The sequence below is a fragment of the Vicia villosa genome, linkage group LG2 (genome assembly GCF_029867415.1).
Source record: "Vicia villosa cultivar HV-30 ecotype Madison, WI linkage group LG2, Vvil1.0, whole genome shotgun sequence".
Taxonomy (NCBI): domain Eukaryota; kingdom Viridiplantae; phylum Streptophyta; class Magnoliopsida; order Fabales; family Fabaceae; genus Vicia; species Vicia villosa.
Window position 1 is genome coordinate 209,393,434 of NC_081181.1, and position 72,089 is coordinate 209,465,522.

At 36.2% G+C, this 72,089-nt stretch overlaps 5 protein-coding genes and 1 long non-coding RNA gene across 10 annotated transcripts in view; 4 read left to right on the plus strand and 2 right to left on the minus strand.

Moving 5' to 3' along the window:
- Positions 1–3,468: 3,468 nt before the first annotated feature.
- On the minus strand, positions 3,469–4,458 carry LOC131653748 (putative cell wall protein). Its single transcript, XM_058924024.1, has one exon. The coding sequence runs from the start codon at positions 4,152–4,154 to the stop codon at positions 3,708–3,710; it is 447 nt and encodes a 148-aa protein (XP_058780007.1). The 5' UTR covers positions 4,155–4,458; the 3' UTR covers positions 3,469–3,707.
- A 30-nt stretch (positions 4,459–4,488) lies between these two features.
- On the minus strand, positions 4,489–7,562 carry LOC131653747 (probable protein phosphatase 2C 1). 5 transcript variants are annotated; one of them, XM_058924022.1, is made up of 6 exons: positions 7,407–7,562; positions 6,145–6,601; positions 5,704–6,033; positions 5,481–5,598; positions 5,151–5,374; positions 4,489–5,055 (listed from the first exon to the last, which is right to left on the minus strand). In XM_058924022.1, the coding sequence occupies exons 2-6, from the start codon at positions 6,385–6,387 to the stop codon at positions 4,576–4,578; spliced, it is 1,395 nt and encodes a 464-aa protein (XP_058780005.1). In that variant the 5' UTR covers positions 6,388–6,601; positions 7,407–7,562; the 3' UTR covers positions 4,489–4,575. The 5 variants fall into 5 exon arrangements, with proteins under 5 accessions (XP_058780005.1, XP_058780006.1, XP_058780004.1 ...); XM_058924023.1 differs by lacking the exon at positions 7,407–7,562 and adding an exon at positions 6,800–7,073; XM_058924021.1 differs by lacking the exon at positions 7,407–7,562 and adding an exon at positions 6,754–7,073.
- Positions 7,563–15,247: 7,685 nt separating this feature from the next.
- On the plus strand, positions 15,248–16,082 carry LOC131648114 (photosystem II repair protein PSB27-H1, chloroplastic). Its single transcript, XM_058917903.1, has one exon. The coding sequence runs from the start codon at positions 15,325–15,327 to the stop codon at positions 15,844–15,846; it is 522 nt and encodes a 173-aa protein (XP_058773886.1). The 5' UTR covers positions 15,248–15,324; the 3' UTR covers positions 15,847–16,082.
- A 14,301-nt stretch (positions 16,083–30,383) lies between these two features.
- Positions 30,384–34,741, plus strand: LOC131651205 (pentatricopeptide repeat-containing protein At1g64580-like). Its single transcript, XM_058920872.1, has 8 exons — positions 30,384–30,388; positions 30,772–30,861; positions 33,544–33,625; positions 33,737–34,076; positions 34,154–34,291; positions 34,450–34,457; positions 34,547–34,609; positions 34,724–34,741. Exons 1-8 carry the CDS (start codon positions 30,384–30,386, stop codon positions 34,739–34,741), a joined length of 744 nt encoding a protein of 247 aa, XP_058776855.1.
- Positions 34,742–35,176: 435 nt separating this feature from the next.
- LOC131648115 (uncharacterized) lies at positions 35,177–35,953 on the plus strand. The gene is made up of 4 exons (XR_009298045.1): positions 35,177–35,287; positions 35,398–35,478; positions 35,606–35,710; positions 35,868–35,953. It is a non-coding gene; the product is annotated as an uncharacterized LOC131648115 (long non-coding RNA).
- A 20,085-nt stretch (positions 35,954–56,038) lies between these two features.
- The window catches only part of LOC131651206 (uncharacterized), a 24,780-nt gene continuing 8,729 nt past the window's right edge, over positions 56,039–72,089 (plus strand). Inside the window, exons 1-2 of the mRNA XM_058920873.1 lie at positions 56,039–56,890; positions 57,008–57,741. Coding sequence (XP_058776856.1) covers positions 56,039–56,890; positions 57,008–57,741 — 1,586 coding nt within the window. The remainder of the gene's footprint in view (positions 56,891–57,007; positions 57,742–72,089) is intronic.

The window sequence follows — 72,089 nt, forward strand, 5'->3', positions numbered from 1 at the left end:
ATCTAGGATAAATTATCAAACATGATTTCTAAAATTAAAAATAAAAAGGTGTGATGAATATAATCTCCTATAAATAAATAAAAACAAATTATAAATTAAATTCAAAACAACGTCTTTAGTTGGTTGTTTTGGATTTCCTCTGGGGCCCGTAGGTGTAGCTGTTGCAATTCCCACGGGTCGCCGTCGAAACCCTCCGTTCTCTACAATGGTGAAGATCGAAGAGCTCAACGAACCCGTGGCCCACACCAACAGAAAGAGGAATCACGGATCAACCAGTTTCTTCGTCTTCGTTGATTATTTCTTCATCCTCATGTTCCTCGCATTCCTCTGCTTCATCATTTTCGAGATTATCGGTGTTTGATTCGGAAAATTGCAGAATCTTCTCTTTCTTCTGAATTAGGTATGGCGTCCATCCATTTCGTTATTATTATGATGTCAGTTTGATCCATATAGTCAATTCTATTTATGTTGATATAGAACATTTGTCTATGTTAAATCATGCATTGATGGTTGTGGGGAAATGGAAGTTGAATGGTTTTTACTTATAAAGTGGCAAATGTTTATGTGCTATTTGATTCTAGAGGGAAACACTAGAATAAAATCTATGGTTTTTCTTGTCGAACCAAACACAAATTGGCTGTGTTTGGATATCATAAAATGAACGGAGCGGAATAGAGTCGAGCGGAGCAAAATAAAAATTTCATTCCATCGTTTAGAAATTTTAGGAGGGAAAAAGGCAAATTCTTCATTCCTCCAAGGGAAAGAAAAATGGTGTTAAGTGATGGAATGAAATGAAATCCATACCACTCCATTCTGTTCTGCTTTATCCGATTTTAAATAATCCAAACAATGGAATACCACTCCATTCCATCCCACATCACACTGCTCCATCCAATTCCATCAATCCAAAGAAAGTCTAAAACTTTATCCCCTTCTCCCATTTGTGAACCAAACAAGTACCAAATGGGGTGTTGGATATCATGTTTAAATAAATGGTGCCATTGATGAAAATAAAAAAGTTTTCAATTCTTTTAGGTTTTCTGGAAGACACTGTTTTCTTCTGATATTGATAGGTATTAGGTAGGGTGGCAAAATGGGACCGCACTTTTGTGTGGGGTGGGCAAAAGTTTTAGCTCCGCACCCTTTAATATGCTCATCCTGGCCGCCCTGTTTTTTTCGGACGCGAGCTTTGACAAGATATTTTCTATTTTTTAGACTTAAAAGATGTAATGCCCGGGACCCGCACCACTCTCGTTTTTTTGCGGGGCAGTCCAAGGTTTTTTGGTCCGCACCCTCAACAATGTCTGATTGCAACTCCTAGTTACAGATCTTATGTTCATTCGAAGCCCAACAAGAATTAGTTAGTTAACTAATTAGAAAATAAGGCAAGTTGCTTATAAATCGAGAACTGAGATTAGAGAATGGGGACCATATCATTTGTATAGACTTGAGTTTTTTTTAGCCTCTAGAGTCTCTCTAATACTCTAGCAAGTCTTCTGTAATTCTAGGATTTTTCCTATATTCTCTTTTAATACCAGTTGGTTTCTATCAGAAACATTTACTAAATATGACAATATCAGCTTTAGGAGTTGGTATGTATCTTTGCTTGTGGTACTTTTACTTTATTTATTTTGCAACCAAAGTTCAGGTGAAATGTCATGTCTAGTAACATTAATTTGCTTTTTTCCTTACAACCTCTTCCTTTGGCAGGATGACATAGCTAGGCTTCCATTACAGATCTAATTCCAAGCTCCAAGTAGTGGCAACCAGCAAGTGTTGTATTTGATCAGTGCGCATATATACAAATTTATCAATTTCTGTGTTGACAAACTTTTGCTATGGAATCCTAAAATTTGCACTATTATCTTGTGTGTTACATTTGATCTTTTTTGTTAACAAATCATTTTTCTACTTTCCTAGTTCTGTTATCTTTTAGCTTGACAATGATAAAAAAGGATGACAGTTAAAATCACAATCGAAATACATTGCTGAAACCAAAAATTGATGGTGATAGCGGAGCAAATTTTCTTTTGTTTTTTTTGTGAACTGATTCATTACTCAACTCAAAAACCCTTTTTCTTGGTGTGGACTTGGAGATAGATGAAGAATGTGTGTGTGTTTTAATGTACTAATTTTGTTTCTGGTTGGTGGTTTGGGGTGGGGTAGATGAGATGAACACCACAAACAACTATGTTGCATGTGAAACTTGTATTAGTTTGGTGTGGTTGCTTGAATATTGATGGCACACCAACTTTACATTTATGTGCAACACTTTTATGGTTCATTATGATATTTTGATTTGTTCGTATATGGATTGAGGAAAGGTTTGTTTATTGGCTTAAAGTGTGATTACAAGAGTTGTCTCTTCTCTGTAATACTGAAATATCAACCTTTTGATTGACATACACTCTTGAACATACTCTTAATGATGGAGGTTCATTTCCATACATTAACTTAACAAAAACAAATCAACTATAAAAGACCTAAGTGGTTAGGCTTAAGTGGTAAATGTAGGGAGTGACAATCGGGCATGTGTGTTCCGTTAGGCCTCTCAAAAAAATGGGGTAAGGATGAGACAAACATAGTTAAGGATGCAAATTTAAAATTTTATCATGCCCCGCGTAAAAATAAAGGCGGGGCAGGCCCATGGGTACTACACTTCTTAAGGTTAAAAATTATAAAAAAAATTATTAATGTCGAGGCGGGGCGAACATATTAGAGAGTGCGCGTCTAAAATTATTAATGTATGTCAAGAGTATATTTTTCCTGGGATTTGTATGGTTACGACTTAAACACCAATTATCATAAATGTATTCAAGAGTTTATCAAATAAGATTTATTCATTGATTTTTTCTAGGAATTTTTCTCAATCTGCATCTAAAAAGTGTTTCTAATAGTGTATTTTATTTGAAAATACATTATTGAAAGTATTTTTTTATAGTGTATTTTTGGAGATATGAGCATATAGAAGACATTGACAAAATGTCTTTTCCTAAAGAAGAACATTTTGTGCAATAAAAACCAACCTAGCAAAGTTCATAAAAGACTCAGATCCATATTGAATGTATTGACTATTCCATATGCACCTAAAAACATGTGATCTCTTAGTCACAAGGCAGCAATTACAGCTGTTATACCAATACTTTCCTTCTAAAAGCTCTTATCTTTCATTTCCAAAAATAATAATAATTTCATAGAACTTGTGACCTAGTGATCACATGGTAGTAGTAGCTACTAGCAACTACATTAATTGTTGCACCAACAAGACTCTATTTGATTTAATTTTTGACAAGTCTACATAACATTTATGCCATTTGAAACCTTATCCCTAAGTTAACTTGTGGGGAAGTGTTGAATATACTACCTTTACACTTTTTGAGTAACAGTAGTGCAACTAAAATTTTTCTGCATGAGCCAATCTTCATAACTTTAAATACAAATACTTTTATATGGAGAAGGTACTATCAATTGAAATTGTCAGAGAAAATGTAATTATGAGTTACACACAATAGAGCTTACAACATGCATAATGTTTAATCTTTAAAAAGGAAATAACACTACCATGTAACAGATATTGTACATGGAGCACTTATTCAATGGTGCAAACTGAAATTGATAAGTACTTAAACTAGTCAAAAGCATAACTAGGTTTAGAAACTAGGCCTACTCAGTACAATAATGCATGATGGCTCATAACTGAGAAAATTTCAAGGATGAACTGCAGCTGGAACTGGAACCGCTCCGGCACTTCCTGGAATCGGAACCTCGTTACCAGGATTTGGGACAAAAGTGTCATCACCACCTGGAACATAACCGCCAGGCGCTGATCCTGATCCTGCTCCTTCTCCTCCGCCACCGCCATTGGATGGACTTTGAGGCGTAGAACCAAACAAAGGCGGCAACCCTACTCGCCCGAAGCCTGGAATCCCATCAAAATGGAAAAACCATTGAGGCTCTTTCTTGTCATCAGTGTTTGAGTTTTTCGGAATACTGTTGCGTGCTTGGCAAGTATTGCTAAGCAGTACATTGGCAATGAGAACAAGTGCAAGGAAAGAGGAAGCTTTGTAAGCCATTTTCTCACACAAGACTTTTGAATATTTGAGATAAGTTTGTGTTTGAAAATGAAGAAATGACCGAGTATTATATAGTTTCATGTTCTATTGAGTTTGGTGTGAGATTTTGCGGCGAGTTAAGGGTTTCTTGTACAATTGCCACTAGCAAGGTATTGGCAAAATGACTAGTATGCATGGAGCCTCATATGGTAGTTGATATTTTTTGGCTGCGTTCTTTAAAATGGTAAGTGTTATTTTGGTTTCGCTTTCAATACCTGCTATTTGTGGAAGAGTCTCTCACCAATGTTATAGCGGCCACTAAATGTAGCCTTCATATGAAGTGAAAAACTATGAATTGCTTCTAGCTTCACTATTGATGTCGGTCGCATTTTTGTTGTTTTGTTGACCTTAATTAATCGTCGTTTAGTACAAGTAATTAACAAAATAAATAAAACAACCCTTCTTGAATTCATTGTGTTGCTATAGGCATTACAACAAAGAGTTCTAACTGAATAAACATATTTCAAGAGTTAGGCTTTTCGTCAGAAAATCTAGGAAGTTGTACGAGTGAGTTTACTCGGGTGACACCCTCTAGACCTAACCAGTTTTGATCTTCTGCTGATGATGTTCCATCTTCAATATCAACAGATTCTCCTTTTCCTGCTCCAAATGTCTCGTTTTCTTCTAAGGTTCTCACAGTGAAGTTTCTTCGCAAAGAAGGCTCGGATTTTTTACCATCGTCTGACTCAACTGGATTACCTGAATGATTGTTGCTTTGGATTGTTGCAGAAGAATAGCATTGTTCTTCACCGTCGGATTCTTCTAAGTCCATTTTTCCATCCAAAAATAGGCACACAACCGCACAATCATCCATTTTCGAAGTCGGGTATTTCAGTTTCCACTCTCGTGCCGCGGATTCCACCAGAACCCTCGCTGCAGATGTTCGACTCGGTGCTGATGATACTATATCTACCACCTCTTCATTGCTCAAAACATCCCATACCTGCACAGACACCAACAGAAAACAAAAAGGTTTGAAAGCTATCATAAAACATCTGAAAAGTGTCATTTTTCATTACTGATATTGAAATTTCTTACCCCGTCCGAGGCAAGAACAATGAACTGGTCTTTATCGGTGAGAAGCCGGTGTGTAAACTCCGGTACAGAAATCACACCATACTCCTTCAAGCAAAAATCTCCAAATGCTCTAGCCATTGCTAATCCAGGTGCATTATCAAACGGTAACCATACCCTAGGAACTTCTGGCTCATCTTGCAATGCAAATACCCTACCCTTGCAACTTTTTATTCTTTCCTCTTCTCCTACGAGAACATTTTATATCGAAACTCGTATAAGTTACTAACAAGCTAAAACAACATAAACTGAACATAAAGAAAGAATGATGATTTCAATTTTCATATGACTTACTTGGCAAATCAGGTTTTAAATCAACTGTCAACTGAATCGCAACCATCAAGTCGTTGCTATCTTTGGATCCCATGATTGCTCTCGAATCACCAATATTTCCCATGAACAAATTCGACCCCTGAAAAGCGGAGAAAATAACGGTTCAGAGATATTCTTGTAAATTAGACCATAGTATTTCAACACCGTGTGTTCTTTTTCTGCGTTTATCGTATCGTTGACTTACTTGTTTCACTACACTCACAGCTGTGCTTCCACTACAAAAACAGTCCAAATTTGCATGAGACTTCAACTCTTTGTCCATAGCTTTGTATGCCTTCAAGAAAGCTTCTCTCCACATAGAATTCACCTCATTCTCAGCAGATAAATCATTCTCAGCCTCTCCACTTTCAGGTTTTATATCCCTCTTGATACAAGCTTTACCGAATTCAGAAGAATGCAAAAATGAGAGCAGTTTCACCGGCAAGGAATCCCTAACTCTGCGCGCGACAAGGTGCCCGTGCGGACCATGGCCGTCAAATACACCACAAAAGATCACATCTTCTGACCCAAAATCCTAAACAAAACAAAGATCAAAACTAAGATGTTAATCGCTAAGTCGTTTTTTCATTCTATGAGAATCAAAGTCAAACATCATCAACCAAAACATGAACATGAACATACTTACTTCCCATACAATCATGGCATCCTGATTAACACCCTTACGCCCCTGCTGCGTAAATATACAAGACGACCGGCTCTTTCCATTCGCGAATATCCTATTCGGTAACGACGACAACTTATGCAGAGAAACAACATGATCAGAGAATGCTTTCCTTTCTTTCTTCTGACAACACAGTCCCAATTCTAAACAAGACGAAGACCCCGCGTCATCATTGCTTCTATCGCTTGTCGACACACAACACCCCATTTTCTAAGTTAGATGAATATCATGGTATGTTTCCAACTTTTGTCCTATAGATCTCACTCGAAACCCGAGATTCAAAGTTTAGTCAAATTGAGTAAACAATCCTGATTCCAAAGATCCTTCAACTCCCAACTCGTTTCTGTTGGAAACTAGCGCCTTTTTTACTCGGTCAAATGCGCGATTTGCCAGAAACTATACGAATGGATAAGCAAACCGGCTGAGCAGAAGAAAACACATGAATTTAGTATATAATATACATGGTCTGCAAGAATCAAAACTATATTAAAATGTAAAAAAATTCAAGATAATGAAACACTCAATAATGTGAAATATAAAAGTCCTAACATGTGAACATGAAATAGAATATACTAAAAACTTGTCTTATTATTTGTCCTTCTCCAGAATTCACATTGACCTCATCGAAATGAAGAGTTTGACATAAAAATAAGTTAAATCAAATCCGGGAACTGTGCAGTAAAACTTTGAAGAACACAAAGACAGATCTTTATGGAATTCAAGATGAAATGAAAATCTAGAAATGAGAAAAGTAAAAGTATAGCATATAGCAACAACAAACAAGTAGTACAGAATAATCATGATTCATGAGTATAATAAGCAAACAAAGAGATAAAGTGAAAAACGCAAAAGAAGAAAAAGACAGAAAGAAAAGGTTTGATATGATATCATAACAAAGAATCAAAAAGGTGGTACCAGACAAATAGCATGGGTGGATCAATCAAGTAGTAAATGTTACGTAATCATCATACTAACTAACAAGTAAAAGATAACAACAGAATTTGCAATAGTATACTAATAAATGAATTAGAAAGCAAAATTATAATATTAACAACATATAAGATAAGATCAAGTGAAAAGGAGACATGCATGTTGAACATGCAGATCTTGTTCCTTGAGAGTGTTGTGTGATATTAAGTATGTTATATAATATGTGTTGTGTAGAAGAAACCAAGGATATGATGGTTCAAAAATGGAAAAATTAAGGTGAAGATGGAGTAGTATACATTGATGATCATCTTTGATGGAAAAAAAAGTAGGAAAGAGGTTGAGGTTGAGGGAATGGGAGCAGAGAGACAGAGAAGTGATAGACAAAGAGTTAATAATGTGTGGAAGAAAATGGTGTGATGTTATTAATTGTAAAAGCAGAGGAGACAGCAGAGCAAGAAAGACAGAACTAAAGGAGGAAAACTAATTAATACTCCTCTGCAGTCTGTCGTATAATAATGTTGATTTACAATTTTGAAAATATGCCTAAGAAATTAACCGGTTGAGTTGCGCACTACGCCGTTTTCTTTAAGATGTTTCACTATTAGAATAATTCTCTACAAGAAAAAATAAGAAATACTCAAAAAATTCAACGAGTAAAGAGAATGAAAAAGGAAAAACTCAAAAGTAATTTAGGGTGTATTTTAGAATGTTTCTCAATTAACACACCAACACACATAATTTTCTAACAATGTGTAGGAATTTTTTCAAATCATCCATGTTCCATTCAGGAACTAGAAATGGATGTTCTAGCCTCATGAAGGAACCATAAATGACGAGAGGTTGATAATTATTGATCTTGAACGGTGGCTCCGATTTTCTTTATGGCGCCGCGGAGTGGACCTGCATGGTTAACACTCCAACGTTCAAGTTAGTACAAAGTTCAAGATAAGTAAAATTGGAAATTAGAGATTGTGTACATTATTATCGCATTTAAATTATTTTTATATTTGGGTCGAACAGAGTGGGCCTAAGAAGGATTGGGCCTTGTTCAATTAGGGCTTTGGCCGGTCCAAAACAGTTTCTCCCAAGGCTTAACTGGACACTAAAAGAGTTGAGGTAAGCCTTAAGTATCATTGACCAGCCTGTGTCGTAGTCTAATGTGAAGTAAAATTGAACCGCTTGGGATCATTTTTGAAAAGTAATGAGGGACAGGTGCATTTAATGCAGTTTTATCATTGAGACGCTTCATCACCCATTCCTGACACATGGGGTGACAAAACCAACTAATAAGTGGCGTAGTTCATAGAGTGCTTAAGTGCACTTGAGTTTGGTGTGCTTTCATGAGCGAATTTCTAGCCGTTGATCTTGTGATCCCAATCCGTAGTTGGTCTTGATCCTTCAGTTGTCGTAGTTTATAAATAGGGTGATTTGAATATTTGTGGAGTTTTGCAAATTTTTAGCTTTCAAGCTTTCAATTACTTTTCCAGAGAAACGTCTTCACTCCTTTTTTCTAAGAGCATCACTAAAAGTGATTCGAAGCTCTACTTAAAGCTTTCGTCTTTTTCATTCCTCTTGCTTCATCATCCTCTTACCACCAGGTACCTTTCTAAATCGACATTTTTGTTCAACATCTCCTAGTTTTTATTATGATGAGTGATAACACCGTCAATTTATTGAGTGACTCTGAAGTGGAAACTTCATTTAGGTCATCCTATGTTTCTCATCCTCCTTCCCATAAGAGTGATCACGTAGGACCAAAAGTTATATCCATATCTGATGATGTTTGGTTAGAAAGAATGTATGAAGCTTCTTTGGAGGAATAAACTTCTTCTTCTGGGTTGTTAGACGCCTTTATAACAAATGTATAAAAAGGACTAAATCACATCGAGGTCTTTATGCCTCCTCAAATATTGTCGGGAGAGGAGGTATGAGCCAATTTGCAAAGAAAATAACTTATTAATGATTTCATTCTGGTTCTCCAGATGACCCAAGTTCGTGAGCCTAACAACAAGGAGGTGCTGAAGCATTTGAATCTTCGACGTTGTATGATTTTCTCAGAGTATGACTGAGCAGATGCAGAAGTGGCGGATATTTCCTTAGCTCTAAGTAGTGAGGCCTCCATAAATAATGCTAACATTGTGGTTGGCGACTCTTCGGAGTGGCCAGTCCTTCAAGTGCCAGGAGAGAAGAGGAAATGCGACTCTTTCAACGGCTGCATAGTCCCGTTCCATGAGTGTTTATTTACAAAAATAGGACTTCGACTTCCCTTTTGAATTTGAGCTAGCCGTCCTTAAACATTTAAAAGTAACCCCTTCCCAACTTCATCCGGGGTCATGGGCATACAACTGTGTGTCGAGCATAAGTCTTGGAAGTTGTCTATTAAATTATTCGTTGATCTCTTCCATCTGAGACGTACTTGTGGATTTATGTGCTTGTAGATAGGGGTGTACATGGGTTGAGTAAACCCATTAAACCCAATAAAATCTATCCAATCCGACCCAAAAAAGTGGGTTGGATTGGGTTATTGGGTGAATACGATTTTCAAAAATGAAAACCATTGAAAATAATTGGGTTATGGGTAAATCCACACCCAACTCATAAAACCCATCGATTACTGAGTGACTTTGATATTTTTGGCTCTTTTTTATAATTTGATAAGTGATGACTTTGATATTTTTAATCTTGGTTACTTCAATTTTAACTTTTGAACATCTTTTATTTTGTAAGTAATAATTTAAACTTGTTTAGGATTTGGCACATTGATTATTTTGATGCTAATTCTTGTAAGTTGCAAGTATGTTTACGATGGATTGTGTCGTGCATTTTGACATTTGATGTTTAAAAAAATAGTGTTAATATATTAAAATATTTATTAACAAAAATGTGACACATTATTAATAATTATATAAGGAAGAAAGAAAATTGGGTAATCCACTACCCAACTCAATCCAACCCGCAAAGTTGTCATTTTATCCAAACCGATCTAATGATATCGTGGGTGGTTATTTTGCCTGACGCAAAACGGTGTACCATGTACGAGTTTGGTTATGATTTTGTGAGGTGATTTTCCAGAGGGTTTTTTGGGTAAGACTAGAGCCAATTCAAATTATACGATTATCATATGTCTAATCAAAAGAATATACTTTTAAACTCTTATGGAGTTTGGAATAGGAAACCTGTAGACTACTATAATTTAAAAGCCGTAAAGCTTTATCTTTTACGCAAATCAAGCTAGTTAAACATGATGGTTAGGTTGTAAAGTGTGTTTTCAAAGGTTATCTAGAAGGTGAAAAGGGCTACAAGATGTGTGAAATGGAATTCGGAGATCAAAATTCATCATAATAAGATGTATTGCTTCTAGTGAGGCTCGTAATAGGAGGAAGAGTAAAGATCTGAAGATGAAGATAACAGAAACTATGGAAAATAAGAGTCAGTTCAGGGTGAAAGTTTCTAATAGGGAAACTATTTCTAATGAGAACTTTTTTACAACGGCATCCAATTATTATTTGATTCGTGATAAGGTAAAGAGAGATATTGTACCATCTCAGGGATATGGTTATGTTGGCCTTAGTTGTTATGCTTTGAATGTGACTAAAGGGTTGCCAAAAATCAGAAACATAGACCTTTTGGGAGGCATTCAAAAGAAAATAATGCCAACGATGGTTGAAGAACCGTACTTGTGGGATTTCTAGACTACCTAAACAAGAAAAGGTTGTTTGGTGAAAATGGATTCAAGTGGTGAGATCAAGTTTCAAGAGTGACTCTAACTTGATCAAGGTTGTTGAATAATGATTTCAACATTGGAGAGTATAATAAGGTGATTGATAATTAAATCAACATACCATTAGTTTAAAATCATGGTGGGGATTTGTGGAAGTGTGCATCAAAATCTTAAGTGATGAAGAGAAGGAAAACATGTTTTTAGACTGTAAAAAATAAGAAAAGCAAAAATCAATAGAGAAGTTAATTGAGGATGTCGAAGCTATGAAGCGGAGGTATGACGAGTCGATCAGAGTCACCGTCGATGGGTTCGAAACCGCTGAACGAAGGTCTGCCAAGGTTCGATAGAAGTGGACGAAGGTGGTGGCAACGATGAAGCTGTATCGATGATGGGGCCACTATTACAAAAAGTGTTTTTAACCTCGGACGCGAAATACGTTTTACCCCGGCTATAGAAACGAGGTAGCTTAGGGTGTCATAAAAAGTAACGACTTAACACCTCGATTTTTAAAATACCGTGGGGTAAAATTTTTGCGCATGGGTTCGAACCCCATCATCTACACTTTTATTATTTACATTACTAGCGCCTCATATATCTCGGTTTATCAATAAAACCGAGGGGTAAATTATTTTTTTTATAATTAAAACTCGTTACATTGTTCACATAGAAAACTAATAAAATAATTTATTTACAAATAACATTGTTTACCCAGATTATAAGCATCTATCCCAAAGAATGATGCATACGAGTTAGGATTAGGGTAAAATCTATTTAAAGAGTGTTTTTATAGTTAAATATGATTATCTTATCCCTCTGTTATTATGAAAATCGACGGGTTAAATCATTTAATTTACAAATCAAAAATATTATAAAAAGAGAGGTTCTGGTTTTGTTTTATCCCTCGGTTATGCAAAAATCTGAGGTAATATGTTGTTTTAAAATCTAATTAGAACGTGATGCATGCATTGGAATCATATCACTAGAATAACAATGATAATCTATATTCAAGTTGTAACGTCTCTTTTGGAGTTTCAAGGAGGCTTTTAAGCTATTTAAACGTCTCATTTCCAACTCTTCGTGTCTTCAAACCTTGTTTCAAAGTATTTTCGTATTTTCAACATCTCATTTCAAACTCTCTATGTCTTGTTTCATTGTTTCAAAGTATTTTTTTATTCAAAAATGGATGCAAATCTTTTGTTCGTTATTAATGAAAAGCTTGTTGATTTTAATGATTTCGATTGTTTTGAATTAAAGAAAGCTGTTAACAAACAAAAGTTGAATGGTTAATTTCACATTCTACGTGGCCCGATATGCACTAATTTCGTTAAGGAGTTCTTGATGAATGACTCTGTTATGCCAGCTGGTCATGATGAAGTCATCCAGTCCTATGTCAATGACTCACATTTTTCATTACTCCATCACCAATTTCTATGACAATCAACTGTCAAGAGACAGATAATTGTGTTGAACATTATGAATTCAACAATGTCTACTTAACCCAACTTCGCCAAATTTAGGTCAATCAAGATAACCCCACCCGACCTGCTTCTCCATGACCTATTGCAAAATTTTGGTTTCAACTTCTAGTGGCAAATCTTCTCCTAAGAAAGAAACAACTGGAAACACTTATTTGGTATGACAAATATCTCTTGTAATTCCTCACCTACAATGTAAAAGTTAATCTTCCTCTTGCCATTTTCAACTTCTTGAAGGAAATGATAAGCATTTATCGGGAGGAAACGACTTTCCTTATACCATATGGAAGAGTTCTTTCTGAACTTTTCTCTAAGTTAGGGATAGTTACAAATAATAAGTTGAGTGGATTCAGAAATTTGAATACGTGGAATAGTTTTCTCTATTGTCTTATTTTTTATTAACAATGAAATATTTCCTTTTTCTATTATTTCCTATTCTTGTTTATTGATAGAAAAGATTTTAATAATTACTAATTAACAAAGAAAAACATGGAATCTTGAAAAGACGCCTAGTGATAAATCGATGAAAAAAATTTAAATGCGGTAACAGGGATTCAAAGCGAGATACCTTATAACAATATTACCTCGGTTCTCCAAAAAACCGAGACAATATGTTTATTATTTTTTTATGTATAAAAAACCGCTTACTTATAGATTTGGTACCTCAGCTTTTTATAACACCAAGGTAAATTGTTGTTTATTTTATTAAAAAAATCAAACGAGGCGCTCCCAGAACATATACTCTTGGTTTTTAGCACGTTCGAGATGAAAGCTTCATCACAAAAGTGTTATTCATTGTAGTATGCAGGAGATGGAATAAGACGATGGCGAGCCAAGAAAGTCGAGGGTTCTCAGGCTGAATCAACTTGATTTATGAATCCATTCAGTAATAGGTCAATTTTTGGGCTTATTTTGGATCTGTTGGATTTAAGTAATTTTAGATATGCATCTTTATCACTTTTGTTAGTTAAGAGATGGATATAGGGGGAAAAGGTGGTAATTCTACTTAGAAAAGAAATGTTAGAAATATCTTAGGGTTCTTAGAATTCGCAAAACCTTTAGAGGTATATAAGAAGATTGAGAAACACTTCTAAACCCACTGGATTTGTGTGATTAGGGTTTGTTCTTGAGAACTCGGGAGACATCTTCCTCTTCTTCGGTGTGGATTTTTCATCAAGGAAAGGCAATTTTTCATTAATAATCATGATTTCATCAAGGAAAGGAAAATTTTCATTAACAATCATGATTTCATCTTGACCAATACAAAGAAACTAATACTCACCTCACACTAGTTCACATAACCTATAATCACGTGTTAGAAAAAGAAGTCTACGGGCCAAGTTAAAATATAGACACGTCTTTGTTCATCACAAACGAAAAATAACAAGAATGATGATAAATCTTATACTATATATATACTCCAAAAATCCTTAAACGAACAAAGAATGTGTGATTCCCATAACATGTGTTTAAAGTGCACCAGAAAGACTTCAAAGTCAAGCCAATAATCCATTATTTAAGAGACAACAACACTACTTGGATATTTTGAGAGCTTAGAATATTGACTTCTTCCAAAAATCATAATTTAAGGCAATCCACTATTGTGCTAGCTGTCGAACATGTCCTTCCAAGGGTTAGACCACTATAGAATCAAAGATGAGCGATAACTAGGCTCCTGTGGCTAAAGGCTTAAGAGGAAATTGTTCCAGGTTGGGATAAAACCCAATTCATATTAGATTAGGTGGCCCATGTCGTAAGTGGTAAGCAGATTAAATAATGGACATGTCCTATAAGTACATATTATCAAGACCGAGTAGCTCGAGCAAAATATCAGAGGAAGGAATCCAAAGAATCTCATGAGACTTGTCTAAAGAGACAATTGTCCTAAAGAGTGTTCAAGGATCTCTAAACCTTAAAATGCTACTATAAAGCCTAACTAACATCTCACAGTCATATAAACAATATTATAAGATCTAAAGTTCCACACTTTCAAAGTGTTTTAATTTGATCTTTAGCGTGTTTGCAAATTTACCCTCCACCTCTAAAAACAACAAATTAACGACCGACAACAAACATCTCTCTTAGTTTAAAAGACTTACACACACACACACACACACACACTTATGGACAGAGTATACTCAGAGGCCTAAATAGTTTTATAACGATCAGAGCTTGCCTGCAACAACGAGAGACCTTGTATGGTGGTGTTTATAGTGTTTACAGTGGTAGAGATGCTAGCTCATGTGAGGTGAGAGACTCAGTGATATGTGTAATGCTGGTTAAGTTATGATTTTATCTTTCCTTATCCTTGATATCAGGTACTTATAGAGGCTATTGGGCCTAGGGTTAAGGGAAGTTATTTCCCCCACTACTAGATCATGGGTAGGAAAGATTTATTCCTCTTTTGATTCTTCTGGTCCGTCATAATGGGACATGTCATCTCCCACGTCTACCAGATCAGCGGAAAAGAGTGTGGGTAGACTAGGCCCAACTAGGCATGCTATTACTGAGATTTAGGTGGCCTTATGGCCCATTGCGGGCGACTTCACGACACATTTCAGGCGATTTTTTGGTCCATTACATTCATGGTTTATTTCGATATACTTCTTGGCTAATTATGGACGTCTTCATGGTCCATTTCGAGCAATTTCATGACCCATTTTAAATAACCAATGACTTTAAAAGGTAATTCGCCCCTCACCTATATGCTAACTTTTCTCGCCCCTACATAACATTACATTTTTTAAAAGAAAAACACTGTAAAGCAATTTAATGTTATTTTCAATTTGTATAGTTTTTAATTCCTTTGCTACCACCATTGGTGTTGTATATGATGACACGAAGTTACATTACAAGGATCTATACCATACAAACCATTGGTTGCTTTCTCATCCAAAAACCAAAACCAGATAAGAAGATAAGCCCACGTGTCAAAATATCAAACTCACTACTTCATCCTTTCTCTCCAAAATAACACAAAATCTCTCCCAATTTCTCTCCAATTCCCCAAACACCACCATGGCTTCCCCAACACTCATAACTCCAACCTCCACACCCAAATCTCTCCCACCCATCAAAACCAAACCCACCACCATCTCCGCCACCTTATCACCACCAACCACCTCCACCACCCTACCCAACCGCCGCCGTGAATTCCTCTCCACCACAGCCTCCATCCTCACCACCACATTTCTCGTTCACATCACCCCTGCATTCGCAGCTTCAGATGAAGAATACGTCAAAGAAACAGAAGAAGTCATAAGCAAGCTGAGAACAACCATAACAATGGATAAGAATGACCCTAATGTGGCAACTGCGGTTGCTGAACTTAGAGAGAATTCAAACTCATGGGTTGCTAAGTATAGAAGGGAAAAGGCACTTCTTGCACGAACTTCTTTTAGGGATATGTACTCTGCGCTCAATGCTGTTTCTGGGCATTACATTAGTTTTGGACCAACTGCTCCTATTCCTGCAAAACGAAGGGCCAGGATTTTGGAAGAAGTTGAAGTTGCTGAGAAATCACTTAAAAGAGGAAGATAAGAAATTAAGATAAAATCACTTATGTAACTACTGTATTTGAGGAAATGAATTTTGGTTTTCATTCCTATGTTTCTGTTACTAGATTCTTACTGTTTTTTTTTTTCTTTGTTGTTCAATGTTTGGTTTTTGTATTGTTGTATGTATCGAAAACTTTGATTACATTAAGAGGCTCACTTTTTCTGTTAATAAAAGGAGAAGATTATGAATAGTAAAGATTGTGTTTTCTGTTTTGTTTATGGAATGGAGTGATTTAGGTTAACTCATTAAGTGCTTATGTTTAGGGTTAAGTTGATTTTGTTTTTACTGATTTAGGAGATAGAGTTAAAATTGCTTATTCAACCGTAGGAAATTGTTGGTACCAAAGAAAAATTAAGACAGTTGTAAATTGCATAGAGCCACATCCGTTGTTGTTAGACTTTAGAATGAACTTGAATGTTAACTTACTCTCTCGAACTCTTGTTTTATAGAGTTGTAAATTGTAGTTCATGCATTTTGTTTGAAGAGTCATGTTGTATTTGAGTCATTAAGGTTTGATAGAAGTCAATGTGTGTTAGTAATTTTTTTTATATAGTGTTACTATTCGGTTGTTATTAGACAAAGGTCTTGAATTGCCTTAGATTTTGGAGGTTTTTTGCATTATATTTTATGTTTGATTGTTATTCAATATTTTCTTTTTATGTTATTACCATTCACACTAGAAGTGAAAATTAGTGGGTTCAAATGCGGAGATGCTTGTAAGTTGAAAAATGGTTGAATAAAAAAGGTGAGACTGAGGTCATCAACAATCATGACAACAATAATAAAAGCCACAACAACAATTGTGGTGAATGGATGTCTAGTTTAAGTCGTCTAAGGAGATTAGTCCATCTAGACAGATCTCTAGGAAATGTTAGGCAAATAGAAATGAAAAATGGACTCCTTCAGATTATTTATACTAGTCCTTTTATAAGTTTAGATTATGAGGATTCCTACACTAATTTGATAAAATTGTATAAGATATTTGACACTCGAAGAGTGTTGGTGCACAATGAATAAAGATGATAACAAAGAGAATAAAAGAATAACGGCGCAAAAGAGATGAGAGAATAAATGTTGTATTCTTATATTAATAATAGCTATTACAAGACTATTTATAGAAAAAGAAAATCTTGCCACATAAGCCCTAAAACAGTAAACTTAGTGAACAAGTTTAAGGTACAAACAGTACAGTACTACAAAATACTAAAGTACCCTTACTACTAAACAGCTAAGCTAATGGGACCCAGAAGATAACATCTTCTGGTCAACAACATCTTCTGAGTAACCATCAGAAGATCAGCCCACATCAGATCTTCAGATGCTCATCTTCTGAATATTGAATTACTCTTCAATACCATCCCTTAATTCATATTCTTCAATCAAAGCTGACAACGCCAATTCCATCCCTCAAGAGCAGAAATTGATTCGTCTTGATCGCCTTAGTCAGAACATCTGCCATCTGCTTCTGGGTGCTGCAGTGCACAACTTCTAATGTTCCATTCTGGACTTGGCTTCTCAAGAAATGATATTTAGTCTCAATATGCTTGCTTCTTCCGTGTAACACCGGATTCTTGGCAAGATTGATTGCAGACTTGTTATCAATCATCAGCTTCAGAGGTTTCTTCACTCTAATCTTCAGATCTTCTAATAGATTCAGAAGCCACACAGCTTGACATACAGCTACAGCGCCTGCGATGTACTCAGCTTCAGAGGTTGATAGAGCAACAACAACTTGCTTCTTGGAACTCCAAGAAATAGGACCTCCCAGAAACATGAACAAATATCCAGAAGTACTCCTTCTATCAACTCTGTCTCCACACCAATCAGAATCAGAATAACTCAATAATTATGATTCTTCCTTTTTCCCAAAAGGAAACAATATGCCAAACTTCAGAGTTCCCTTGACATACCTCAAGATTCTGACAGCAGCTTGGTAACGGGACCACTTAGGTTTACTCATGAACCTACTAACCAATCCAACTGCATAGCATATATCAGGCATGGTATTACACAAATACCTTAGAGAACCAACCATCTGTTTGAATAGCGTAGCATCAACATCTTCACCTTCAGAATCAGAGTCCAACTTCTGATTCGTTTATGATGGCGTAACAGCAGCTTTGCAATTCTCCAGCTTGAATTTCTTCAGAAGTTCTAACTCATACTTCAGCTGATGCAGAATGATACCATCTTCTGAGTACAAAATCTCCATCCCTAGAAAATATGACATTTTCCCAAGGTCTGTAATCTCAAACTCATTCATCAGCACCTTCTTGAACTTCATCAGATCTTCTGTACAACTCCCCGCAAGCAATATGTCATCAACATATAGACACAATAGAATCATATTGCTTCCAGAATGTTGCACATAGACTCCATATTCCATCTCACATTTCTGGAACCCTTGCTTCTTGAAAAATGAATCAATTTTAAAATTCCAAGCTCTGGGTGCTTGCTTTAATCCATACAGAGCTTTATGTAATTTGTACACCACCCCTTCCTTATTCTTTTTCACAAAGCAAGGGGGTTGTGACACATATACCTCCTCTTGTAATGGACCGTTCAGAAATGCAGACTTTACATCCCGATGCATTAAGGACCAACCTGTGTTCGCAGCTAACGCAATCACCGGTCTGATTGTTTCATGTCTAGCTACATGAGCAAACACCTCAAAGTAATCTAGCCCAGGTTTCTGAAGAAAACCTCTAGCCACTAGCCTCGCTTTGTGTTTACCAACTGATCCATCTGGCTTCAGCTTTACCTTGAAAACCCATTTGACGCTGATGGCTTTCTTCTTCTTTGGAAGTTCTATCAGCTTCCAAGTCTTGTTTCTTTCTATAGCCTCAAGTTCTTCTTTCATGGCATTCAGCCAGACCTTCTTCTTGAGCGCTTCTTCAATACTCACTGGTTCATAATCTACTAACATGGCACACTGAATGACATCTCCTTCTGAGTCAACTTCTGTGTCTTGCAACATGTCAAAATCTGCAAACCTTCTAAGTATTGTTCTGACTCTTTGTGGCCGTTGAGCTACTTCAGAGTCAACTACTCCAGAGTCACTACCTCCAGAGTCTCCACCTTCATGATCATCTCCAGAAGCTTGTCCTCCAGACTCTATGTCTTCAGAGTTTTCCCTTCCAGAATCATGACTACCACCAGATTCTGGGTCATCATCAGAATCTGGATCAGAATCAGATTCACCATCTGACTCATCTTCAGAAGATGCTTCATCTTCTGACTCGTCTTCAGAAGATTCTTCATCTTCTGACTCTAACTCTTCTTCAAAAGTTATATCTACATCAGAAGTTGGTTGAGACTCTCTCCAATCCCAAACTTCTGATTCCTTTACAATGATGTCTCTGCTGACTTCAACTTTGTTAGTTTTTGGACAATAGAGCTTGTATGCACCTGTACTGTGGTACCCCACCAATAACATCACTTTGCTTCTATCATCCAACTTCTTCCTTCTAGCTTCTGAAACGTGTTTGTAACACACAAAACCAAAAACCTTCAGATGACTAACACTCTGCTTCTCCTTAGTCCACTTCTCTAAAGGAACAATTTCCTTCAGCCTCTTCGTTGGACACTTGTTGAGCACATATGCTGCAGTAGCAACAGCTTCTCCCCATAGATTATGAGGAAGCTTCTTCTCTTTTAGCATACTTCTCGTCATATCAAGCAAAGTACGGTTTCTACGTTCAGCAAGACCATTGTGTTGAGGAGTATAAGGAGCAGTAACCTCATGCTCAATTCCATTATCATCACAGAAATTCTGGAATTCTGTAGAGTTATACTCACCTCCACCATCTGTTCTGAGAATCTTTATCTTCTGACCACTCTGCTTCTCAGCCTTCACCTTGAACTTCTGGAATTCTGTGAATACCTCAGTCTTAAACTTGATAAGTGTTACCCAAGTCATTCTTGTGAACTCATCCACAAAAGACACAAAATACCTATTTCCTCCAAGTGAAGGTTCTAGAAATGGTCCATACACATCAGAGTGCACTACTCCTAGAGCATGCTTTGCTCTTGGAGCAACTTCTGATACAAATGGCAATCTGGGTTGTTTGCCTTTCATGCATACCTCACATGACTTCTCAGGCTTCACAATCTTTGGAATGCCATGTACATGCTTCTTAGAACTTAGATACCCCAGGCTTCTATAGTTCAAGTGCCCCAACCTCTTGTGCCACAACTTACTATCACCTTCTGAGCCTTCAGTACTCAGACACTCTGTTTCAGCTGTTTCTACATTCACCTTGAATGTCCTGTTGCTTCCCTGTTCAGATTGCATAATCAACTTCTGATTGGAATCATACAACTTCAAGAGGTTGTTCTTCATAACAACTTAGAAACCTTTCTCAATGAGCTGACCTACACTCATCAGATTGCTTCTGATTCCAGGAACAAACCAAACATCTTTGATCAGAACATTCTTCCCATTCTTCACTTTGACTTTGACATTTCCCATACCTTCTACATAAATATACTTATCATCAGCACATCTGATTTTTGTCCTCCTTTTAGAGTCAAAATCTAACAGCCATTGTTTGTTTCCAGTCAAGTGATTTGAACACCCAGTGTCCATATACCACCATTCTGACGAACATCTTCCGTCAGATTCTGAAGCCATCAATAGCACAGGTTCATCATCTGAAGCCCCTCTGGCTATATTTGCTTCTTCTGATCTCCTTCCTTTGTTTGCCAAACAGCCTCTAGCAAAATGGCCAAACTGTTTGCAACAGTAACATTGAACTTTCTTCTTATCCTTTCCCTTCTGATATCTCTTCTCATCAGAAGTTGAGGCCTCCTTCTGGAATCTATCACCATGTCTATGCTTCTGGTGCTTCTTGACAAAAGAAGCCTTCAGAGCTTGCTCAACTTCTCTCTCAGAAGTTCTCTCAGTCAGACGCAACTCTTGTGCTTCTAAACTGCTTTGCAACTCTTCTATTCTCATGGTTTCCAGATCTTTAGAATGTTCAATAGATACAACAATATAATCAAATTGAGGAGTAAGTGACCTCAATATCTTCTCTATGATTACTTGTTCAGAAAGAGTTTCTCCACAAGCCTTCATCTCATTAGTGATCACAATCACTCTAGAGATATACTCAGAGACTTTTCATTGTTCTTCATGTTGAGATTTTCATATTGCTTTCTCAGGGATTGAAGCTTCACCTTCTTTACTGATACGTCACCACCGTAACACCTGACCAGTATATCCCATGCCTCCTTAGACGTCATAGCATCAGAAATCTTCTCAAACACATTCACATCCACACACTAATGGATGAAGAACAGCGCCTTTTGATCTCTTTTGTTCGTTTCCCTCTGCGCTTCTCTTTGTTCTTCCGTTGCATCCGCTGCAACCGGAACATATCCTCTAGTGACAAAATCTAAAACATCTTGAGCATCAAATAATACACGCATTTGAATCATCCATATATTCCTGTTTTTACCATCAAGAACTGGAAGTTTGGTATTCAAATTGCTTCTACTCATCTTTAAACTTGTGCAGACAAAAACAGATTTCACTCACACTCACACAGTGTTTCCCAACCCACAAACAACCAAGAAAAATGTGATTCAACACAACTTTGTTTCCCAGAAACAAAATCAATCACACAGTCACACAAAATCACGTTCACTCGTGTTTCCCTGTGTTTGGAACCGGAGCTCTAGATACCAATTGTTGGTGCACAATGAATAAAGATGATAACAAAGAGAATAAAAGAATAACAGCGCAAAAGAGATGAGAGAATAAATTTTATATTCTTCTATTAATGATAGCTATTACAAGACTATTTATAGAAAAAGAAAATCTTGCCACATAAGCCCTAAAGCAGTAAACTTAGTGAACAAGTTTAAGGTACAAACAGTACAGTACTACAAAATACTAAAGTACCCTTACTACTAAACAACTAAGCTAATGGGACCCAGAAGATAACATCTTCTGGTCAACAACATCTTCTGAGTAACCATCAGAAGATCACAACATCTTCTGAGTAACCATCTGAAGATCAGCCCACATCAGAACTTCTGATGCTCATCTTCTGAATATTGGATTACTCTTCAATAAAGAGCACAAGAAGAAAAAGATAAATTTGTGTTCATGAGACTCTTTCCTCATTCTCAGATAAAAAAAAGAAAAAGATTGATATTTGAATCAATCAACAGAGGCATGACAAATTGAAATGTGCTAGAAGAGAAGCTCCTCAGCAAATTCTTCTCTCATAACAATTTCATGGAGGCTAAAACAACCATATTTGTCTTTTTATAAGGAGCCACAAAGACTTTACGTGAGGCTTATGAGAGATACAAATCAATGTTGAGAAGGTGTCTGAATCATGGATTCAGTGAGCTTATATAAATTCACTTATTGAGAAACAAACTTCCCTAGCCACCCAAACTATTACTTTATGCAACTACAAGGGGTTCTCCGATGTTAAAGAGAGCATAATATATTGTTGTAACTATAGAGAGAATGATACTTTGCCATCAAGGACAATATAACTGAGGTCACATTTAAAGAAAGCATGGAATACTAGAGATAAGTACCTATGATTCAATGTTTGCTCATAATAAGATATCAACATTGTGGAAGAAATTTTAAAGTACCTAGATAAACTTCCACAACAATTTTAGGAGATGCAAGAATCATATAGTCAGGATAAGTATATTTCATATTGCAAATCATGAGTTGTGTGTAGGTGATAATCATATTGGATACCGCCACCCCGACAATGAAGAGGAGAATTACTTGAATAATCATCAAAAACCTAATACGTACCAAGGAGGGATCAATAATTATCAAAGAGGCAATAATCCTAACTTTGGCCAATGATGGAGGCAATATTTTGTTCCATCAAATAGACAACAACCATATCAAACTTACAATCAAAGTCAACCAATGAAAATAAAAATGCAAAGCTAGAGGAGACTCTTAACTATTCATGCAAATATATATCACCATCTAAAAAGAAACAGATGCTTCGATCATAAACCTAGAAGTTTGGATGGGATAGATTGCAACGCATTTAGCTGACAAAGTAAGGAGACGCCTCTCTTGCCAACACCCAGACTAACCAAAGGAACATTGCAATGAAACCATTGGTGGTGAAATGGTAAGTGGGGATCTTTTTGGTCCTAAAACAGTAATTGCTAACAAAGTTGTTGCTTTTGAAAGAGAAAAACATGTAGAAGAACTATAAGAAGAGCTTGATGAATAATGAATTAAAGAAAAGCAAAGGTTTCTTGATTTCTTCAAACATAAGAAGAGGTACATTGAGAAGAAAACCATCCAGTTTGAGGCATACTTCATTACCAGTTACCATTGAAAGATAATTATCCAAATGAAGTTGGATTTCCAGTTACAATTGGGAAGAATGTGATGTGATACTCCGATAACAGATAAGTCAATCAAACATCCAACTGGGATAACACATAATACAATAGTAAAAGTGGATGAACTATCATTCCTAGTACATTTTCTGATTATGATCATTAAAGAGGACATAGATGACCATTGGCATTGAAAATAGACAGATTACAATCAAAATGTAAGATGAAAATGTTATTTTATTTATTCGATGCATTCAAAAGTCGAAAAAGATAGAAGAACATGTTTTTAAACAAATGAACCAGTCGAAAATCACAAAACATGAAATTGATGAAGAAAAAATGAGAATAAGGAAAGTCATCTCTAGGTAAAATTGATTGAAGCCCTAGTTAAAAATGAGGTGTTCATGTTGAAGGAAATGTGTCATCAACCAAACAAAAGGCACAAAAGGAAAAAAAGGTCAAGCAACTTGCTTGACCCAAATATGTTCTATAACTCTCTCTAAATTTTCATGTAAAGGTGTCAAGTCAGCGACACAAAACTAGTGGTTATTTAGAGGTAATCCAATTTCATTTTTAACTATCAATTTATTTTCATTTAATTTTACTTTTAAACATTGCAACACTTATACTGGTATGAACAAAAAAATTGGCCACTCCCTTACATTCGCTCAACGAGCAACTACTCGCCCAACAAATATAGCCTAAAAACAAGTCATGTTCTCTAACTCAGTTTGTTTATTGAGAAAATGTATGCAAAGAGAATTAGGTGTAAAACAATTTTTTTAAACACACTCAGTTAAGTTATTATCAAAACACTTCCTTGTTTTCCACATGAAGCAAAAATAGAAGAACAAACCATGAACTCAAATTTTTTTCACAGTCAAAGACTCACGGTAAACTTCATCTTTGATTTATTATTCATTTGGTTAATTTCTATTTGCATCTCATATTATTCCACTTCAAAGAAAAGGTATGTACACTTATCAACTTTATCTCTTTTCTTTTTCTCAAAAATTCGAAAATGACATGTGTTATGTTGTTTAGAAGCATAATTAAATTTGTTCATATAATTTGTTGGTTGCTAGTTCATTCATATGAAGAAAATTGGAAAGTTTTGAATGTATCGTAAATTTAGAATGTTGCTTTTAAACCAAAAAGCAAAAATCCATGAATAAAAGCGTAAATCAAAGAAAAACCAAAATATCTAAACAAAAGTTTAAATTTAAGGGAAACAATCCTTAAAAAATTAAACAAAATATTAAATAAAAATAAAATTTGTTGATATACATATATTTATATTTTTTATATTTTTATTTTGTGAAAAATAAACTAAAAACAGATAAAATATCATAGTGAAAACTATTTTATGTGACTAAACAAAAAATATACGAATGACATAGCTATCACTTTAACCTCTTTTTATGCCACCACCACTCATGCATTCCACAAAATCCAGAAGGTCAATCATTCAAAGGTTAAATACATCATGGTTCGTGAAATATATGAAGAAAATTCATCGTACTAACTAGCAATGTTGTATCATGAATTTCCTTATTGAAATAATTAACAATCCTTGACAATGACATCATTTTATTGAACTTAAACATAATTTTTTTCGTTATTTACTGTTCTTGCCTCAATAAAAACTCACAAATGTTAAGTGTTATTATCGTACACATAGGTTGCTATTATTTGATCGAGACGAAGGTGATGACACTTCCGTTTAGTTGATTAAAAGACATAAAAATTTGGAAATGTGTTTAGCGCGGATAAGTTGGTCGTGCAAATGATTATAAAAACAACTAAACTAAACTAACAATTAAGAAATATAACAAGAGAAACAATTAAACCCTCATTTGAAATTTTTTCTCTTATGTAGCTAATCCTTACCTGAATCTATAATGAGTCTTCTTATATCACAACTATTTTACAATATAGTTACGCACAATTTTTCGTCCTATAATCCACTTCGTCCGATTAAAATTCTTGAAAGTCTTAGGCAAAGTCAATACTGACAAAGGTTTGATCGAACATAAAATATACTTATGTCATATGTATACAAATCATAAACAACCTCTCAACAATATTAAATTCCAATAACAAAACCTATGGTTAGTTCTCAACTGTTATCTAAACTGATTCCCTCAATTACATAGACGAAAAAAACATTAACCATAACATATTATTAAATAAATATAAGTAGTTCATCTAAGGGGGACTTAATTTAAGGAACTAGTCACTCATTTTTAAGAGATTCATGATCATTTCAATACAAAAAAGAAATTAAACCTTACTAATAATGAAGGAAGAATCCCTAATTTACTCTCTGCTTTATCCATGCTTCAATGTCCCACATTGTGTCTTTTCACATAAAATATGGAACCTAGTTGAAACCAAAGTTGTGAAAAAAAATTGGACACTAAAATCTTTACCTTGCTTCTCATTATATAGGAATTTTAGTGGGCTTTTATTAGGGTTGGAAATTTTTTTCTTCAAAATAACCCAATTCTACAAATCAGCTTTGTATCAACGTCATAATGTTACTTGCTATTTTATGTTCTTTTGCATTTCGAAATAGACTTTAACCTCTTCAAGAAAGTTATAGATCTCGAAGTTAGCTTTCATTTTCCCTTAGTTTCATCTTATCAAACTTATGAAACTTCAGATGTGGTCATAATACAATAAAGGTAAACCTGAATTTTATAAACGCGTCACACTACTTTAACGGTGCGCTGCGATGTTGAAAATTCACTGATGTGGAATCCTTCAGATCATAAAAATTACGATGCTCCTTATGGTTTGGGCGTCGTTATTTTTTAAGTGAGAAATATCATGCTGCTTTTCCTTTAACGCAACATGTTTTCTTCATATATTAGTTTTTTTTCATGCTCGAATAATGTTGTTCCGCTTTAAAGGTGGATCTCATTTTTGCTTCCTTGTGGAATTTTTCTTCTTTTTATTTTGTTACTTTTGTATGAGTCATCTCTTTACTTTGTTATTATTACTTTTATTGTAAAACACGAAAGAATTTTTCTAGATAGGATGATTTTGACTTGGATTGGTCTTTTCCATGCTTCTTTAGAATCTTTATCAAATCATACAAAAACATAAACACATTAAAAGAAAAAACACTTAAAGTGAATAAAAATTATACTAAAAACATGAAAAGACAAACTCATCGATAATAAATTATATTGTTCTTCATGAGATATTTGAAAAAGCTAGACGTGTCTATATTCTGCAAATGGTCTCTAAATGACATTAGTAAGTGCCAATTCATTCAGATTTTTCATATAGTATGTAGCATCCCCAACCTTGTACTTAGAGCATTACCCCTCAAATCTAGAATCTTTTTTCACAGTAGTCACATATCGTGGATAAGTGTTGAAATTTCCATGCCTACTACATAAGCATAAAATCATTTACAAAAATGATGATTTAAACAATAATTTTAAAATTTCAAAATAACAATTTAAAATTATTATTTATAGAAAAAATACTATATCATTAACAACAACATATAACCACAAAGCTGCCTACATCTACGCATAATAATATCTAAAAGATGATTATATAAAATGGTGAGAGCAATTGTATTTAAGACTTAAGACCCAATCATTCTTAAGTCTAAGTCAATGACTATATGCAAATACTTGCCATAAACCATCGTCTTACTCTTATATGCCAAAATTGTGCATCCTCCTAGGTTAATTAGGTATGCCCTCATACGAATCTTGTATCTCCTACCTTCACGATGCTCTAAAAATAACTATTTATATTATATGTACTGAATAACCATATAAATCTCTAAATTGGCGTTCACTCTTAACTCTATAAATACCTTGCCACATATTGGTATGCTTGTAATGCAAACAACATCATCCAAAGTGATACTTATTTCACCACATAGAAGGTGAAATAAACTAGTCTCTTAACGTTAATTTTCAACAAAATTGATACCAACTTATTATCAACCTTTTTAAAGCTATGAAATGGTATCGAGTTCAGCTAAATTGGAATACTTAAATTGTTACGCATTTTGAGGAACATATCAATAGTGAAATACTTCAATTTATCACCGTATGAAGCTACTTTTAAAGGAGGACTATCCTAACCAAATAATTTAATAATAAATTGAACAACTAAATTAATTATCAATTAAATAACAATTGATAAAATTTTAAACTAATAAACAAACATATCCGATCAGCTTTTTCTGAAAGGGTATGAAAGTAAAAAGGGTGAGTATGAAAGCCAGAACTTTGTTTAGCTTATCCAACCATTTTTTTAAAAGGCCTTACATATATAGAATCCTTTTACAATTAAATGATGCTAGTTGTACCCATTTTGCTTGCACCACCCTTTATTTATTTTACGAAAGAATAAATTATTTTACTTTTTAAAATTGGAAGGATTTTTTTTAAGAATGGAGTAATCAAAACTATGAAGTACTTTACCTCAATGCTCGGAATTATAGTAAATTTAGAGAAACTCTATTAAAAATTTGATTTTGATGAAAATTAAACTATAGTTTTAATCAAAATTAAAAATATTAAATTCAATGTCAATTGATTAAAAAAATATAAAAATTTAAATTATATCGAATTTTTTCTTAAACATTTAAATTAATTGAAGATATTTACAAATCTAAACAGTATTTGTCTTGTACAATATTTACATATATAAACCGTTTCTTAAATACTTAAATTAATTAAAATTTTTAAATTAATCAAATTTTATTTTATACAATATTTAATGGACAATGGGCAAGACAAATAAAATTAATAAAAAATGAAAAAGAAATTTTTGTAATATTAATATGAGAGAAAGATAATATATTTTTAATAGAAAATAAAAGGATATTTTTGTAAATATTACTATGAGAGAGAATATATTTTTAATAGAAAATGAAATGGTATTTTCGTAAATATTAATATGAGATAGAGAGGGAGAATATATTTTTAATAAAAAATAAAAGGGTATTTTTGTAAATATTAATATAAGAGATCAAATATATTTTTAATATAAAATAAAATGATATTTTTCGTAAATATTAATATGAGATAGAATATATTTTTAATAGTAAATAAAATGGTATTTTCTTAAATATAAAATGAGAGAAAGAAAGAGAATAAAAGGATATTTTCATAAATATTAACATGAGAAAGGATATATTTTTAATAGAAAATTAAAAGATATTTTCATAAATATTAATATGAGAGAGTGAGAATATATTTTTAATAGAAAATAAAATGGTATTTTCGTAAATATTAATGTGAAAGAGAATATATTTTAAATAAAAAATAAAAGAGTATTTTTTGTATTTTAAGTAACTTGAATTATGGACAAAATATATCATACCGTTTAGTGAGGGACAAATTTCAATTTTTGTTCGGTCCATAAACAAGTCCCTAATTCTTTCATAAACTGTTTTTAAATCAAATGCAGGACAATTAGAGTTGTGTGACCAATCCCTTATATTTAGTAGATCAAACGCACTTGATATCTTTTACTTTAATTAAATATAATAAATTTACAATGAAACCATATATAATGTGACAATGTGACAAAGATGATAGATATTTAAATTTTTTAATGAACGAGCTTCTGTATTCCTTAGAGAGGAGTGATTTAGGATCGATTTTGATCCAAAATCATCCCTCCAAATCGTTCTTCTTTCTCTATTAGTTAAATAAGTGATTTTCACATACATTTAGTGTTTTTTTTTTTGTGATTTCGTCATTTTAGTGCGTCGTTGTTTGTTTTGATTTCCCGTCTTTGTGCGGCATATTTTGTTTTTCTATCTTTGTGCGCAGTGTTCATTTGTTTCAAGTTCAAAGATGAGTTTCAATCTAGTGCAGACCCTATCTATGACTTTGGTGTCATTAACGCTACAGATCTGGAGGCATGAATATTTCAGACATTTCAATATAGTCATAGTTATATTCGTAGGTATATGCAATTTTCCGTTTTATGCTATTAACATGGATGCTGTGAGTTTGTTTGCAGATTCATCCTTTTTGTTTTTGGCAATTTTTAATTTGTATTGCAACAATGTACTCTATCGATTGAAATGAATGAATATTTTATTTAGTCAAATTTTTTTTTTTAATGAACGTTATCAACAGAGTTATATGACACTGAAACAATGAATGATTATGTTTACTTTATTTGTATGGATGCATAAATGCAAGCACTAGTACAAAAGGATTAATATAATTTTAAAATTCACACCCATTATACTAAAAACGGGTGTAAATCAGAAATATAGTGGCAATTTTGTAAATAACATATCATTTTAAATATTATAAGGTGACAATATACACCCTATATTCTAAAAACGGGTTTAAATTAAAAATATTATTATAATCAAAATTCAATTACTCCTTTTAAACCGAAAAATGGGTGTAAATTAATATGTAATTGTTTTTTTTAATTTTAATAGGTGAAACATTATACTTTAAACATAATACTTTAAATTTATTAACATAATAAAATACTTTCTCTATTTCCTATTCAAACAGTAATTGCAATCAACTTATTTCACGGAACGTATTTTAAACTCTTTCAAGAAACCCATTTTTCAATCTAACATTGTTCCACTCATGCATTTAGCGCGCTGCTTCAGGCAATGGTAATGGTGATTTCGGGTTTCATCGAAGTTTGATTGGAAAAAAAAGGTTGATTTCGGGTTTGTGCGAAGTTTGATTCCGGGCTTCACGAAATCCTTTCTCTAAACCCCATTCTGTCAAACGATACCCTTCAACTTGCTGTGACGACACCATTCGCTCACTGAAAAACGAAAGAACGAAGCTCTCTTCGCTCACTCTCACTTCACCGAAACAGTTACGACAACGAAGCTGAGAGGAAACTATCGCAGTGACGACAATGAAGCTGAGAGAAACCATTTCGCAGTGACGACAACGAAGCTGAGAGGAAACCATTTCACAGTGACGACATTGGTAAGGAAGAATTAGGGTTTTATACTTTGAGCGACATTGGTAGCTGAAGAATTAGGGTTTTATATTCATAAACTAGTTCCTATTGCTATGGAAAATTTTGTTTGAAATGATGCAAATTCATTGTATAGGTCCAAACAAATTGTATTGATTAAACCTCCTTCTTCTTTCAACCAACCCTTGCATCTTTAGCATTATGTGTGTGTGTTTCATAGATATATGAAGTATGTTTGATACAGGGCTGACTTCGGTTTATGTAAATCAGTTTGAAATGTCGGGATATATTTGACTGGTTATGTATCCTTTAATGATGTGCTGATATGTGCATTGGCTTGTCCATGTTGCTTTTAAACTATACATGGTGTAGCACTTGTGTGAACCTATTTTGTGAATGTATGCCATAATGGGATGAATTGATTGGGTTTTTTTTATGCAGGTTTGTATAGCGGTTGATGTGTGTGAGTTAATGCTTGGCTGAAATTCTGTTGCGAACCGATGTGCAGGGCTATATGTTGGATTAGTCTGGTATTGTCTGATTAAAAAATCCTAATAAGCATTATTGCGATGCTTGATTCACTTCTTATGGCTTTTTTTCTTCCTTGCATAGGCATGAGTGTAATCTTCATCCTCTACACGTGCCTTCTTTGGTACACCGCTTACCGTCATCGTTTAAATCCGCCGTTGAAACCGGTCACTGGTAAGGGACTCTCCTCTTTAGATCTTGAACATCTTTTCTATCGCTAACATCTTTTCTCCTTTGAACCGTTGATAGCTGATTTCAGTGTTTGTGTTGTAACCTCCTTAGCTATGTAGCAATGAATTCCATTTATGAACTTTGATTAGGTTTATTGGATCTATCCAGATGAATAATTTGACTCTATCATTTCATACCCTGTTATTTATTTCTAGAGGGACGGGTATGTTCCCCTTATCATTTTAGTACACCAGCTTTAGAATTCTTGTGAACCAAGCCTTTTGCCACATTCTGGTCTATGGTTTAGATAAAGCCTTTAATTAATGTAGATTGCAGAGATAAGCAATGAACTGGTGTTGGTTGAAGCAGAGACAATGCCATTCCAGAGCATAAACATGGTGTTTATTAGGCATCAACTGGTACTGGCTTCCTCTTACTTAGCTTTTACTGGTCCATTTGAATCTAGGATCAAAGAATTAGTAGAGAAGCTAGAATTTCTTGCAATGCTATAAGTTATATTGGCCCTTTCCCAAGAATTGCTTTGATGAGTCAAACAACATCAAAAGATTATGAAACATAATGGAATTTTGATTGTTTACTGTTTATGTTCTCTCTACCATATTAAGGTAGTTAGCAATCTCTTTAAAGGCTTATAACTTGCTCAGCCTTCAATTGTAACTCATTTGTCTTCAGTTACGCCTAACATATCCTTTTGCTTTGCAAGAAATTTTGGCGTCTCTAGCAATCATTTGTTCCTAGCAATCAGCTTCTTAGTTTGTGCGTGAATATTGATCTCTTTTAACCTTTGGTTTACCAAATTCACTTTTGTTCTTTGGCTGCAACGAACATGCGTGTTCCTGTATCCCAATATATAGTAGTTATATAACACTCTTTAGTTTGATCTTTATCAATGCTATGGATCCCTTTGTTACCGGTTTAAAAAAAGTGAATTTTGTCAATAATTCAAAGTAAAATAGAAGTTGTTTTGTGTTAATTTGCCAAAATAATCAGTAATAAACGAGTTCTAAATATTCTGGGAAACTTGCACTGATTTTACTTCAGCGCGATAATTCAATTTGGAGTCGGTTTATTCTGATTGTTAAGCTTGGCCAATATGATAAGGTTTTGAAATAGAGGAATTCTAAATTCACCTCATCATTTTTTAGGAACTCCCAAATTTCCGATTTAAACCATTTTTCAAATAATTCATTCGGGTGCTATATTATTCCAGAAGCATTATTCAGGAGCATATCAATATATACATGAAGAGACTTTCTCATTTTTGTTCCATCAGTTTCATACTTTAAAATTTTCCAAAAACCTTCCAAAATAATTTTAACTTTCAGATTTCATCATGTTAATACCTTCAATTTCTTGTTAATCATCAAACTATATTCGATATGTTTGAATTTACAATGTATATGTTATTTATCTAATGTTATAAAGTTTTGGAAAAATTAGATTAATTGATATGGTTGTAATTAACAGGGGGCAAAATGGATGAGAATGGTCTGTAGGGACTTTTAAAATCAGAGTTTTAGAAAAATAGTGTGGCCGAGGGACTTTTGTAAAAATCCTATTTTTACAAAGCATGTGTATGGAACGATTTTATGATTTACTCAAAGTATTAGAAAATACAATGACTAAGAGATGAAGACAGCAAAACAATTAATACGTCAATTAATCAAAAAGTTAAAAGTTAAAAGTTGGAATATATCTGTTGTGTGTGTATGGTTCTTTCTGTTTGGACTTTTCTGTTGCGTTAGTCCGGTAGCTGAAGTTAGGAAGTGGATGGTTTTGAGGAAGGCGGAAGTTGTTATTTAGTTAGACAGTTTAGTAGTTAATTGTTACTGTCAGTTGAGAATGGCTTAGTGAAACTCATGTTGAATTGTTTAGTGTGTATGCTTGGTTTATGCATTGATTGAATTGGCTTTTGGAATGAAATGTTTGCCATCTCATTACATCTCATTGTTTACATCTCATTGTTGTGAATTTCTGGGAAACATTTTCTTTTGTTGTGTTTGTCTCTTGGTTTAGGGGAAAAGGTTGTGGAAAGAAATCTGTGAATTTCCCTATCATTCATTACATCTCATTGTTTACATCTCATTGTTGAATTGGCTTAGTGAAACTCATGGCAACCATTTGATGAGAAAATCAAATGTGAATATTCTAAGCAACACCCATAATTTGTTATGCACATACACATTATATCAGCTCTTGATATGTCTAAAAGATTGAGATTACTTTATCTTCTATAAAGTGAATGACACACTTTAATGGAGGTAGATTACACTTTCATATTCTAGAAAATTTATAGGCTGCGTTATCAATTCAATACTTGTTACCTACTGTAAAGTTTCAATTGCAAGCCAAACTATAAGGGTTGTTCATTTCACTTGGTTGGTTGTGGATTAAAATTCTGGTCTACCTGTTTAATTCAAAATTTTAAGCGTGTTTCGCTGCATAAGTCTTTTGAGGGAAACCTTGTTTGTCATAGACTTCCATTGGCTTTAAAATTTGTGCGCCATTTCACCATTTGATCTCTATGAATTACTTCCAATATATTCAAATAACAAAGCTGTTGTTAATAAGTTTATGCAAAAAAATTGTCCAGATTATTTTCATGATACATATGTTATGATGTTCAAACTAGAGTGTAATTTGTTATTTTTGTGATTGATGCAGGGACAGAACAACTTCTTTTCCAAGTTTCGTATTTAATTCTAACGTGGATGAAATTGTTGCTCGAGAGCATACAAATATACAGGTTTTGCAATTACTGAGAGAACACAACATTAGGTTCTCAATTATTTAGAGAATTGGATGTGTTTGTAAGAAGAGCTCAAATAGAAGTGAATATATGACATGCTTATTATAGAGAATTGGGGTTGTGCCTGATGTTTTTAGTGTCAATGTTTTGGTTCATTCGTTGTGTAAATTTGGTGACTTGGATTTGGCTTTAGAATATCTTAGGAATGATGGTATTGATATTGATAATGTTACTTATAATACTGTTGTTTGGGGATTCTGTGAGAAAGGGTTGGTTGATCAGGGTTTTGGTTTGCTGTCTGAAATGGTTAAAAGGGGTTTTGGTTTAGGTGTTGATTCGTTCACTTGTAATATACTAGTTAAGGGTTATTGTAGAATTGGATTGGTTCAATATGCTGAATGGGTCATGTACAACTTGGTTGATGGTGGGGTTTCGAAAGATGTTACTGGTTTGAACACTTTGAATTATCCTATGTTAGTAATATTAATTTATTTTTTATATGAATGCTCTTGGAATTGTCTGCAGACTTGTTGCAGCAGAACAGATTGGAGGAACTTCAAGTTGTTCTAGAGCCGTTCGGCAAAGATAAGGTCTCGCCAAGGGAGACATCGATTTGGTTAGCGAGGAGTCTTAAGGGAATGATGTTGGACGAAAACGGAAGACGTACGTCATGAGGTATCTTAATTCTTACCTGATGAGTTTGTTTTGTAATTGAATGCTTAAATTTTGGTTTTATAGTTTTCATAGCTATTCAAGCACCACTTGAATTTTGAAGAGAAAAATGTTATTGTGGCTTTGTTCCTGGTTCTTGAATATTGTAGTTCTTTCAGTACTTTTATGATGCTGTAAATAGTGATCATACGAATTAATAATATCAACTTATGGTTAATTGTATGGATATTACGTGCCTTTGAATAGTTGTTAAATATTATAGGAAACATCCAAACTAGTCCTCAAGAAAATATACAGAAAACACAGAAGGTACTTTTGAAAGAACTCGATAGGGATTAGCTCTGTAAGTAAAATATCAAGCATTATTGTATGATTGATTGTCTTCACTTAAAAGACTGTTTGAGTAATCATGTATTTCTACAGGTGGAAAAAACCAAGTAAAACATGCAGAAAACTCAGAAGGTACTTTTGAAAGAACGGGTTTATTTCAAATTATCATTGAAAACTACTAACTTGTTTTCAAGAAATCTTGGTGTATTTAATGCTCTGTCAAGATTTTCAAGATTTAAACCTACATCTAAACTTTTATTAATTGTTCTGTCTTCATTTGTGACGAAATTGACAAGAGGTGCAGAGCTTTTTGTATGGGGTGATAATATGCTTCTAGTGGCTAGGGATAAAGTGTGTAGTCCATATCTGGAAGGCGGTCACTTGCAGAAGTATTGTTCGGTGAAATTGACGAGCATTCAGAACATTATAAGGAGTATTTATTGAGAGGCTCTTCATTACATAAAGTATGCTTAACTAATTTCTAGTTTTTCCATTTAGAAGTGAAGACATGAATTTATAAAGTATGCTTAACTAATTTCCTGTGCCAGAGAGTTGAGTTTCCAACGTCAAGCAACGACTACTCATTCGCTTGCCAATCGTCAGTGGGATCTTTTGGAAAAAGATGGAGTTCACCGTGATTTATTTACCTTTGATAATGTCTTAGTTCGATCCCGTTTGTTATATTTCTATTCCTTCCCACTAGTTATATTTGTAACTCGCCCTTAAACAAATGGAGATTATGAAATTACTTGTTCTATTCTTTTCAGGACATGATGAAGCTTGATAAAAATGAGAGAGTGCTCTCGCGCGGTTTTCCATCCTTTCACCATGTTAATGACAGTTCAAAGGTACACCGGTTGTTCACACCAATCCTATCAAACTGTTTTCATAAGTTATTTTGGAAATAAGCTGAAAACAACTTATGGACATGTCACATGAGCTTATTACAGTATCGTACTATCGTATACCATGCAGGTCATATCTTACGTCAGAGGTCCCCTTCTCTTCAATTTCAATTTTCATCCAACAGATTCTTATGATAGTTACACCGTTGGTGTAGAAGAAGCCGGGGAATATCAAGTCGGTATCAGTTCATAGTTAAACATGAAACTTCACATAGATCTTATGTTCCCCCCCCCCCCCTCATGCACCGATAATTATCCGAACTCGAATGTTTAGCATTTTTTAGGCTCGTTGAAGGGTAAACTAACTTTGTCGAAACATTTTGGCGATACAGCTAATTTTGAACACGGATGAAATAAAGTATGTCGGTCAGGGGATCATTAAAGAGAACCAATATTTTCAAAGAACTATAAGTAAAAGGTACTCGTGCTTCTTGAATCTCCTCTTTGGTTGTGTCCTTGTCGTTATTGTTGTTTCTGTTTTTGGCTTATCATGCGGGTAACATGTGTGGACAGAGTGGATGGCCATCGAAACTGCGTAAAAATTGGGGAATTCTCGAATAAGTCTGTATATTCTCAAGTTATACAATTCTCTAAGTGCTATAGCGCTTAAACATCCTTGGAGTTTGTCAATCAAGGTGGAAAAAGACTCTTCTCTATGTGCTCCGGAGAACGGAAGAGGATGAGAAGTTTAGGAGTTTCATTTGTTCTTTTTTTCCTAATGGAACTGCATTGATGATATCTTCTAACAAATCATTTTATGTTTCTGTTTTTGAATGCAAGTTAATATTTTTTGTTTTTGTTTGGTGAATTCTAATTTCTAACTTCCAAACAAGAGTGAACCTAATTAGACTATGGTTTACATATTCAACACCTTTTTCTATTTATTTTGTACACTCGTCAAAACCGCAGTATGGTTACCATTGATACATGTGGCTCTTTCTTGTAATAACACTTTCTTGTAATAATTTCTTGTGTCTTGTTTTTTTTTCATACAGAAAACAATTGCTTCTCCAGGACGTGGTATTTTGGCCATGGATGAATCCAATGCTACATGTGGAAAGCGGTTGGATTCAATTGGACTAGAGAACCCGAAGCTAACCGTCAAGCATGGCGTAAAATTATATATGAAGAAAGTGTTATGACTTAGTTAAAATATAATTTTTATGTGTATGATTTTATAATATTTGAAATATTATGGCTGCACATGATTTTGTATACTTTTTGGTTAATATTAAAAATATTTTGACTTAGTTAAAATATGATTTTTATAAGTATGATTTTATAGTATTTACAATATTATGACTGAAAATAAAATATAACTAAATGGTGTTTATGAAATAGGGTGTAAATAGATATAATTGTTCATTCATAAATGGCGTATTTACACCCGATTTTTACTAAAATAGGGGGTAATTAAGAACATATTTACACCCGATTTTTATTAAAATAGGGTGTAATTAAAACATAATTAAGCCCAATTACACCCGATTTTTATTAAAATAGGGTGTAATTAAAACGTAATTAAGCCCAATTACACCCGATTTTTATTAAAACAGGGTGTAATTAAAACGTAATTAAACTCATTTACACCCGATTTTTATTAAAACAGGGTGTAATTAAAACATAATTACGCCTAATTACACCCGATTTTTATTAAAACAGGATGTAATTAAAAACGTAATTACGCCTAATTACACCCGATTTTTATTAAAACAGGGTGTAATTAAAAACATAATTACGCTCAATTACACCCGATTTTTGTTAAAAATAACGGGTGTAAATTCGTTAGACATTTCTCACCCTGTGGATATACACCCGATTTTTATTAAAAATAATGGGTGTAAATTTAATTAAAAACGGGTGTAAATTAACATTTTTGTACTAGTGAAGGTTAAAGATAATGGAGAACAATCAAATATGTATTTATAATTTCATCAAATTAAAAGTAATGTATTATAGTGGTGCAAGTTGGAGGCAAAAGGGAAACCCAAAATTAAATGAATATAATTTGTAAAAGTAAAAATAAATGAATATCTATTATGTAATAGATTTATTTATATATGATGAGCGGTTACAGCCGCTTCGCTTGATCCGTTGTGAGTTGTAGGATATTGTCTGATCAGATTTGATGAATCAATGACACAAATCAAGTGCAAAATCTTTCAACCAGACTCCACATGTTTGCTGTTCTTCAACCATGACGATCTCTGGGTTGAACTTTTAGATTGGGCTCTTGTTAGATTTTTTTGTCGGTCCAAGAAAATATTCTTCTTCTTAATGTCTATAATGTAACGTAGGTTATACGTTGTAAATATATCTAGATACTCAATAAATATGAGTACAATTTTCATCCTATCCATAATATGTCTAAGTGACTTTAACTGCTTGTCATTTGGACCACATTAATTTCTTGTAGTATTACTTAGTGGATTGACTCCTAATTCTTCTGTCCATTTCGATGGGCTAGCTTAGGGCCTGTTTGCCACATTGTTGAGGTTACGTACGATGTTGCTGTCGTTAACAAAGAATATAAAACCATGCTACCTAATTACCGCCGAGAAACATGGACAAACAGGACCAAACTCTTCATAGGCTGCTATTACTATTACATGGTTTTTAAGCAAGTCTAATATTTCTTTTCTTGGCTTTTGAATATCTTATTTACAACTTTTACTATGAGTCCAATATTATGGGCAGTTGGAAACTTTTGGAGATAGCCATTGCCATCGTGGCCTGGTCAGCAAAACTAATCTTCAATTTATAAATATATCTATGCATATTTTATTTTATTTATAACATAAAAGCTATACATTATAGGTAGAATATTTGGATGAAATGATAAATATATTTTTTAGTTTAATTAATCTAGGTGGGGTGCAGTTACCGTGCATAGATAAAAATCTATGCACCATGCATAGATTATTATGGACCCTTGGATTATTGGATCAAATTCTAGACATCAATTGTTATTTCTCAATACTCACAACTCAATACTCAATACTCAATATTGGATTAAGAACATGATCAAATGGCTTATGTAGGCTTATGCATGGTGCATAAGTAAAATCCTTATACATATTAGCCAAAGCCATCTAGGTGGATACTTCAAAATCAAATACGTACGGACGTGAGTTGAGTTGTTGACATCTAATTTGATAAGTTAGTTTTTTGTTTTTTTTAAATTAAATATTGTTACAGCTAATTGTAAAAAGGCTATTTTTTATGGAAATTTCTTTATCCACCTCATGTCTTCTTGGTCACCTCTGACGAAAAATCCAAAATGCCCCTAACTTCGGAAATGCATTTCTGAAATGCAAAAAAAATGCTATTTTCGGAGATGCATCTCCGAAAACGTCTTTTTTTTTTCAAAATTTGTCTTATTTCAAAAATGCTTTTCCGAAAACAGCATTTCGGAAGTGCATTTCCGAAATACTGCGCGTTTTGCATATTAAACAAAACAGCCCCTCCCCCAATTTATTTTTACCCTAAATCACCATCAACACTTCCTCTCTTCAGATTTTTTGCAAAACCAAGTTTCAAGTCTACATCAAAGGTTGATTCTACTTGCTCTACTACATTCAAAAGCTACTCAATCACTTCATTGGTAAGTTTCTAAATCTTTAGATCCATGATTCAAATGCATTTTAGGGTTGTTAGAAATTGCAAAAATAATATAGGGATAGGTTGGTAGTAGTATTTAGGTTGTTTAGAAGCATTATAACATGTTAGAAGTTTGCATTTGGGGTTCTGCCATGGAAAATGCAGAATTTGGCTTCGCATGGGTGTTTCGAAAGTTCATTTCCGAAAACACCTCCATCACCAGTTTCGGAAATGAACTTCCGAAGTGTGTCCATAATTGTTTTTTTTTATATTTTTCAATTGTTTCGCATCCTTATTGATTTCAATTGTTTTCAGGAATTTGGCTTCGCATTCTTATTGATTCCACGTTGATTCTGCGTACGAGGACGCCATGCCCAGGGTCGCTCGATACGTTCTTCAGAGGGAGAACAATGCAGTAGGACCATACCGTGGATACCTCGATCGCACGATGCACGATGACATCAGTTGGAGGTCATTCAGCGACTACACTACTGTTGTCGCCTTTGACAGCATCTCGTTATATTCTAGATGGTTGGCATGCGGGACCAACAACATGGTGAGGTATCTCCCTGAGCGGTGCATGCGGCAGTTTAGATTTGTTCAGATGATACCCAGGTCACCTTTTGAGGCTGCTCCCGACACAGTTACCCGAGTGCAGCTCACTGACATATTTGCGGATTGGGAGCGCCATGTGGTCCCGGAAGAGTATCGTCGCATGCAGGTCACCCAGGACTGGCACAGTGTGGAGGGGTATGTCACATGATTCTATCGGGTGTAACATCCTCTGATGATACCCGACGCTCCCGGCGCTCCTAGGCCAGCATACAAGGAGGTCCTGGAGAACCAGAAGATCGAGGATGACCATGCCATTGATCTCCTGCCGATCTGCCAGCGGATAGAGCTACTTGGGCGGGATACGTTGGATCGAGGTATCATTGATCAGGGCGGTCCAGAGGCAGTCGTCGTGGTGGAGAGGATCGGCATATAAGAGGCAGAGGAGGTCCCAGGGAGTGAGGGTTAGGCATACCCGGTAGGGGTTCGGGTTTATTTTTCTTGTATTCGGATTGTATTTCGCACACTATTACTCGTTTTGTATATATATATATATATATATATATATATATATATATATATATATATATTATTTGGATTTTATTTATCATATTACTATTTTATGTTGATATGTCGTTTAGTTTGTTCGGCGTTTTCGTTTAATTAAATATGGGACTGTTAAGATAAATATAAAAAAAAACACAATTTTTGTATAATTCGGAAGTGCATTTCCGAAACCCCCCAAAACGTAAAAAAAGGTGTTTTCGGAAGTGCATCTCCGAAAACACCCCCCATTTGGTGTTTTCGGAAGTGCACTTCCGAAGTCTGGGAAAATTTAGAAAAAAAATTACTTCGGAGATGCATTTCCGAAGCAGGGGTAAGTTGGGGTTTTCGCTGGGGGTGACCCCCATAGGGAGGTGGATAAAGAAATTTTCTTTTTTATTTACAAAAGAGAGTTAAAGGAAACAAATAAACTAGTTGGAAACTTTTGGAGATAGCCATTGTCATAGTGAAAGGAAAGGGAGATCGTTGAATGATAATAATATTGGTATTAAATTTTTTTGCGGATTTTGTTGCGAAAAGTGAGTTGGTGGATATTTCTTGCAAAGGAAAGAATTTCTCTTGGTATAGTGGTGACGGAAAGTTTATGAGTCGTATAGATCGGTTTCTTTTATCAGATACGTTTGTTAATAGATGGGGTGTGATTGGCCAAAAATTGGAGCTAGAGACATTTCCGACCATTGTCCCCTTTGGCTTGTTTTGGATAATAACAATTGGGGCCATAACCCTTTCAACCTTTCAAGTTCAACAACGGATGATTCTTGCTCAAGTCTTTTATTTATGTTGTGGAGAAGGAGTGGAAAGAGATTAAGGTGGAAGATAGAGGGGATTTTATTTTGAAAGAAAAACTTAGAATTTTAAAAAGAAGATTAAAGTGGTGGAATAAGAATGTCTTTGGCAAGATAGATTTGGAAGTGGAGGAGAATGTGAGAGCTGTTAATTATGGGGATGAGCGCTTGTAAGTTGGATTAGATGACAATCACTCTTATATCTTGTTTGATAGGTGTCATACCCCAATTTTTGACCCTAAGATCATACATCATTTGCATTTCAATCATCAATCAAGATCACAATCTTGAGGTATCATTTTTACTTTGAGGGGAATCATCAAGCACTTTTAGCTTTTTATTTGTTATACTAACCCAAATACCAAAAATATTGCTTTGTTTCTTTGTATGCTTTTGTTTTGTAGGTACCAAGCCAAGACATGCAATAAACAAGGCATTTTTCACATTTTTGACTGATGAAATCGATTTCCCTACTGGGTAAATCGATTTCCCTGCAGCAATCTTCACCAAAATCACATTCTGGACAGCATGAAATCGATTTCCCTCCTGGGTAAATCGATTTCCCTTGTGTATTTTGCGCCAATTTCTCTTCTGGAACAGAGTGAAATCGATTTCACTCCTTGGGAAATCGATTTCCTTAAGGCGAAATTCAAAAAATATAAGGAGGGAAGCTTGACATCATTTTGGCACCTTTTTCTTTGATTATTTTTGATCATTTTACCAATTTTCCACCTCATCAAAATTAACCCCTTCATTAAACCCACTTAAACCCCATTTTACCACTTTTTACCATTTAATTGCCACTTTAATCACCAATTAAACACAAGCTAATTACCAAATGCAAAAAGACCAAACTACCACTACTCTTGCTCTCATCCTATAAATAGAGCCCACTACTCTCTCATTTCTCAAGCTTTGAGAGCCAAAAAACCCCTTGCAATTTCTCTCCTCATCCCTACCAAATTCACCAAAGCTCTTTGTTCTTTCATAAAGTTTGTGAGTCACACCTTGAACCTCACAAACTATGAGCTAAACCACCATCCATTTCACTCTTTTTTCTTCAATTGTTGAGAGATCAAGATTTGTGTTGGTGATTCTTGAAGTAGATCTAAGTTTTGTTCAAGATTTGGTAATTTTCTTCATCTTTATTCATCCATCATAATCTGATTCTTTTGTGCTTATGTGTGATGCATCTTTGATGCTATATTGGTCCTATTTGATGGTGAATTGATGGAAAATTCGTGCTCCAATTGATGTGTGATCATAAGGTGTTTGTATGTTTGCTTAAGTCAAGTTTTATGCCTCCTAATGCTGATTTTTTGAATGCTGTGTCCAGGAAATCGATTTCCCTCTGTAGGAAATCGATTTCCACCTTATTTTTTTTCAAAATTTGAACTCCGCACTCAGGAAATCGATTTCCTACAGAGGTAAATCGATTTCCCGCTGGCAGAATGTGTTTTTTTTGCCTTTTTTATGCTTGTTTTGGCTTCCTTCTTCCTCCACTTCATTAATATCATTGGATCTAGGGTGTTGATAGGTTTGAAATGACCTAATCCACCAAAATGGATGAATGATATTAATGATAGTGTGAGTTGATTATCTTTTGTGTTTTCATTCTTATTTTCATCTTATTTTTCTTTTGATCGATGAAAGTCTTAATATCTTGAGAATTCTATGGATTCTTGATGAAGACTAGATCAATTTGTTTTCATTCTTAACTTTTCATCTTATTTTCTTTTGATCGATGAAAGTCTTAATATCTTGAGAATTCTATGGATTCTTGATAGAGACTAGATCAATTTGTTTTTCATTCTTATCTCTTTCTTCTTGTTTTCTTTTGATCGATGAAAGTCTTAATATCTTGAGAATTCTATGGATTCTTGATAAAGACTAGATCATTTCTTCTTCTCCTTCTTATTTCTTTTGATTGATGATCTTGATACATGGAGAGTTCTCCTACATTTGTCCCGACTCGATAAAAGATCAAATATGGAAGAGAATTGTATGCGGTTGATTTATGACTTATGGAAATTTATCGTGTAGTCGCTATGATTTTATCAAGCTTCTGATAAGTTTCCATTGAATTTAAATCCGAGTACATCATTCACTCACCATCGATCTTCATTACTAACTTTGATAACATACTTGACAAGTTTCAAGATGGTTATCTTTAACATCTAACAACTAACTTTAATTTCCGCCATTTATTATACCGCTCTTTATATTTCTCGCTTTATCGCTTTATTTTATCATTTCATCATATTTACATTCCGCCATTTTCTCTTTGTCCATTTGGACGTTTATAATTCCGCTATTTTCTCTTTGTCCACTTGGACATATGTTTATGCTTCCGCTATTTTCCTTTTGTCCACTTGGACCATACTTTACTTTTATGCTAAAACACTAATAAACAACCAAAAATCTAAAAAACACATAAGGCTCTCTTTGGACTATTGGTTACTATCCCTAGCATTTTGGAGATTTGGACTTATGGACCTGGTGCCTCTGGACTCTTATTCTGTTATTACTCTGCTGTTATTCTGTCTGTCTGGCATTGGATTGTTGTCTGTTTGTATGTGCAGGTATTTCCTTGAAAGCCCTTGATGGTTAATTCCAAGGCATTGAGATAAGGATTTGACCCGAAAACAGCCGTTACTCTGCCCGATTTTCGTCAGAATCTTAATGTGCTTAATGCAAAGTGGTGCTAAGATAATAAGTTCATCTGGATCCCCCAAGTGTTAATGTGTTGGTATTGATAATTCCAAAGGATGGGAAATCTACCTTGACTCTTAATGTCAAGTGTTGGCTTCTTATTTCGGTTAGACCGTTTCTTTCCTTAGCTTTTATTTTACGCAATAGGATAGCCTCTTCATCTCATCCCCTTCTTTAATTTTCAAAATCTTCTCCCTTTTTCCAAAACATTCTTATGTTTGCAATCTTTTCAAAACTTTTTTTCTTTAAAATATCTTTTGCCCTTAGTGGCTTTTCTTCAAAAGTTTAGACACCGTTAATTGTCGAAACGAGTGGTTATACCCCACGATTTTGAAATTGATTGATAAAATGGGATCTTTTCCGCGTGAGAGAGCTAGTGGCATACTCGTCGATTTTATCCGAGTTGGAGCCCTTCTTTCATTTGCGATGCAAAGAACTCGTTTATTCTCATGCTCAAGATCAATGGCTGAGTATTTCTCTCCGACGACGATAAAGTGTTTATTCGTTTTTAAACATTTTTTCCCTTTAAGCGGAACTACATTAGCTCTGACTTCTCCATTGCACCGAGGAGGTATGTAGGCCCAAAGCTTAACGCTTTGTCGAGCTTATTTTAAAAATAAAACAAACCCTTTTTTAGCACACACGACACAGATTTTCAAAAAGGTTCCTGTGGAGTACCACAGATATGAGGGGTGCTTAAAACCTTCCCCTTGTATAAGCAACACCCGTACCTAAGATCTCTTCTTTTTGTTTTAAAAAAAAAACAAACTTTGGGTTTTTTCGTTCTTTTCCCTTTTCCTTTGGAAACAATAAAGCGCGGTGGCAACTTTCACTGAAATATTGATTCGAGTCAATCTTATGGCTTCGATATCAGATTTTCCCCGCTACAATAGGAAAGAGGCGACTAGTAGATTTTGGTTGAATTTGAGAATTAAAGAAAATATGTTTGCTCAAAAATCTAAAGTCAAATGGTTAAGGATGGGAATTGTAATAGTTGTTTCTTTCATAAGGTTATGAAGGAGAGGATGAGACATAGTTATATTGGTCTTATTATTTCTTCGGGCTCTTTATTTGAGTCGGTGGAGGAGGTGTGGCGCCACTTTTCAGATAAATTTTCGGAAACGGAAAGAGTAAGGATGATATTGGAAGGGATTCCTTTCAAGTGAGTTAATTTGGAGGAGATGATGGGGCTTGAGTTTCCTTTTCTAGAGGAGGAGATTAAAGAGGCTATTTGGGGTTGTGGGATTTCTAAGAGTCTGGGTCCGGACGACTGCTCTTTTTATTTATAAAGAATTGTTGGGCTTTTCTTAAAGAGGATTTTGTTTATTTATTTATTTGCTTCCACTCCGGAGAAGTGTTGTCTAAAATGGTGACTTCCTATTTTTTTAACTTTGGTTTCGAAATCTTCTAACCCGTTATCATTGGACGATTATAGACCCGTTGGTTTAGTAGGGTGTATGTACAAAGCAATCGCAAAGCTTTTGGCGAGAAGATTTAAAAAGGTGTTGAATTCCATTATCTCTCCGTGTCAAAGTGCTTTTGTGTCGAGCCGTCAATTACTTGATGGAGTTATGGTGGCTAATGAAGTGGTAGATTATGCCAAAAAAGAGGGGAGAAATTGTCTTCTTTTAAAAGTGGACTTTGAGAAGGCGTAGGACAAAGTGAATTGAATTTTTTTTAAGAATTATGATGGAGACAATGGGTTTAGGATCGTTATGGAGAAAATGGATGGAACTTTTTATTTTTCAAAGCAATATGTCGGTGTTGGTTAATTGTAGTCCTACTAAAGAGTTTGAGGTGGAGAAAAGTTTGAGGCAAGGTGATCCTCTTTTCCTTCTTCTCTTTGTTTTGGTAGCGGAGGCTTTAGCGGGGTTAGTGAGGAAGTCTTTAGAGATTGGAGATTATTATGGTTTTGTCGTAAAGGGGAGGTGTGTAGTCGATATTCTTCAATTTTCGGATGATACGTTGTTAATAGGGGGAGGATCTTGGAAGCAAGTGTGGGAAATCAAATCGATTTTAAAAGCTTTTGAATTAGTGTTGGGGCTTGACATTAATTATCACAAGAGAAAATTGATTGGTATTAATTCTGATAGCAATTTTTTAGAAGCCGCTTCGTTTGTTCTTTCTTGTAGGGTGGAAGCTAGTATTTTTAATTTTCTTGGGATTCCGATTGGCGTCAATCCAAGGAATTACTATTCATGGGTTCCTCTTTTGAATAAAATGAAGAAACGCTTATCCGGGTGAAAAAATCATCTTCTTAATCTTGGAGGTAGGATTACTCTCTTGAAGTCGATTCTTTGCTCTCTATCTATTTTCACAATGTCTTTCTACAAAATATCATCGACGGATGGTCAAAGAGTTCACGATTATCCAAGGTAATTTTTTGTGGGGTGGTTTAGAGGACAATAATAAGATTCATTGGGTGAGTTGGAAGAAGGTGTGTCTTTCTTTTGAGTTGGGGGGGGGGGGGGGTAGGCATTAAGAATATTTTGGATTTTAATTTAGCTCTCCTTAACAAATGGAGATGGAGAATTTTGCAAGACAACGATAACCTTTGGTTTGAAGTGTTGAGAGCTCGTTATGGCGATATTTCCATTAAGGTGTTTTGCGGAGAAATTAAGGAGAAAATTGTTAACTCTCAATCAATTTGGTGGAAGGACATTATCGAAATAGGTGCTTCTTCTGCGAAAGATCCTATGGTGGCTTCTTGTAAGTTTAATATTGGTAATGATTTTCATACTCTGTTTTGGGAAGCTAAGTGGTTGGAAGAAATCATCTTTAGGGAGGAGTTTCCGGATCTTTATTCGTTGTCTTGTTTTAAAAAAGTGTCGGTTGGTGGTATGGGGGGTTGGATTAATGATGTTTGGTGTTGGGGTGATTTTAGTATTAAAGATAGTTTTTTGACTACAGACTTCTGTACATCTCTTTCCTTTCTTCGTTTAAAGTTAGCAAATGTCGTGATTGCGTTGTCCGATCATGATAAGGTGTGTTGGTTCGTGGAACCTGTCATACCCCAAAATTTGCCCTCCTCTTCTCATCTTCAAGGGCTCAAGGCTCAAGGGTTCTTCTCGAACAACAGTCTTCTAATCAAAGGTCTCGAAATTAGGGTTTGCATTTTATCAAAAGATATTGAATCTCCAAGGCCTCGAATGGATCTCAAGGTCTCTCATATGTCCTAAAACACTTCCATATCTTAAAAATTGAGAAAGATATGTTTGGCACAAGTTGGTCAATTTTTGAGAAAAGCTTGAAACCCTACTTTGCTTATTTCATATTTTCTAGCATTGGGCCTTAAGACTTGGATTTTCCACATGATTTTAAGCTTGAGTGAGGCCCATTGGTCATATAAAAATTATGTCATGATTTTTTTTATTTCATTTAAATTTGAATTAAACCAAAGAAAATCAAGTTTATTGAGATAATCTTTTTATGAATTATTTCTCCAAATACCTGATCCAATAAAATCTCATCCAATGGTTAGATTAAGGGGAAATATGCAAGGAATAGAATTGGTCCAAGAATAGAAATATTTGGAGAGATTTTCATTCAAAAAAATCTTTTTAAATCTCCACATCACCAAGCAATCTTTTGGTCCTCAAAAATCAACCCTAATTCCATTCATATAAAAGCTATTCTCATTCAATAGAGAGGGGAACCGAAAATTTGGGCAAGAAGGAGAAGGGTTCACGTGGTAAAATTATCAAGAAACCTAGGGCAAGAGAATTTTTATTCTATAGCCAATATCAACGAATCCCAAGCGTGGCATCATCATCTGGAGGATACAAGGAGTCGTTCCCAGTCACCCTCAAGGCTCGCAATGCACTGAAACGTTCCCTCTCAATTGCATCGGTTGTTAAGGTTTTTGAAACTTCTAAACTCTCAATTTTAATCGTATTCAATGGCATGCTGACGTTTTATCAAGCTTGTATGAGTTTTTTAGATTTATTCTGGGCGATTGAATCGAAGGTTTTACGTGGGAATTGCTGTCCACCATTGTTGCACCGTGTTGCTTTGTGTTGCTCGTATCTCGTTTTGCAGGGGGTTTCAGCCGAAAACAACACCGCCATCGTGTTCGCAGCCTATGATTTAGGTGGACTGAGTTATTTTCTTGGCTTTTCCACGCTGATTTGTAGGAATCGGAGCCCTTACTCACCGGAGAAGGTGAATCCTCGTCGGAGAAGGAGGAGATTCCGGCGGCCTGGGTGGGATCCACGCGTGGAGGGCTTCGATTGGTTCATCTAAAAGCTGGAAAGAGGGGTGTACGCGTGCTGAATGGTTATTGGTGGGCCAACACAAAAGCATTTCCTCTCTCCGTGCCATTGGTGGACGCAGAGGCTAGCGGGCCCAGGTTTGACTGACTTTTGAATTTATCATTTAATTCTAGTTTTCTTACTTAACTGTTTGAAGGCATGCAACTAACAGCAAACAAGCGTAGCATACATGGTAAGGAGAGGGGTTCTTAATCAAGGAATACTGGGTTCGATCCCCAGCAATAACAATTATTTTTTTTCAAGAAACACTCAAACAGGGATCCAGCGCTGCTCACCAATGTGTGCCTACCGTGTACCCCTAGCGCCCAGCCTTTGAATCTCCTATCAATCCTGATCTAACGTACACAAGACTGAGGGACTACTATGGGCATGCATCAGTGCACCACACTGGAGTACAAGCCAGGTTCTTTATATAATATTTTTTATTATTATTGTTTAAATATTTAGAATTAGGTGATGATTAATTGTTGTTTAATTTAATTAATTTGTTAATTAGAATTAATTAGGATATAACTAATATGAGGACTTTTTTTCCGACCATTTCCCCGATTATTCTACTATTTCGATTAAATTGTTTAATTAGCATTAAATATTATAATCACAAAAAAACCCTATTAAAATTACAAGTGTATTAGGGTTTGCTAATCCCATTTGTCCAAAGTATCGAAATATTAGGATTCAATTTATTATTCGTTTCGACTAAATTTATTGGTCGCGATGGTTAATAACCGATTAATTTAATTAATCAAATCCTATAAATTAAAATAGACATTATTTTGCTAAATGGTTTTAACCGTCTTATTGGTTATGATGATTAGCATACCTTATCAATTTGTTATTATTTGTAATCGAATCTATCGATTATGAGGGGTAACGATAAATTAATAAATTAATAATTAAAATACATCAATTTGCTAAAAGTGATAATCGAATCAATCGATTAAAATTGCCAACAATTCTTTACTAATCTGTTAACTATGATGATCGAATCTATTGATCATTGCGGTTAATAGTGCCATATCAAATCAGGGTTGTACGCCCAAAACATCTAAAATACGCTAAACCACGATACTACAGGATTTTTATCCTAGGCAACTCAAAGTGCCCTTTTAAATCAAATTCAAAAACTACGATAGGCCATTCAAAAAGCCTTAAACCACTTCATCTCAAATTCAAAGGCGTACAATCCTGTGCCCGAACTACGTTGACTCTGATTCTCCATAAGGAGATACGTAGGCACTTGGCGACAAGGCGAGTCCCCTTCCTCCATATTCTAATCATGTTCAATTATTTGCCTTAACCCTATTAACTGTCTGTCATCTTTCTTTATAAACCTTGATCTTTGCTATGTTAGCCTTTAGGAAAGGGTTGAGGGTGCCTAACACCTTCCCTCGACCTGAATATAGTATCTTACCCCGATCTCTATACTGCGTAGGGTTTCCTATTCGCCCTTCAGAATAGGTGGCGACTCTAAAGCTAAATTTTTAGGCAGGTTGCTACAGAACCGGGTGGAGATTTTTCCGTAGATTATTATTATCATTATTATGCTAGTTTTCGTATTCCTTTCGGCCCACGAAAAAGGAATGATACGGTGTTGGGCAAGATTTGGAAGATGGACGTGCCTTATAAAATTAAGGATTTTGGTTAGAGACTTTTTGTGAATAGACTTCCAATAAAAGACCTTTTGAAGACTAGAGGTATTTCTTTTTCTTTAAACTCCTTAAAGTGTGCGTTTTGTGATATTGATTTGGAGAGTAGGAACCATTCCTTTTTTAATTGTAAAGTGGTGAAAACTATTTGGAATGAGATTGTCTTTTGGATCGGTAAACCTGTTGGTTTAGAGGAGGAGTGCTTTGCGAATTTTATGGAGTGGTATTTGTTTTGTAAGAGTAAGAAGGTTAGAGAGGGCAAATGGGGAGTTTTTTTGGTTGGCGACTTCTTGGTCTATTTGGTTATTAAGGAATGTGATTTATTTTCGGAATGATGGTTGAAATGTTGATAATAAGGTTTGGAATATAAAGATTTTAGTTTGGAAATGGTCGCTTTTGAGAGAAATTACCAAATCCAATTATAGCTTTTACGAGTTTACTAAGGAGTCGTTGGCTTTCATTTCGTAACTCTGTAGATGTTGTTGATTGGCTGTAATTTTTGGTAAAACTCATTGTGTTTTTATCTTGTCAAATCTGGTGTCATGACATGCTTTCTACTGTTGTGAAGTTTTTCTTATGCAGGCCTTTACCTGATGTCAAGGCCGATGTCATGACATTCGCAGCTGTTACGTTCTTTTCTATTACTATTTATGGTTATGTGATCTGATAAGATCCTATGCGCTTTATTTGGTAATGTTGGATTCTGATCTGATTCAAGGACGTCTTTGACGGTTATTATTTTTAGTTCCTTGATTTATGGAAATTAGTTTTATTAGGGTTAAAACTAATTTGGATCCAAGGCCCAGCTGCTGTGTTTTATGAAGGCTATATATTCTACGAAGAAGCTGCTGATCACGTTAGGGTTTTTGGATTGAGAAGCTTTGAGAGTTCTTTGTTTTTTAAGTTTTGCGTTCTAGCTTTCTTGTAAGCCAAACAATCATCATGATGATTGTCTTGGTCTAGGTGTTTTGGTTTGAGTTGTAAGAAGTACTCGAAGCTTTTAAGCAAGAGTACTATTGTACTTGATCAAAGCTTTTAAGCAAGATCAAGTTGTGTCTTTGAAGTGTGTCTTCTTCTGTTATTAGTAGAGCGTTTGTCATCACTGCTGTGATTGAGGGGGAGTGAGTTGGATCTCTGATCTAAGAAGTTTTAGATTGAAGTTGCATTGGGTAGATATTAAGTGAAAGGAGTAATCTTGATCTGTATTACCTTGAATTAATATTACTTATAGTGGACTTCCTCCCTGGCTTGGTAGCCCCCAGATGTAGGTGTGATTGCACCGAACTGGGTTAACAACTTTCTTGTGTTGATATTCAGTTTACTTTCTGTTCATTTGTTTAAAAGCATTCAGATAGTAATGCCGTGACATCCTGTACGACATCGCGTGTCTGAGTCCAGAATTTCAATTGGTATCAGAGCAGGCACCCTGCCTGTTTTTTTTACTGGGTGAGATCTAGGGACAGTATTTTCTGGTACTATGGACAAAGAAGGTGGTGGATTTGTGATTAGACCACCCATTCTGGATGGTTCCAATTATGATTATTGGAAACCTCGCATGGTGGCTTTTCTGAAATCCGTGGATAGTAAAGCATGGAGAGCTGTGAACAAAGGATGGGAACATCCTGTCATTACTGATAAAGATGGCAAGAAAACTCTTAAACCAGAGGAAGAATGGGACAAAGATGAGGAGGCATTGGCGCTTGGCAACTCTAAAGCTTTAAATGCTTTATTCAATGGAATTGACAGGAATATATTCAGACTAGTACACCAGTGTGAACTAGCCAAAGATGTCTGGGATACCCTCAAGACTACTCATGAGGGCACCTCCAAAGTGAAGATGTCAAGACTTCAACTGCTAACTACGAAGTTTGAAAATCTAAGGATGAGAGATGATGAAAGTATTCAGGATTTTCATATGAATATTCTTGATATTGCTAATACCTCAGAAGCTTTGGGAGAGAAAATGTCTGATGAAAAGCTGGTAAGAAAAATCCTTAGATCCCTACCTAAGAGATTTGATATGAAAGTTACAGCTATAGAAGAGGCACAGGACATCAGCAAAATGAAGGTAGAAGAGTTAATTGGATCTCTTCAAACCTTTGAGATGGGGATCAGTGACAATTCTGAAAAGAAAAACAAAAGCATAGCGTTTGTGTCCAACTCTCAAGAAGAAGCAGAGGAAAATAGAGAAGAGAATCTATCTGAATCTATAGCTATGCTTGGTAAACAATTCAACAAAATAATGAGAAGAATGGATCAGAAGCCAAGACCTAATGCCAAGAACATCTCATCAGACACCAGCAGATCTTATGACTCTGGCAGAAGAGCAAAACCAGAAGAAAAGTACAATCACAGCAAAGGGATTCAATGTCATGGATGTGAAGGGTATGGACATATTAGAGCTGAATGTCCTACTTATCTCAAGAAACAAAAGAAAGGATTGTCAGTCTCCTGGTCTGATGAAGAGTCTGAGAGTGATTTTGAAGAAGAATCAGCCAAACATGTCACAGCCCTTACTGGGGTTTGTAATTCTGATGAAGACTCTAGTGAAGATGAGCTAACCTTTGAAGAACTGGCAGCCTCCTACAGAAAGCTGTGTATCAGAAGTGCTGAAGTTTGTCAACAAGGTGAAAAGCAGAAGAAATACATAGTTCAATTGGAGGCTGATAACAAAGGACTTAGTAAAACTATATCTGAACTAAACAGTGAAATTATCATGTTACAATCCAAGCTTGATCAGATGTCAAAATTTGTAAAAATGTTGAACAGTGGCTCGGATATGTTGGAGGAGATTTTGCAGATTGGAAAAAGTTCAGGAGATATGTCTGGTATAGGATTTGTTGGTGCAAAGAAACATTCCCAAGATAATAGCAGAGCTAAACCTGAAGCTGAGATGTTGAAACCAATGTCAAAACATGTGACTCAACATCAAGACAAAAGTGGAATGAAGAAAAAGTTTCAAAGATGGAGATGTCACTACTGTGGAAGATTTGGACACATTAAGCCCTTTTGCTTTAGATTATATGGATACCCAGATCAAGCTCCTTACTACAAGCCTAAGCAGATCATGCCCATCCAGAAGCAACAATGGAAACCTAAAAATATGGCTTTAATAGCCCATACATCTCTTAGAGTTTCAGCCAAAGAAGATTGGTATTTTGACAGTGGATGTTCCAGACACATGACTGGAATCAAGAATCTGCTTGTTGATATCAAGAATCACTCTACTAGCTATGTAACCTTTGGTGATGGAGCTAAAGGAGAAATCAAAGGAGTTGGAAAACTAGACTGTTCAGGAGTGCCAAATTTAGAAGGTGTTTTGTTGGTCAAAGGCCTGACTGCTAACCTCATAAGCATCAGCCAACTCTGTGACCAAGGATACCAAGTCAACTTCACTAAAGCTGAGTGTGTGGTTACTAATGAAGAAAAGGAAGTAGTAATGAGGGGAGTCAGATCTAAAGATAACTGCTACTTGTGGGTGTCCCATGAATCCAGCTACTCAACTGTTTGTTCTAAAGAAGAAGAAGCAAAGCTGTGGCACCAAAAACTTGGCCACCTTCATCTAAGAGGTATGAAAAGGATTATTTCTGTGGAAGCTGTGAGAGTAATTCCTAATCTACAAATTGATGAAGGGAGAATATGTGGTGAATGTCAGGTAGGAAAACAAACCAGGATGTCACATCCAAAGGTTAAACATCTGACCACTTCCAGAGTTCTTGAACTGCTCCATATGGACTTGATGGGACCAATGCAAATGGAAAGTCTTGGAGGAAAGAAATATGCTTATGTGGTTGTGGATGACTACTCCAGATACACTTGGGTAAACTTCATCAGAGAAAAGTCAGATGTGTTTGATGTTTTCAAGGATCTGTGTCAAAGAATTCAAAGAGAAAAAGAAAATGGTGTTGTGAGAATTAGAAATGATCATGGAAAGGAATTTGAGAATCAAAAGTTTGCTGAGTTCTGCTCCTCTGAAGGAATACATCATGAATTATCATCACCTATTACTCCACAGCAAAATGGGGTTGTTGAAAGAAAAAATAGAACCATTCAAGAATCAGCCAGAGCTATGATCCATGCTAAGAATCTTCCTATCTACTTCTGGGCTGAAGCCATGAATACTGCTTGTTATGTCCATAATAGAGTTACCTTAAGAAAAGGAACCTCTACCACACTATATGAGATCTGGAAGGGAAGAAAACCCACTGTCAAATACTTCCATGTGTTTGGTAGTAAGTGTTACATTCTTGCTGATAGAGATCACAGAAGGAAGATGGATTCTAAGAGTGATGAAGGGATCTTTCTGGGCTACTCTACAAACAGTAGAGCCTATAGAGTGTTCAACTCAAGAACCAGAGTAATAATGGAGTCCATAAATGTTGTGGTTGATGATGTCCACAATCAAGCAGATGTCACAAAAGATGTCGGAACATTATGGGATATCACAGCTGAAGGATCTACAAGAGAAGATGATTGCAGTCCTACTATCACAGAGTCTGAGACTGAACCTCCTAACAAGAGTCCATCTATAAGAGTTCAAAAAGATCATCCTAGTGAACTTATTATAGGAGATCTCAATAGTGGAGTTACTACAAGGTCAAGAGAACTAGCTTCAAACTCTTGTTTTGTGTCAAAAATCGAACCTAAGAATGTTAAGGAAGCATTAACAGATGAGTTCTGGATTAATGCCATGCAGGAAGAATTAGGTCAGTTTGAAAGGAATGAAGTATGGGAGCTGGTACCAAGACCTAAAGGTACTAATGTCATTGGAACAAAATGGGTCTACAAGAACAAGTCAGATGAACTGGGAACTGTTATCCGAAACAAAGCAAGGCTAGTTGCTCAAGGATACACTCAAGTTGAAGGAATTGACTTTGATGAAACCTTTGCTCCTGTTGCTAGACTTGAGTCAATTAGATTACTGCTAAGAGTTGCTTGTATTCTAAAATTCAAATTATACCAGATGGATGTGAAGAGTGCCTTTTTGAATGGATACTTGAATGAGGAAGTTTATGTGGAGCAACCTAAAGGTTTTGCTGATCCAAACCATCCTGACTATGTGTACAAACTAAGAAAAGCTCTTTATGGCCTGAAACAAGCCCCTAGAGCTTGGTATGAGAGACTAACTGAGTTTCTTACTAGTAATGGGTACAGGAAAGGAGGGATAGATAAAACTCTTTTTGTTAAAGATGAAGGAGGGAAGATCCTGATTGCTCAAATCTATGTGGATGATATTGTGTTTGGTGGGATGTCAGACAAGATGACTAGACATTTTGTTGATCAGATGCAATCAAAATTTGAAATGAGCCTAGTTGGAGAATTAACTTATTTTCTTGGGCTGCAAGTTAAACAGATGGAAGACTCCATCTTTCTCTCTCAGAGTAAGTATGCTAAAAACATTGTTAAAAAGTTTGGAATGGAAAATGCTACTCACAAAAGAACACCAGCTCCTACTCACTTAAAATTGTCCAAAGATGAAAAGGGAACCAGTGTTGATCAAAGTGTATACAGAAGCATGATAGGAAGCCTGCTGTATCTCACAGCCAGTAGACCTGATATTGCTTTTGCTGTTGGGGTGTGTGCTAGGTATCAAGCAGATCCCAAGATCAGTCATATCAACCAAGTCAAGAGGATCCTGAAATATGTGAATGGTACTTGTGAGTATGGAATGCTCTACTCTCATGGGTGTGAACCTATTCTCACTGGATATTGTGATGCAGATTGGGCTGGAAGTGCTGATGACAGAAAAAGTACTTCAGGAGGATGTTTCTTCTTGGGGAATAATCTTATTTCATGGTTCAGCAAGAAACAAAATTGTGTGTCTTTATCCACTGCAGAGGTAGAATACATTGCAGCAGGAAGTAGTTGCTCTCAGCTTGTTTGGATGAAACAAATGTTAACAGAATACAATGTCACACAAGATGTCATGACATTATATTGTGACAACTTAAGTGCCATTAACATTTCAAAGAATCCCATTCAGCACAGCAGGACCAAGCACATTGATATTAGACACCACTACATTAGAGATCTTGTTGAGGATAAAATAATTGCCTTGGAACATGTTGCTACAAATCTTCAACTGGCTGACATTTTCACAAAAGCCTTGGATGCAAATCAATTTGAAAATCTAAGAAGTAAACTAGGCATTTGTCTTTGTGAAGGATTATAGCAATTAATTGGGTGTGGGGCCAACATTATTTCTCTCTCCAAATATTTGCTATCATTACACATTAAAGTGTATTTTCCCCCCCTTTTACAATTTGCCCAAACGGTTTCCATTCCCCCAAAACCTATCCTCAACACTCACGCTACCTCTCTGTGTCTCTGCATTCACAAACCTTTACCCAGCATTCTATTTTCTCTCATCATGTCTCAGAGTTCTCCCTCAAAGAAATCGTCTCCTTCCTCTGAAACAGCATCAGGATCTAGGGCACCCAATGTGGTGAGTGATCAAGATGTTGTGTTGAATGTTGTGCCATTGAACTCTGTTCCTGCTACCGATCCTGTTCGTAATCCACCAAGAAAGATGCATGCAAGAAAATCAACTGGTGGATCTGTTCCAGAAACTTTTTCTGTTCAAGGTAGAGAGGGCTCTGCTTATGTTCACAATGCGATCGCAGATATTGTCACAAGAATCTTGAATGAAGGGCACCAGGTTGATGGAATATCTGTTCCTCTAGCCCAAATTCCTGCCTCTGAGAACAGCAAAGATGATCAAGATGGTCAAGATGATGCTAGCAAAGATCAGGGTGATGTTGAGACATCTGTTGACAACAATGATGAGAAGACCCCTGGTGCCAAAGATGTTGAGACATCTGAAGCTATCAATGTTGAAACATCTGGTACTAAAGATGCTGAGATTCTTGAACCTGAGAAAGCTGAAGAGGTTCCTGTTGCTCCTTCTAAAGAAACCCTTAATGAAGGCCCTACTGTGCATGATGTGGTGAATCTGGATGATCTGGATGATTCTATTGACATTGCTGATGATGAGCTCATCTCTAGCATCTCTCATAGAGTCAAGACTCGTAAGGGCAAACAGGTTTGTGATCAAGATTTTTCCAAACCTCAAGCTACTCCTCAAGTTACTCCTCAAAAGAAGGTCACTATAAAGAAGATCAAGAAGGTCCCTGCTGAACCTTCAACCACTGGGAGCAAGGCTGCAGTGAAGAAGAGGAAGGAAAGAAGTGTTTCTGCCCCTGAAGATGATGTCTTAAGTGATGTCCCTGACATCCCATCAAAGAAGAAGATTGCTGTCACAAAATCCTCCACAAAGGTTCGTGATGTTCCTTTGGACAACATTTACTTGCACTATGCTTCAAATGCTATCCAGTGGAAGTTTGTTTATCAAAGAAGGCTGGCTCTAGAAAGAGAATTAGCTAATGATGCTCTGGAATGTCAAGAGGTCATGAAGCTCATCAAGTCTGCAGGTTTGATTAAAACTGTTACTCATTTTTCAAAGTGTTATGAAATGCTTGTGAAGGAATTTATTGTGAATTTGTCTCAAGATTGTGGTGATGGAAGAACTGATGATTTTCATAAGGTGTATGTTAGAAGAAAGTGTATAGATTTTTCTCCTGCTGTTATCAACCTATATCTAGGTAGAGATGCTGAGGCTCAACCTGAGCTTGAAGTGACTGATAATGAGGTGTGCAAGGTAATCACTGGTGGTAAGGTTAAGAAGTGGCCCATAAAGAGCAAACTGTCTGCTAGTTCTCTTAATGTCAGGTATGCATTGCTGCACAAAATTGGTGCTGCTAACTGGGTGCCTACCAATCACACTTCTACCATTGCTGTTGGCCTAGGAAGATTCATATATGCTGTGGGAACCAAGACAAAATTTGACTATGGGACTTACATATTTGATCAAACTATGAGGCATGTTGGTACCTCTGCTACCAAGCTTCCCATTGCTTTCCCATCTCTGATATGTGGGATAATCCTCAAGCAACACCCTGGAATTCTGAAAAGTAAAGATTCTGTATGTAAGAGGGAGAGTGCTTTGTCTTTTCACTACAAGCTGCTTCAGAGGTCTGATGACATGACATCTGCTGGGACATCACAACCCAGCAAGTCTGTGAACAAAGCCCTTCTTATTGCTGAGTGTCGCGGGCGAAAAATCGTTTTGTTCCTCTTTTTTGTGGGATGAGACACCTGATGCCTTCTTTGGGCTCGAGTGCTCATAAAAAATGATTTTTCTTTTGTACCGACCAAACTTTTTATTGTTTCCAAAAGAGGAAAAGGAAAAAAGCTGCAATAACCTAAAAGTGGGGGGAGAGATCTTTGGGTAAGAGGGTTGGTTATACGAAGGGAAGGTATTAGCACCCAACGTATCTATAGTACTCTATAGGTTTCTTTGCTTTGTTTTTCATTCCATGTTATTGAGAGGTTCTTGTGAAATAGGTGGGACCTAAGGTGTTTGTTTGATTATGCTCGCAAAGATCATCGCGATCCTCTGCATACATATCCCTTAGAGGGAATCAGAGCATCTGTAGCTCGGGGTCTACGGGTGCTAAGGTTTGAATGGTTTTTTTTTGTTTTGTTTTGCTCGCCAAGGATCGACCTTGTGCCTACGTATTCTCAAAGGGATGTTGAGAAAGTCAGAGCAATCGTAGTTCCCACTTATGCTAGTGGAAGCAAAGGAAAATAGACAAATGTCGTCTAAATGCTAGATGTATCTAATCTATATCATCACATACATCTGTTTGTTTTTTGTTTGAAAATCTTTTCATTATAAGCCCGGGGCCATGCCACTTAGGGTGCTTAGAATGATAAAGATGTTTTTGTTTGTTTAACCAGCCTTGTGGCAAAAACTTTCAATGAAGTCAGCCTTGTGACAAAAAGTTTTGATTAATCAGCCAGCCTTGTGGCAAAAGTTTCAATGAAGTCAGCCTTGTGACAAAAACTTTGATTAATCATCCAGTACGGTGGTAAAACAGTTTGATTGATTAGCCAGCCTTGTGGCAAAAAGAAGTTTGATTGATTAGCCAGCCTTGTGGCAAAAAGTTTGATTGATTGATTGTTTGTGATGATATAGAAGAGATACTCCTATCATAGAGATGATAAATGTCTAATCTCCTAGGGTATTTGATTTGGATATTGGGGATGCTTATAAGAAGCCCGTGGGTCCTTGTACGAAGCCCAAGAGGAGGCTATCCGAGGGTCCTTGCATTGTAAGCCCAAGAGGAGGCTATGGGAGGGACAATCCAGGGTCCTTGCATTGTAAGCCCAAGAGGAGGCTATGGGAGGGACACTCGTTTGTACAAAGCCCAAGGGGAGGCATGGTATAGTTGGTTTGAGCTCTTAGAGCGATTTCACCGGGAAACCATACTCTATGTCCTAACCTAAACTAGGGAGATTCTTTGCACGAAGCCCAATAGGAGGCTATGGGGAACCTAGTGTTGTACTAAGTTGAACAAGCATATAACACAATCACAGGTATGAACAAGTACAAACAAATATGAACGAGTACATGAACAAATATGAACAGTTATACGAACAGATATGAACAAGTATGAACAAGCACATATATGACAAAGTGTGTGTATATAATGGAGTTTATGAAGGAAATATACCTGTAAGCATGATCCATTTGTATACACAGGGGCTCGGGACTCACACTCGGGGAGAGGTCCACTTGAGTTTATTCAAAGCTATATAAACAGGTATTTACAAAGGGGCTTGGGACTTATACCTACATGGAGGCCCATGGTATATTTTTGGGAAGATTTAAAGAAAACCTTCATTTTTGGTTTGTTATTCAAAGTTAAAAAACAAACTGATCGAGATATGTACAAAAGGCGTACAATGAAATACCTAATTTCATGTACTTGAGTGGGTATGTACAAAAGGGCTTGGGACTTATACCTACATGGAGGCCCATGGTATATTGAAAAGTTTTGTTTCTTTGAAGTTTTGTTGTTTTGAAAACTGTACAAAAAGAAAAGAAATGGGACTTACACTCTCTAATATTCGAGAGGCCCCTGTTTTATTTTCATAAAACAGGGTGGATGGTTTTGAAAATGATTTGAATGATTTGAAAATTGTTTTGAAAAGATTTTGTTTTGAAAAAGTTTTATTGTTTAAAAACTGTACAAAAAGAAAAGACATGGGACTTACACTCTCTAATATTCGAGAGGCCCCACATCGTTTTGAAAATCAATTGATCAATTAAAAAGATTTAATCAATAGTTTCAAAAAGAAATGGTTTATTGTTTTTAAAAAGAATCGCGATCGCTCGTTTTAAAACGATTTGAATTTTGAAAGAAGTCAAATTAATCAAGATAAACAAAAAGATTGTCTTCAATTAACATTTAGATGATTAGGGTTTGCTTCAAAAAGTATTTACAAATGATTAACTTTGAAAATCAAATGAAAAATAATATTTAAAAGTATTAAAATTACTTAAAAACAAGTCATTTTAAAACTATTAAAAAATGTATCAAATAAATATTTTTTGATGATTTTTTTTGATATTCTTAAAATATATATATTAAGTGAGAGGTATGCAAAAAATGAATAAAAAATGAGTTAATTTGGTTAGTTAAATAATTAATTGAAGTTGTGAAGAAAATCAAAGAAAATAGGGACTAAAAAATTGGTTTTGTCTCCACAAGGGTTTGAACCCACAACCTCACGCTCACCACTCAAAAACATGACCAACTGGACCACGCGCGTGGTCTGTTTAGTATTTGCAACGAATCAATTATATTTTTGAATCAATTTCTAATTTCAGTTTCAAAATCTGGCGCCAAGAACACATACCCAATTCAAATTTGAAAATTCTGAAAACTGAATTGTTTGGATCGAGTGAATAGCCTATCTTGCTCGATTTTTCACCAGGAACATGATGGTATCATTTAATTGCATTTATTTTATCTCTAAGGCTATCAATTTTCTGATGAACACGAAGAACCCTAATTTTGAGTTTCAATCTGAAATCGTGTGTGTGCATGATAAGTTGCAATTGATTGAGGGTTAATGATCCATACATATGCAGAAACAAGATGTCATGGCAGTTTTTCATTTATGATGCATGTATGATAGAGTTTGAAGTTCAAGTGACTTACCTTCAAAAACGGCCAAGCTGGGATTCGAATTCTGCAATAGAGGTGTTACAGAAGTTGTTTGATGATCTGGATAGCTTCAATGGACCATATGGAAGGTGTCTGGATGCTTGGAGTGGATTGAAAACATCTGGATCAGTTGGTGGAACCCGATCTGCAGTTGCCTCAAGTATGAATCGAGCTTGGTGATTCTGAAGTTTTTGATTGATGATGAGTGTTGGGATAGTTCATATGTGATATATATGAGGTGTTGGAAGCATTAGTTTGGACAGAAATGAGCTTGTGTGGATTTTGGCATGATAAGGTTCTTTATATGCATATATGGAGGTGAGATGATGATTCTGAGTTTGAGGTGTTTTTGGAAGGTTTCAAAGGTTCAAACAACTTCCATATGGTATTTGGGAAGTGTTAGAAGCATCAATTTGCTTAGAACTTCAAAGGTTTAGAGGTTGAGAATTTTACCTCTTTTGAAAACCATGAAACTTGCATTCTAAGAAAGGAAGAGAAAACCTATGTTTATGAGGTTTTGGTGTGATTTGAAGAGTGATTTGAACCTCTATTTATAGGCCAAGGATTCTGAATGAAGAGCTTTGCAAGTTGATCAAAGAAGTGATGATTTGGCTTAAGAGATAAAATGGAATCTTTCACATTAAATGCAAATGGTTAAAAGTGACTTAACCATGGTTATTTCTCAAGCTTCTTATCCTCTTCCATTCTGATCTCAAATCAGAAAATATCTACCAATTATTGCATCTATGCATCATTACTTGGATCATTTGGCAAAATGGTTCATAACTTTGGCAAAATGACTTGAAATTTCAAGTGAAAAGTTCACTAATGTCAAAATTCAAAACCATGGCTACACTCCATATTTTTTCATGCTCTTTGACATTTTGGAAAGCTCATATTACATACTTCAAAACCCTAGTTGAAAGTTTCTTCAAACTCTTTAAGGAAATGGGTGAAAAAGATCCATGAACTTTGAGAAAAATGAAGTTTTAAGTGAAGTTTGCAAAAAGTACCAACTTTGAAGCTCCATATCTCTTAAATGGTTGATCTTATGGAAAAAATTTATATGTGTCAAAGTTGTTTATTGGATCAAAATCTACAACTTTCATGTTGGAAGTTTTTTTCAGTTTGTAGGTGAAATTTTGAGAAATTCCCTTTCAAAGTTTGGAAAAAAACATGAAAAACACTTAGAAATTTTTCTAAGTATGAAAAGTCAAACTTTTGACTTTTTGATTCTTGATTGATTTTCTTGATTTTTCTTGATCAAATGACTTCTCATATCATATATTGATGATTTAAAACTTCAAAAGTCATGGTTGACCAAAATTCCCAAAAGTCAAAGGTGTTCTTGTACAGTTGACTTTTTCAGACGAATCGCGTTTCTGGAGATTTCAAATGAAACAGGCTACCCTCACCAAATGAATGGTATGAATGGATCATATTGAAGCATTAGAGGATATTGAGCCATGGTTTGAGTTGTGACACCATGTCCTGATTAAAAAGTCAGTTGTTCAATGAATTAGGTCAAAAACCCTAATTGTCGACCAGATGAATATTGATGACTGTGGATCTTGAATTGAGATGTAATTTCCATTGGATGTTGTCATAGGGATTATTTGAAGATGATTGAAACCTTTGATTGACTCCCTGGGGGTTTTTAGGGTTTCCCAAATGTGATCCCTGATTTTGGTCCCTGATAGTTCAAAACCCTGATCTGAGGATTTGTCTGATCAATCTTTGTGTAGGAGATGTTATGAGCCAATGGATTAGGTCAAAATGATGCACTTGAGGCCTTTATATCATGTCCCAAGTCATTAGGTCAAATCCTGAGCAAAAATCAGGAGTATGCTATCCTCAGTCAAAACCCTAATTCAGTCGATTCAAAGCTGTTGAGCTTGTTGAAATGAATCTCTGAGGACCAAATGTTGATTATTGATGAAGATGATTCATTTGAGATGAAGGGAGAACAAAACCCTAATTGATTGTTACTTGCACTGATGAGTGATTTCCTGATTAAATCCTGCTGAGTCACAAGTAGCAAACACAAGCTATGCAATTTGTTAGAGATGCAAATGATGCATATGCAAATGATATGAGGTGGTATCTTAGGTCAAAAATTGGGGTATGACAGATGCCCCTATTTATGTTTCTTCAACCTGAGACATGAAGATTGAAAATCTTCGTTTTGATAGGGTGGAAGAGACTTAAATATCAGAAGACGCGAATTTTGGACCTAAGATACCAAAATTGCGAATGATGCAAGGATATCTTTACCGAGGGGATATCAAGAACTGACTCCACTGGGGACAAGAGATTGGGAAGGACGTCTCAATCCATTTTAGGAAGAGAATCCGTTTTGTCTTTTCGGGAAAGCAAGTGTGTGCTTCACCGGAGAATGATAGCTTTGTAAGAAAAGCTTACCTATCGACATTATCGACTATCAGCATGGGGATAGACTTGTTTAATAATGCGAAGGTGAAAGGTATGAAACTGTATTACCGACTACCAGCGTTGTGATAGACTTGACAAGGTAAAAAAAGAGTTTCAAAGGTTTGGTTAATATTACCGACTATCAGCATGGTGATAGACATGTTTAATAATATAACCAGAACAAAAGGTTACCGACTACCAACCTCGTGATAGTGGTTTCGAAGACATGATCAATTATCAGCCGAGTGATAAAATGATTTTGGAGACTTTGCTAGGGAAATTACTGGTTATTCAGCCTTGTGAACAGTAATAAGGCCCTGATTTGTCAAATGGTCTTCATGATTGATTTCCTAGAGAGGAAAAGTCTTTTGGAAGAGAACATAAGCTGCTCGGATGATGAGGCTATTGCTTATTGTCTATTTTTTTTACGACTCTATCGGAATTTGAATCTCTGGTAAAGACAAAGTTCTAACCAAGAATGAATTGGAAAGAGACAGTCAAACAAGACTTTGTACCCATGAGGAATGAACTCAACTGGGTATTTTCTCCTTTGTTTTGAGAGGAGAAACTAAAGCAACCTTCTTCCACGAGGAATGATCTCAGTGGGGAACTGGAGAAAGAAAATGTTCTTTCTGCTTATGGGTGACAACCTACTGGAGAGATGACACGCCCATACCTGCTTTTTTTTTCTTCTTTTTTTTTTTCTTTTTTTTTGGGATAGATACATCCTAAACAAGTGATTTTAAGCAGACATTGAAAAATGCAAGAATGCATAAATGATGCAAATATGTATGAATGATGAACGTCATGAATGTAGCATGCATACTGACGATACTGACAGACAATGAAGTATATACTGGAGAAGGACCGACGTCGCAATATAACCAGATACTTGGCAAATGTTCTTCAACACGGTGTAGATAACACAGGTGATGAATGGTGCTGCATGTTTTCAACTTCTCTGGGGAAGATAAACATCTTTTCTCATTGAGATGGAAGAACCTTTTCACTGGAGATGGAAAATCTTCTTCACTGGGGATAAAAGACCTTCTTCACTGGGGATAGAAGAGCTTCTTCACTGTGGATAAAGGAGCTTTTCCTATCATAATCTTTGATTCATCCTATGGAGATGACTGCTGATGTTCCTTCCGTTGTTCACAATTCAAAGGAAAATTTCGCTTTTATTTTGAAAAAGAAAAGTGAAGTAAATTCATTTAAAACTTATTTTTTTCTTTTTTTTTGTTTCAAAAGTGAATAACACAATTAAAGCGTCATTTTGCAAGCTGAAAGAAATTAAAGATTGCAAACAAATGGGCACAAGGCTCAAATTTATTTAATAGGATGGCAATCAGCTAAAGGCGTGATTCCATGGAGTATTTACAAAAGTTAGAAATGGTAATTATGCGGAAAAGGCTACATTGAAAGCAATAACCACTATTCCCTTAACAACTTTGAGTTCCAACTGTGCTTGTTGCTTCAGATTGGCGATGATTTGATTGAAGATCCTTTGATGAAGTACAGACTCTTCAGGTGACGAAGTACGGACTGATGCAGTTACTTTGTCATAAATCCCTAATTTTTGCCTAGATTGCCCTTTCAGGTTTTCAATCTACCAGGATGAATTTTTCTGTTTATTGTCTCTAATTTTTGCCTGGACCGCCCTTTCGGGTTTTCAGTCCACCGAGACGCTCATTTTTGCCTAAGTCGCCCTTTGCGGGTTTTCGACTTACCGAGCTGTTCTTTTGTATTTTTTAGACAAAGTATTTCTTGACTGCATCAGCATTCACAGGATGTGGGAGTTCATCACCATCCATGGTTGCAAGAGTCATGGCGCCGCCAGAAAATGTTCTTTTGACAACATACGGGCCTTCGTAATTAGGAGACCATTTGCCCCTAGAATCTGGTTGAAAAGACAAGATCTTTTTAAGCACGAGGTCGCCTTCTTGAAATTCACGAGGTCGAACCTTTTTGTTGAAAGCTTGTTTCATCCTTGCTTGGTATAACTGTCCATGGCATAGAGCAGTCATACGTTTTTCTTCGATTAAGTTCAACTGATCGTATCTGCTTTGACACCATTCAGCCTCTGATAACTTAGTTTCCATGAGGACTCTCATTGATGGGATTTCAACTTCTACGGGGAGTACAGCTTCCATGCCGTATACTAGAGAAAAGGGAGTTGCCCCTGTTGAAGTACGCACTGAAGTACGGTACCCATGTAAAGCAAATGGCAGCATTTCATGCCAGTCTTTGTAAGTGACGACCATCTTCTGGACGATCTTCTTAATGTTCTTGTTGGCGGCTTCGACGGCGCCGTTCATTTTTGGCCTGTAAGGAGAAGAGTTATGATGCTCAATCTTGAATTCCTCACATAATTCTTTCATCATTTTGTTGTTCAGGTTTGAACCGTTGTCAGTAATGATCTTGCTGGGAATACCATATCGGCAAATGATGTTATTCTTGATAAACCTCACAACCACTTGTCTTGTAACATTGGCGTAAGATGCTGCTTCGACCCATTTGGTGAAGTAATCAATTGCTACTAAGATGAAACGATGACCGTTTGAAGCTTTCGGTTCGATCATTCCGATCATATCGATGCCCCACATGGAGAAAGGCCATGGAGATGAGAGAACGTTGAGTAGAGTCGGTGGCACATGGATCTCATCTGCGTAGATCTGGCACTTGTGACATCTCTTCACGTGTTTGTAACAATCAGATTCCATTGTCAACCAATAGTATCCTGCTCTTAAGATCTTCTTGGACATTGCATGCCCATTTGAATGAGTTCCAAAGGACCCTTCATGCACTTCATGCATTAACATGTTTGCTTCGTGTCTATCCACGCATCTGAGCAAAACCATGTCGAAGTTTCTTTTGTATAGTACGTCTCCGTTCAGGAAGAAACTGCCAGAAAGTCTCCTTAGAGTTTTCTTATCTTTGTTTGATGCCCCAAGCGGGTACTCTTGAGTTTGAAGGAAGCGTTTGATGTCGTGGAACCACGGTTTATCATCAATGACTGCTTCAGTTGCAAATACATAGGCGGGCCTTTCAAGGCGCGTAATTCTGACTGTAGGCATATCGTTCCAGTGATTGACTTTGAACATGGAAGATAGAGTAGCCAAGGCGTCTGCCATTCGATTCTGATCTCGAGGTATATGATGCAATTCAACCTTGTTGAAGAAAGTCAACAGACGTCTTGCATAATCTCTGTAAGGAATCAAGCCAGGGTGGTAAGTTTCCCATTTGTCTTTGATTTGGTTGATCACGAGGGCTGAATCTCCATATATGTCTAGGATCTTGATCCTTAAGTCAATGGCTTCTTCAAGACCCATGATACAAGCTTCGTATTCTGCGATGTTGTTGGTGCAATCAAATAGCAATCTGGCGGAGAATGGGATATGAGTACCCTTGGGAGTGATGATGATTGCCCCAATTCCATTGCCAAAAGCGTTTACTGCTCCATCAAAAATTAGACCCCATCTTGATCCAGGCTCAGGACCTTCTTCTGGTAATGGTTCGTCACAATCTTTCATCTTCAAGTACAAGACATCTTCATCAGGAAAGTCAAACTTGAGAGATTGATATTCATTAATTGGTTGATGCGCCAAGTGATCGGCGAGAATGCTTCCTTTGACCGCTTTTTGGGCACGGTACTCAATGTCATACTCAGATAACAGCATTTGCCATCGGGCAATCCTTCCTGTTAAGGCAGGCTTTTCAAAGACATACTTGATCGGATCCATTTTGGAAATTAACCAAGTAGTATTGTTGATCATGTATTGGCGGAGACGTTTTGAAGCCCAAGCCAAAGCGCAACATGTTTTTTCGAGCATGGAGTAACGAGACTCACAGTCTGTGAATTTCTTACTCAAGTAATAGATAGCATGCTCCTTCTTACCGGTTTCATCTTGCTGTCCAAGCATACAGCCCATGGATTCTTTTAACACAGTAAGGTACATGATTAATGGTCTTCCTTCAACTGGAGGAATCAATATTGGTGGTTCTAACAGGTACTCTTTGATACTGTCGAACGCTTTCTGGCAATCCTCAGTCCATACAACCCCTTGATCTTTGCGGAGAAGCTTGAAAATTGGCCCACAAGTAGCAGTCATCTGAGAGATAAATCTGGAGATATAGTTCAATCGTCCGAGAAATCCTCTTACTTGTTTTTCAGTTTTTGGTGCAGGCATCTCTTGAATAGCTCTGACTTTGTCGGGATCTACTTCAATACCTCTTTGGCTGACAATGAAACCCAAGAGTTTTCCAGATCTAACCCCAAAAGTACATTTGTTAGGATTCAAGCGAAGCTGATATTTCCTTAGTCGTTGAAACAACTTCAAAAGGTATTCAATATGTTCTTCTTCTGTGCTGGACTTGGCTATCATGTCGTCCACATAAACTTCAATTTCTTTATGCATCATGTCATGAAAGAGAGTAGTCATTGCCCTTTGGTAAGTTGCGCCTGCATTCTTCAATCCAAACGGCATCACTTTGTAGCAAAAGGTACCCCATGGGGTGATGAAAGATGTCTTCTCCATGTCTTCGGGAGCCATCTTGATCTGATTATAACCGGAGAACCCGTCCATGAAGGAAAAGACGTTGAACTTAGCGGTGTTATCGACCAGCATGTCGATATGTGGTAATGGAAAGTCATCTTTTGGACTGGCCTTGTTCAAGTCACGGTAGTCAACACACATTCTGACTTTGCCATCTTTCTTCGGAACTGGCACTATGTTGGCCAACCATTGAGGATACTCCGAGGTGACAAGAAAACCTGCGTCGAGTTGCTTTTGAACTTCCACTTTGATCTTGTTAGCCATATCAGGGTGAGTCCTTCGCAATTTCTGCTTAACCGGCGGACATTCTGGCTTCAATGGCAAGTAATGCTGAACAATATTGGTATCCAACCCAGGCATGTCTTGATAGGACCAGGCAAACACGTCAACATATTCTTTTAGAAGGTCTGTCAACTTACTCTTGATATCAGCATCAAGCAGCGATCCAATGGTCACTTCTTTTTTGTCTTCTTCAGAACCCAAGTTGATCTTTTCTAAAGGCTCTTTGTGAGGCAGAATGGCTCTTTCCTCGTGCTTAAGTAATCGAGAGATCTCGTCCGGGATCTCCTCTTCTTCCTCTTCTTCGGCTTCGAACACAGGAAACTCAAAGTTGGGAGAGGGCATAGAGTTATTGCATTCAATGGGTTTATCAATAGTAAATCTGCACATGTGATTTATATCTATTTCAGAAAATTTATGAATGCAAGAGTGTATGCAGATTTTTTTGAAAAAGTTTTTTTTTTTTTTTTTTTTATTTTGGTTTTTTAGGATTACCATTTCCAGAAAAAAGCAAAAAATAAAACATATAATGTAGGGAATTCAAAATGACACTTTATTTATGATTCATTTTTGAAACAAAGCCCTAAACACAAACTCATTTGCCTTGGGCAGGACAAAGAGGGAAACTTTTAAAACAAAGCCCTATACACAAAGTTATTTGGGCGGAACATTTAAAAGCAAAGCCCTATAAAACATCTCTCTGCTTTGGGCAAGGCAGGAGGTCAAAATAACAGCGAGGTGATTACTTTGAGCGGCGAACAACATTCGGAACGTCGACAGCCTTCCAGTAGCAACGAACTCCTCTGTGTATTATGTATTCAGGAAAATTCTCCCCAGAATTATCTCCAGCATTGACATTGACCGCTGGTCGAGCAGGATTTGAAGGTCCTGGTTTGTCAACCTTGTTCTTTGTAGAGTTGAAACGGTCTTCTTCTACTTCTTGAAGAGCATAAGACGAGTCACAATCTTCAGAATTTTCAGGATGTATTTCCCAGTCTTCAGGATGAAGAGACTCATTGTCAGCGACACTTTCTGAGTCAGTTGCGGGACCATCTTCCCCTTCATCTTCAAAAATGGCATTTATGTGATAATAACCACTTTCAGGATTATAAACCTTGGCAGATGCATTGAAGTTGAAATTTTCAGTAATTTCAGGCTGCTGAGAAAATTGACAGGGCTGATAAGCCTCTTCTGGTTGACTATTATATTCAAAGGAATCTCCCCATCCAGTTGGTTGGATATCCTCAATGGAAATCTTGTAACTTTTAGGTGCAGTATACTTCACCATGTAATCAAATTTTCCACTTGGTTGTCCCAATGTGTCCCATATTTCTGCAGGAACAGGCTCAGTTTCTTTGCCATTGGATTTCTCTGAAGGAGGATATGGTTCTTCCTGAGATATGTATCCCGAGTCATTGAGATAACATTTCCATTCTTCTTCAGGATCAAGTAGACCTTCCTCGATACATTCTTCGATAAGGACATTGACCTCTTGAGGAATTGGATTAAGGAATCCTCCACTAATGAATGTATCTTTGATCGGACGAAGGGTTTTATCCTTATTGGTGCAGTTTGAGAATGTTGGTGAACATCCGACACCTGCTCTAGTTTCATTCTTGGTAGGGATCACAACTTGCCCCCAGCCAGTGGTAGTTCCATCTTTCACTACTTTTACCGCCTCTTTGTAAGAAGAGATCGATGCTTTCTTCTTGGAAGATTCGTCTTCTAAAGAGAGACCTTGGAACTGCGTTCCTTCCACATCATCAGCACTTATGAAAGAGAAATTGGATAAATGGCTCACCATCAAGGCTTGCTCTCCACTTATCGTTACCAATTTTCCATTTGTCACAAATTTTAACTTTTGATGGAGCGTCGAAGTTACTGCCCCTGCTTCATGGATCCATGGTCGTCCCAACAGACAGCTATAAGCAGCTTGAATGTCCATGACCTGGAAGGTGATTTGAAATGTATGTGGACCAATTGTCATGGGAAGGTTGACTTCGCCGATAACAGATTTTCGCGATCCATCAAATGCTTTGACAACTACACCACTGAACTTCATAGGCATTCCTTGGTAAGACAAGCGAGCAAGAGTCGTCTTTGGCATAACATTCAAGGAAGATCCGGTGTCTACCAACACATTGGACAAAGAGTCAGACTGACAGTTCATAGAAATGTGCAAAGCAAGATTGTGATTTTTACCCTCCTCGGGGAGTTCTTCATCACAGAAGCTTAAATTGTTGCAAGCTGTTATGTTGGCTATTATCCCATCAAAGTGATCAACAGTCACATCATGGTCTACAAAAGCTTGATCCAAGACTCTCATCAGGGCTTCCCTGTGGGCTTCTGAATTCAACAGCAATGAAAATATTGAGATTTTTGAAGGAGTCTGCATAAGCTGATCCACAATCTTGTATTCACTTCTTTTGATAAGCTTCAAAATTTCATCAAAATCTGGATTCACATTGGTTCCACTGGATTGACCAACATCGGTGTTTGTATTACTGACAGGAATTTCCTCAGGATTCCCTACTGGTGTATTAACAGGATTTTGCCCAGTAACAGGAGCAACAGGCTGCTTTGGAGGTAACGGAGTATACACACGTCCACTTCTTGTTACACGACTTACATCAGCAATGTTTTCAACAGATGAGAGAGTAGGCAAAGGAACTTCTTGTCCATCTTTTATCATTGTAGCATTGTAGTTGTATGGAACTGCCTTGTCAGAGTCATAAGGAACAGGTCCAGGTAGACAAATGATCAAAGGAGCAACAGGAACCTTCGGCTTGTTGTAGGTAACTTCCATGCGCTCAGGCATGTTGAAATGAGGAATGATGACGTTAACTGTAGGCATTTCCGAGTTGATATCTGAGACTAAAAGCTCATGCGGATAACATCCTATCATGTTAACTTCATTTTCATCCCTATTTCTGTAGATCTCAATAGTACCATTATCTAGCAAAACTTGGAGATCTCTTCTCACAATCGAACACCCATGAGGATCCACACAACATATTCTACAGGAACCATATTGATGCTGGCGAAAATTCTGCCCCCGACAAAGAGTAGCGTGCATTTGTACCAAATCTGCTCTTGAGAAGTTGATATTATAGACTCGGTATTGGCCAGGACATCCATATACCATGTTTATAACATGCCCTCCATGATTGGGCAGCGGATTTGCTTGCACATTAGGATTCAAATTTCTGAAAGAGAGGAGATTAGATCTAACCAACCTCTGAACTTCATATTTCAAAGCTATGCAATGCTCAAGGTCATGGCCAGGTGCTCCTTGATGATAAGGGCATGAGACCTCAGCTTTGTACCACCATGGGAGTCTCTCAGGTACTGGTGGTGGTGCTCTAGTTTGAACGAGACCCTTTTCAATCAAAGCAGGGTACAACTCTGTGTAGGTCATTGGAATCGGATCAAACTGTGGAGCTCTTTGCACACGATTCTGATTGTTGTTAAGTTGTTGAGCCTGTTGTCGAGGCTGTTGTTGCTGAAACTGAGGAGTGAATCCCGGATTCGGTGCTGTATTAACGGCTGGTGCGATAGCAGCTACCTGTCGTTGACGATTGACATTTCCTCTTGGCCTCCCTTGGGATACCATGTCAACACTTTGTTCTTTCTTCTTTTGGAAACCACTTCCGAACTTTTTGGTTCCGCTTGAAGATCCACCTTCTTTAGTTAGACGTCCTGTTCGGACTCCTTCTTCTAGACGCATCCCCATGTTTACCATTTCGGTGAAATCACTTGGAGCACTAGCAATCATGCGTTCATAATAAAACGGACTGAGAGTATTCAAAAAGATCTTTGTCATCTCTTTCTCTTTTAATGGTGGATTAATCTGAGCAGCAGTTTCTCTCCATCGTTGGGCATACTCTTTGAAAGCTTCATGATCTTTCTGAGCCATGGACCGAAGCTGATCTCTGTCTGGAGCCATATCCGAGTTATACTTGTATTGTCGGACAAAGGCCTCGCCTAGGTCATTGAAAGTCCGAATATTAGTGCTATCCAAGCCTGTGTACCACTTCAGTGCGGCACCAGTTAAACTGTCTTGAAAGTAATGGATAAGCAA

What these genes read in the sequence shown, in the direction of transcription:
- LOC131651205 (XM_058920872.1), top strand. An exon ending in GCCGTTGAAACCGGTCACTG is followed by an intron (nt 30,862 to 33,543) that starts GTAAGGGACTCT and finishes TGATTGATGCAG; the next exon opens with GGACAGAACAACTTCTTTTC. An exon ending in GGTTTCGAAAGATGTTACTG is followed by an intron (nt 34,077 to 34,153) that starts GTTTGAACACTT and finishes AATTGTCTGCAG; the next exon opens with ACTTGTTGCAGCAGAACAGA.
- LOC131653748 (XM_058924024.1), bottom strand. Translation starts at nt 4,154, where the DNA reads ATGAAACTATATAATACTCGGTCATTTCTTCATTTTCAAACACAAACT.
- LOC131653747 (XM_058924022.1), bottom strand. Translation starts at nt 6,387, where the DNA reads ATGGGGTGTTGTGTGTCGACAAGCGATAGAAGCAATGATGACGCGGGG. An exon ending in CTGTGAGTGTAGTGAAACAA is followed by an intron (nt 5,599 to 5,703) that starts GTAAGTCAACGA and finishes TCCGCTTTTCAG; the next exon opens with GGGTCGAATTTGTTCATGGG. An exon ending in TTTAAAACCTGATTTGCCAA is followed by an intron (nt 5,375 to 5,480) that starts GTAAGTCATATG and finishes ATGTTCTCGTAG; the next exon opens with GAGAAGAGGAAAGAATAAAA.
- LOC131648114 (XM_058917903.1), top strand. Translation starts at nt 15,325, where the DNA reads ATGGCTTCCCCAACACTCATAACTCCAACCTCCACACCCAAATCTCTC.